At 45.7% G+C, this 55,165-nt stretch overlaps 1 protein-coding gene across 1 annotated transcript; it reads left to right on the top strand.

Annotated features, from left to right (window-relative positions):
* Window positions 1-11,526: 11,526 nt before the first annotated feature.
* LOC309555113 (zona pellucida sperm-binding protein 3-like) lies at window positions 11,527-45,457 on the top strand (the record flags this gene model as incomplete). Its single annotated transcript, XM_082256946.1, has 9 exons — window positions 11,527-11,731; window positions 33,666-33,931; window positions 38,978-39,090; window positions 41,734-41,837; window positions 41,925-42,102; window positions 42,195-42,315; window positions 42,392-42,483; window positions 43,975-44,117; window positions 45,228-45,457. 9 exons carry the CDS (start codon window positions 11,527-11,529, stop codon window positions 45,455-45,457), a joined length of 1,452 nt encoding a protein of 483 aa, XP_082113072.1.
* Window positions 45,458-55,165: the final 9,708 nt, after the last annotated feature.

Below are 55,165 nucleotides of genomic sequence, written 5' to 3' on the forward strand. Positions count from 1 at the left end.
CGGCTGCCCGTAACAGGCATTTAAGGGCTTGCCGAAACAATGTAAATGACCTGGAACAGGCTCCTGTTTGCCAGGACTGTCCCTGCAAAAATGGGACAGTTGGCAAGTATGCACTGTCTGCCTCGGTCTGAGTGACTGACTGTCTGACTCTCCAGGACTGGTGAATGGTGGTGAGGAAGGTAGCTGTTAAAGTAACTCTGTGCTGGCCTGGGTTAAAGAAAAGTGACTGTTCACCGCGGGCCCTCTCTGGCTAAGTCTCCAGTCCTCTCCTCTGTCCTAGGGTCTCCTCTCTCCTCCACTCTGCTGTCACAGTCCACTCCACACCACACACCTGATGACATGACAGTCTCTCTCTCTCCTGTCTCCTCCAGTCTCCCCCCTCTCCGGCTCCCAGTCCACTGTCCTCCTGCACTAACACTAGTCCACCCACGTCTGACCTCCACCACCATGACAGTCTCTAGAGTCCAGTCAGTCAGTGACAGTCCCTCTCTCTGTCACTCAGACTCAGTCCAACTCCATCCAGCCACAGCCACCGACTGACCTGATGGTGATGGACCTGGCCCCCTGAGACCCCTCCTGCCGTTCAGTCACCTTGCGCCAGCTGAGCTGACTCCTCCAGGCAGCGTCTCCTCTTCTCGCGGTCCGTCCCACCTACTCGGCTCCTGGCTATTTATAGGCTGGGGCCGGGGGGCAGTGTGGCGGCACTGGCAGGAAAATTCAAGGTGGTCGCAGGTGGGATTTGTTGTCCGAGACTGTCCAACAGACTCCGAGGCTCGCCCCGCATACGCAGTTCTGATCATGCTGCCGCAGCCATTTTTTTACTGGCACTTTTCTCCTGCTACGGGCATTTAGAGGCAGGAGAAAAGTGCCCTGTTTTTTTACGTATAAATCTACGGGCAGTTGGCAACACTGTATACAACATGGTTTGAGAAAATCCCCTTCACTTCCTGTCCTGTAGCCACCACAGGAAGTGAGAAGATATCATTGCAAAGGGACTTCACCTTTCGGGTATCATCAGAAGATTGAGAAATGTCCCCTCTGTTCCTGTTTTGGTGACAACTTAAATTGTGGGGATTTTCTCATCACTTTCCGTGTTCACCAGGACACATAGAGGGAATGAATTTCCCCAGAGGGGACACGGGCAGCAGTTACATCCTTAAAGAGGGTCCAACCCTTCCCTGTTCCACCAAAAACTACAAAAAATAAAAGCTTTCCCCTCACAAATTCTTTGGGACCATGTCGGAGATCATGGAACATTTATTTTGGGTGACCGGAACTCTTCTGTCTCTTTCAGGACCGTCTGATTGAAGAGCGCAGGCGCCAACAACAATCCAGATCTTAAAGCCAACACTGATTGGAGGATGTCCCAGCCAATTTGCAAAACCGTCTCTTATAAAGGATCACACATCTTCTGCACGTCATAGCGGCCTAGGATGGATGCTTGGAAAATAAATGAGGAGATTTTTGGAGATAAAAAGTGGGAAAAAGAAATAGTGAAAGAGTTGGAATTCTATTTTCAAATAAACGATACAAAAGATGCACCAAAAGACATAGTATGGGAAGCTCATAAGGCTTATATGAGGGGCATATTTATCTCAAAGGGGACCCAAAGGAAAAAAGAAAGAATAAAAGATAAGATTAGGCTAATGACAGAAGTACATCAATTAGAGCAAAAACATAAAAATACACAAGATATATTAATAAATAATTTACTTGAGGTGAAGAGAGAAGAATTGAAAGATCTACTAGAACAGGAAATAAAGCAGGAAATGAAAAGATGCATAAAGGAAAAATACATTGAAAGTAATAAGGTTGGGAAAAACCTAGCAAAAATCCTGAAAAAGAAGAAAGGAAAAAATTTTGTAGATAAAATTAAAAATAAAAATGGGGAAATAATTCAAACAACGACAGGAATAGCCAAAGAATTCCAAAACTACTACGCAAATCTTTATGCAGTAAAGAAAGGTGAGATACAGGGGAATGAAACAGAAAGGAGGGAGAAAATCAAAAAATACCTTGTAGACGCAGGATTGACAAAGATAGATGAGGAAAAGTTAACATTCCTAGAAAGACCAATCTCAGAACAAGAAATAGAGAGAGCTATTAAAGAAACGAGTCTAGGTAAAAGCCCAGGACCGGATGGGTTTACCATAGGTTATTATAAAAAATTTAAGGACATTTTAATCCCAAGATTTAAAGAATATATAAACGGAATAGGGACTCAGTACGAGATGAGTAGAGAGGCCCTGTCAGCATCAATCACAGTTATACGGAAAGAGGGAAAAGACCCGGTACTATGTTCTAGTTTTAGACCCATCTCCCTACTTAATGTTGATACTAAATTATTCACAAAAATTTTGGCCACTAGAATGAAGAACCTAATGGGGGAGTGGATACACAATGATCAAGTAGGATTCATCCCGGGGAGACAGGGACGGGACAATGGGATAAAAACTATACTGTTGATAGACCATATGGTAAAAAGCAGAGCTCCCAGTCTACTTCTGTCAATAGATGCGGAAAAAGCATTTGACAGGGTAGACTGGGAGTTCATGATAAACACCCTAGTGGAGTTGGGAATAAAACCTAGAATGTTAGCCTGGATCAAAACTTTGTATAATCAACCAACTGCAAAGGTAAAGGTCAATGGAACTTTGTCAGACTCGTTTAAAATGCTCAATGGAACAAGACAAGGATGTCCCTTGTCTCCGATGTTATTTGTCTTATCTTTGGAATCACTACTGGCAACTATTAGAAATAGTGTGGACATCGGGGGCATAAAGGTGGGACAAGTGGAGCATAAGGTATCTGCCTTTGCAGATGATATCCTGCTTTACATAAGTAATCCGAGGATTACTTTGCCCAACATAATTAAAATAATGAAACAATATGGAGAACTATCCAATTTAAAAATTAATCAAAAAAAATCAGAAATATTAAATATTAATATCCCTAAACAAGAAGAGGAGATGTTAAAAAAAGAATTTCAGTTCAACTGGAGAAAAGATGAGATTAAATACTTAGGGATAAAATTAACCCCAACTCCAGAAAAACTCTACAAAACAAATTTTCTAGAACTTCTGAATGAAGTAAGATCAGAATTAAATAGATTATCTCCGAGAATCTTTTCCTGGATAGGGAGAATAAATACGATAAAAATGATAATCCTGCCAAAAATTATATATAAATTCCAGATGATTCCGATTTCATTACCTCAAGTATTTTTTAAAACACTGAAAAGATTAATATCCCGCTTTATTTGGAAATACAAAAAGCCAAGGGTAAAGTACACTACACTATGTAAAGGTAAGGGACAAGGGGGACTAGCCCTACCCGACTTTAAAAATTATTATTTTGCAGCAATACTCACAAGGGTGATAGAATGGACAAAAAAAAATAATGATAGAAATTGGGTGGTAATAGAAAGCACGATGAGTGGTACACACCTAGCAAAAGTTATATGGATACCTGAGAGGTTTAGAAATCTGGACACTAACACGCATATAATCACAAGACATGCTATTAAGGTTTGGGATAATATACATAAAAAAGAAAATTGGAAACACAATTCACCATTGATCCCGTTACAGGGCACAAAATTTTTTGCACCAGGGGAAGAGAAGGAATTAGGTAAATGGATAGAAGAAGGAGAAGCACAATTAGGGGATATAGTAGAGAAGGGGAAAATTATAACCTTGGCGGAGCTGAAACAAAGGAAAGAAAACTGGAAGATAAATGAGTGGAGGTATATCCAACTAAAGCACTTCACATTGTCACTACCGCAGCCATTGAGAGATAAAAACGACCTCCGCCCTCTTGAGCAATTATGTCTTAAAGATAAGATAATAAACAATATTTCGAATGTGTATAAAATACTGTTAACAATAACAAAAGAGAGAGGAATATCATTAAAAGAAAAATGGGAAAGAGACCTCGGCAGTGTAGTAACAACAAACAGTGGGATAAGAGCCTTCAATTAGTACATAAATCCGCGATAGACACCAACACGGAGGAGATGAACTATAAATTGATCACAAGGTGGTACAACACTCCTGATAAGATGGGAAGAATTCAGGTAGAGAGTTCAAGACTTTGCTGGAGGGGATGTCAGATGGTAGGGACTATAGCCCATATATGGTGGGAGTGCCCAAAAATTAAAGTATTCTGGAGTGAAGTTATAGAATTAATAAGTAAAATTACTAAAATAGATATTCCCTTGGATCCTTGGAAATGCATGTTTCATGGAACCCATATGTCAGTGAAACAATATAAAAAAACATTACTCCCTCACTTATTAAACTCAGCTAAGAGCTTGATTCCCTTTAATTGGCAAAAAGAAGAGGCCCCCTCCAGGAAAGAATGGCTGTTAAAAGTAGAGAAAATAAGAAAGTTGGAGCAGCTGAGGACCTGGGAGGAGGAAGAACAGGGGAATGAAGAGGAGATTTGGGATGAGTGGCAAGAGTTTAAGGACACAAGGGAATACAGAGAAATAATAGGAGTCGAATGATAAGAAGAGACGGGGGGGGGGGGGGAGGGATAAGGAAGGGAGGGGGGGAAAAAAAAGGGATAAAAGGTAATATGTGTAAAATGTATATGAAAAAATTCTCCAGCGATTGGAGTGTTGTAAATAATTTTTTACCTGGAAAATTTAATAAAGAAATATAAAAAAAAAAAAAACAATCCAGATCTTAAAGCCAACACTGATTGGAGGATGTCCCAGCCAATTTGCAAAACCGTCTCTTACAAAGGATCACACATCTTCTGCACGTCATACATAGAATGAATGGAATGTATAAAAGAAAAGAGGGTAAAAGGGGGTGGGGTCAGTGTTATATATGTCTCACATGACAAAGGATCCCCAGAGCTCTGTGTCTTAGCTAAATAGACCTCACAGTACAACTGCTTGCTTTGAGACTCGGTCTGTCTGATTGAAACTTCACACTTTCCCCATTTGATAAGGGCAGAGTCAGTGCTGTGATGAAAAATTAGAGTTGTGTAAATAACAGGAACTTTCTTCAGCAGAGCTTAGAAGGATGGAAGGCTTACAGGTGAAAAGGAGACTAGATCGCCACCTGCTGGCTGAAGATAAAACCTACATTGTCACCTATTCGTATTGATCTGATTGATGAAGGAGATATATATAGAGTATATATAGATACAAATGTAGATTATTTATAGTTCTGATCAGAATAAATAAACAAAATCTGTAGAATTGCAGCTCCACATAATAGAAAGAAAAGCTTGTTGTCCTTTGTCCTGCCATGTGTGTGCATACCAGTCTCCTCCCCTGCAGTGCACCTATCTTTCCCAGTCTCCTCCCCTGCAGTGCACCTATCTTTCCCAGTCTCCTCCCGTGCAGTGCACCTATCTTTCCCAGTCTCCTCCCCTGCAGTGCACCTATCTTTCCCAGTCTCCTCCCCTGCAGTGCACCTATCTTTCCCAGTCTCCTCCCCTGCAGTGCACCTATCTTTCCCAGTCTCCTCCCCTGCAGGGCACCTATCTTTCCCAGTCTCCTCCCGTGCAGTAAACCTATCCTTCTCAGTCTCCTCCCCTGCCATGCACCTATCTTTCTCAGTCTCCTCCCCTACAGTGCACATATCCTTCTCAGTCTCTTCCCCTGCAGTGCCTCAGAACCCTTACCTGCTGCGCCCATATCCTTCTTAGGCCCCTTCAGTGTACCCATCCTTCTTAAACCCCTGCCTTTCACTGAATCATTTTTCCTAGGCCCTCCTCTTTAGCATACCTATCCTTCTAATTCTACTGTGTGGTACACCTATTCATCTCAGTCTCCACCCCTGCAGTGCACCTATCCTTCTCAGAACCCTCCCCTACAGTGCACCTATCCTTCTCAGAACCCTCCCCTGCAGTGCACCTATCCTTCTCAGAACCCTCCCCTACAGTGCACCTATCCTTCCCAGAACCACCCCCTGCAGTAAGTGTATTTTTTTCAGAACCCTCCTCTGCAGTGCACCTATCCTTCCCAGTCCCTTCCTCTGCGATGCTCCTATCCTTCTCAGTTTCCTCCTGTACAGTGCCTCAATCATTCTTCTTCAGTCTTGTACACATGCTTCTGAGGGCCCTCCTCTGCACCTATACTTCTCAGAACCTCCCCTGAAGTACACCTATCATTGTCAGTCTCCTCCATTGCAGCTATCCTTCTTAGGCCCCTTTAGTGTATCCATCCTTCTCAAACCCCTGTCTTTCACTGCACCATACTTCCTAGGCCCTCCTCTTTAGCATACCTATCCTTCTAGTTCTCCTCCTCTGTGGTGCACCTATTCTTCTCAGTACCCTCCCGTGCAGTGCACCTATTTTTCTTAGTCTCCTATCCTGCAGTGCACCTATCCTTCTCAGAACCCTCCTCCCCTGCAGTACACATATCTATCTCAGAACCCTCCCCTGCAGTGTACCAATCCTTCCGAGAACCCACCTCTGCAGTGCACCTATCCCCAGTCTCCTCCCCTGCAGTACACTCATCCGTTTTAGAACCCTCCTCTGCAGTACACCAATACATTTTCTCAGTCTCCTCCACTGCAGTACACCTATTCTTCTCAGTCTCCTCCTCTGCAGTACACCTATCCTTCTCAGGCTCCTCTCCTTTAGGGCACTCATCCTACTCAAGCCCTTCAGTGCACTTTTCCTTCTTAGGCTCCTCCCCTTAAGTTTACCTATCTATCTCAAGCCCCTCCTCTTTAGTGCATCAATCCTTCTCAACCCATTTCCACTTCAGTGAACTCAACCTTCTCAGTCCCCTCCTCTCAGTAACATTGTTCTCAGCTACGAGGACTACAGAACATCTCCATTATGTTATAGAGATGAATAAAGGAGGAGGTGCTCTGTACTCCTGTCCCCAGGTGACAACGCTGCTCCTGTATACATATAATACAGTCAGTGAGTGTTGTCACCGTAGGACAGGATGTGTGTCACTGGCAGGATCACCAGGTGGGAATAAAGGAAAAACACCTGAAAAAGAAAATGAATGCAGCCGTCCATCTAATGTCAGGTAAGATGTAATATATGAGATGTTTGTTCATGAAATGCCTGTGCCTTATGGCTTTTGGGTGCCATTCTAAAAAATTGACATTGTGTTGAACATAATCTGCATTGACATGCAATGTACTGACAGGCTTGTTACCACAAGACACCTACTGTGCCCATTATGAGGGGTTCCCACCATCCCTGTGCTGAGTTCTCAGGTCTTTACACCTGCCGTGCCCATTATGAGGGGTTCCCACCATCCCTGTGTTAAGTCTCTAGGTCTCTACACCTGCTGTGTCTATTATGAGGGGTTCCCACCACCCCTATGTTAAGTTGCTGGGTCTCTGCACCTGCTGTGCCCATTATGAGGGGTTCCCACCATCCCTGTGCTGAGTTCCTGGGTCTGTACACCTGCTGTGCCCATTATGAGGGGTTTCCACCATCCCTGTGCTGAGTTCCTGGGTCTGTACACCTGCTGTGCTCATTATGAGGGATTCCCACCATCCCTGTGCTGAGTTCCCGGGTCTGTACACCTGCTGTGCTCATTATGAGGGGTTCTCACCATCCCTGTGCTGAGTTCCTGGGTCTGTACACCTGCTGTGCCCATTATGAGGGGTTCCCACCATCCCTGTGCTGAGGTCCCAGGTCTGTACACCTGCTGTGCCCATTATGAGGGGTTCCCACCATCCCTGTGCTGAGTTCCCAGGTCTGTACACCTGCTGTGCCCATAATCAGGGGTTCCCACCATCCCTGTGTTAAGTCTCTAGGTCTCTGCACCTGCTGTGGCCATTATGAGGGGTTTCCGCCACCTTTGTGCTGAGTTCCCGGGTCTTTACACCTGCTGTGCCCATTATGAGTGGTTCCCACCATCCCTGTGCTGAGTTCCCGGGTCTGTACACCTGCGGTGCCCATTATGAGGGGTTCCCACCATCCCTGTGCTGAGTTCCCGGGTCTGTACACCTGCCGTGCCCATTATGAGGGGTTCCCACCATCCCTGTGCTGGATTTCCGGGTCTGTACACCTGCTGTGCCCATTATGAGGGGTTCCCACCATCCCTGTGCTGGATTTCCGGGTCTGTACACCTGCTGTGCCCATTTTGAGGGGTTCCCACAATTCCTGTACTCCTGAGCCAATGAATCTCTCCTACTGCTGTAGGTGACATTAGAATAAGCCCACATTCTCATTGGTGTAATTTGACATGTCAAATCAGAGCCCATTGCTGGCAATGGCACTGTCTGAATCACTGCGACACCAACTCTTCAGCACCGCACTGATTCCCAAAAGTAATTTCTGCAGTGGTGGCCCGTGCATAGGGGGCGCCAGGGCGCCGCCCCCCTACCCCTAAAAAAAAGAAAAAAAAAAATGACAATGCGAACAAATAAAGTTTTACAAAAAAAAAATTGGGTTCGCCGGCCTCTGTAATGGAAGTGGTGGCTAGGGGGGGGGGGGGTGGGGTTACGTCCCAGAAGAGGCGCCGATCGGCAGCCTTCTGGGGGCGTAACCCAATCGCAAGTCCTTGCGATTGGACACCCCCACTTTCGGATATCCTGGCTGTGATTGGTCCAGTCTCCAGCCTGGACCAATCATCATCCAGGACATCCGATCCCTGACGTCACAATGGGGGCGGTGCCGGTGCATGAGTCAGTCACTCACCGTCACCGCCGCTCGGAGGACGAGGGAGAAGCCACTCTCCTTCCCGCCGCCGCCTCAGAGAGGACGGACTGGATCAAAGAGGGAAGAACCCGCCGCCGCCGCCGCCGCCAGGTAAGTGCATTAAATTGAAGGGAGCACGCACGCTGCACTCTGCATTGATTGGGGGACAATGCTGTGGGCACTCTGCATTTATTGGGGTACAATGCTGTGGGCACTCTGCATTTATTGGGGTACAATGCTGTGGCGCTCTGCATTTATTGGGGGACAATGCTGTGGGCACTCCGCATTTATTGGGGGACAATGCTGTGGGCACTCTGCATTTATTGGGGGACAATGCTGTGGGCACTCTGCATTTATTGGGGTACAATGCTGTGGCACTCTGCATTTATTGGGGTACAATGCTATGGGCACTCTGCATTTATTGGGGGACAATGCTGTGGGCACTCTGCATTTATTGGGGTACAATGCTGTGGCACTCTGCATTTATTGGGGTACAATGCTATGGGCACTCTGCATGTATTTGGGTACAATGCTGTGGGCACTCTGCATTTATTGGGGGACAATGCTGTGGCACTCTGCATTTATTGGGGTACAATGCTGTGGCACTCTGCATTTATTGGGGTACAATGCTATGGGCACTCTGCATGTATTGGGGGACAATGCTGTGGCACTCTGCATTTATTGGGGTACAATGCTATGGGCACTCTGCATGTATTGGGGTACAATGCTATGGGCACTCTGCATTTATTGGGGGACAATGCTGTGGCACTCTGCATTTATTGGGGTACAATGCTATGGGCACTCTGCATGTATTGGGGTACAATGCTGTGGGCACTCTGCATTTATTGGGGTACAATGCTGTGGGCACTCTGCATTTATTGGGGTACAATGCTATGGGCACTCTGCATGTATTGGGGGACAATGCTGTGGCACTCTGCATTTATTGGGGTACAATGCTATGGGCACTCTGCATGTATTGGGGTACAATGCTGTGGGCACTCTGCATTTATTGGGGTACAATGCTGTGGCGCTCTGCATTTATTGGGATACAATGCTGTGGCACTCTGCAATCATTGGGGGACAATGCTGTGGGCACTCTGCATTTATTGGGGGACAATGCTGTGGGCACTCTGCAATCATTGGGGTACAATGCTGTGGCGCTCTGCATTTATTGGGGTACAATGCTATGGCACTCTGCAATCATTGGGGGACAATGCTGTGGCACTCTGCAATCATTGGGGGACAATGCTGTGGGCACTCTGCATTTATTGGGGTACAATGCTGTGGCACTCTGCAATCATTGGGGTACAATGCTGTGGGCACTCTGCATTTATTGGGGTACAATGCTGTGGGCACTCTGCAATCATTGGGGTACAATGCTGTGGCACTCTGCAATCATTGGGGTACAATGCTGTGGGCACTCTGCATTTATTGGGGTACAATGCTGTGGGCACTCTGCAATCATTGGGGTACAATGCTGTGGCACTCTGCAATCATCGGGGTACAATTCTCTGGCACTCTGCAATCATTGGGGTACAATGCTGTGGGCACTCTGCATTTATTGGGGTACAATGCTGTGGGCACTCTGAAATCATTGGGGTACAATGCTGTGGCACTCTGCAATCATTGGGGTACAATGCTGTGGCACTCTGCAATCATCGGGGTACAATTCTGTGGCACTCTGCAATCATTGGGGTACAATTATGTGGCACTCTGCAATCATTGGGGTACAATTCTGTGGCACTCTGCAATCATTGGGGTACAATGCTGTGGGCACTCTGCAATCATTGGGGTACAATTCTGTGGCACTCTGCAATCATTGGGGGACAATGCTGTGGGCACTCTGCAATCATTGGGGTACAATGCTGTGGGCACTCTGCAATCATTGGGGTACAATTCTGTGGCACTCTGCAATCATTGGGGTACAATGCTGTGGGCACTCTGCAATCATTGGGGGACAATGCTGTGGGCACTCTGCAATCATTGGGGTACAATTCTGTGGCACTCTGCAATCATTGGGGTACAATGCTGTGGGCACTCTTCAATCATTGGGGGACAATGCTGTGGGCACTCTTCAATCATTGGGGTACAATGCTGTGGCACTCTGCAATCATTGGGGACAATGCTGTGGTGCTCTGCAGTGATTGGGGACAATGCTGTGGCGCTCTGCATTGAAAGGGGCATGCACGCTGAACTCTGCATTGTGGGGGCACAGCACAGTGTTCATTGCATTGAAGGGGGCACAGCACAGTGTTTATTGCATTGAAGGGGGCACAGCACAGTGTTCATTGCATTGAAGGGGGCACAGCTTCAAAGTCACGCAATTTTTTTACTGCGTTTTTTGGCGCGAAGCAATACCTATTACATTTTTCTTTTTGCGCCCCCCCAAAAGTTTTGAGCACCAGCCGCCACTGAATTTCTGTATTACTTTTGGCGACTTTGTGGGGCAATTTCAATAGACATCTGTGCAGAAACCCGCACAGATGTCTGTGATATCTCCCCTGATGTCGGACTGAAAATGCTGGTTTGAAATCGTGGGAGTTCAGCTGAGCTCACACAGTTTTAAACCGGCCCCAGTGTGAACCTACACTTATGGTGTAATCTCACTTACACATGATCCAATCATTGTACATTCTTGTGCGATTCCTCCATGCAGCTTGTGTTACATGTGGACCTCCCTCTCCCATCTGATTTCAATATGAGGATGACTCTAGTCATCTTCTCCTGTAGCTCTCTAGGGGGATGAGGTGACCTCCATTAGTGTTTCCATCTCCCATCCATCATGTATAGTCCCAGCCATTGGGTGTGGTGATGATTGGCCCCAGCTGGGGGTATTAGTAGTTGGTGGGAGGGGTATAAAGGACAGCTCTTTCTCAGCACTTCATTGTGTCTCTTATGGGCAGGATGGGTTTTCTGGTGAAGGGCAGTTGGGTGCTTCTGGCTGTGGTCTATTGGTCTGGCTGTGATGGAGACTTGGTGAGACATGGACGCCAGTCTGATCGGTGGAGGAACCACCAGCGGGCTCTACCTGGCCAGGGCTCTTCTAGATGGGGCTCCAGAGACTGGAATGCTAATCGTCCTGTTGTTGGGGCTCCTAGAGGTGGGGCCCCCACTAGAGGTTCACTTGCTGGACGTATTGGTGGGGTTCCCCGAGATCTGCTGCAGCCTGGGAGCTCCCCTATCAGTGTCCAGTGTGGAGAGGACAACATGGTGGTCAATGTCCAGAGGGATTTCTATGGGATTGGGAAGCTGATCAAACCTTCTGACCTGAGCCTGGGGCCCCAAGGCTGCAAACCCAACCCCCAAAGTACTGACACCACCGTTACCTTCCAAATCAATCTCCAGGACTGCGACAACACTGTGCAGGTAATATTAAAAATGCTCCCCTGCTGCCCCCCCCCCCCCCTTATCTGCTGCTTTACTTGTCTGGAATTGCCTAGTTCCCAAAAACCCTGTTGCTGACGTTCTGTTGAGATGGAATAACCCCCCCCCCCCATGGGTTACACTGTTTTGGGGGGGGGGGGCTTGTTTCTCTTCCCCCCCCCCCCCCCCCCTGTTCCAATACTGCATCCACTCTTAAATTCTCCCCCCTCACATCCCCACCATCCAGAGTAGAATTACAATTACAATCCCTCTTAAGCTTGTTTGACATGGCCTTTCCTTTGGTGGGGGGGTTACTGCAACTTTAAAAACCCCACCAACTCCTCTTTGGGAGGGTGAAGGTAGAACTTAATTCAATATTTTTGAATAGGATACGTGAGGGTTTTTTGTCCCACTGTGGGACCAGTGTAACCAGAACAGGTATCCTCCATAGGATACTGACAAAAAAAAAACCTGAATGGGTTGTAATCCATGCCACTTTATCCAAAGTTTTCCTAAACTTTAAACACGGCTCCTATGGGGTCCCTTCTTTGCAGCAATTGGGGGGGGGGGGGAGATGATGGCACTTTCCAATCTGCCCACATGAAGGACTGTAGCAGAGATCCTGCTGGTGAGGTCAGTGTGCTTATCGGATGGCTGCTTGGAGTCACAGGGCACCATATTGTGGCACTGTATGTCGGTACCCCCTGTAGTTTGCTTTACTGCCCAGATCTGTGATGGTGGCCAGGCCCCTGCTTAACCATGCTGTTTGATGATCGGATTAGGAAAAACTTTCTGGAATGTGGCGTATAGATGGAAAACTACCAGGAGTGTCCCATGGATGGGGCCTCTCCAGACTATTTGTAGGGATAATGGTATGTGTGGTCAGATAAGTAGTGGGAACACTGTGCTTTACATCTACTGTGAGGTTACTTTAAGTAGGGGCCAGCAGACTGTCAAAGACTTGTCTTTGTAGATTGACCCTTTAATGGCTATTGGAAGACCTCTCACCAGACTATTCAGGTAAAAAAAAATCTGCATTAGTCATTTTTATTTGGGTTGTCACTCCTCCCTCTGAGAGCTACATGGGGTTTATGTAGGAAAAGTTAAGGAGCTGGGCCAGCACCAACTGGACACTCCAGAAGAGGAGTTGGCTTTGCTAGGAGGTTGATTTTTGGAATGTCAATTAACCTAGTCATTAAAATCCCCCACATGGAAAGAGAAAACCCTGCATGCAAACATTTGATAAACTTTTACCTGCATGCTCTGGTGGTGGACCTCCTAATTAGCATGAACGGTCAAGTCTGCAAAAGCATGCGTAAGCTGCAGAGTAGGGATGATCGAACTTTTGAAAAGTTCGTTTCGACCAGAACACCCGAACTTCCCGAAAGTACAGCCCGGATTTCAGAACCCCATTGAAATCAATGGGACCCGAACTTCAGTAATCAAACACCATTTTGAAGCCCTAAAACCCAATAAATGCCCCTAAAAAGTGCCTAGGGTTCTGGGTCATACCCCAGGGACTATTAATCACACAAAAAAAAGTTCTTAAAAATTGTCATCTTTGATAGAGCGCCAATTATTGGAAAAAAAAAAAAAGATTTATGGATTTGGTGTCTGGGGGGTCTAAAACGTGTACATGTGACGTTTCAGCTCTGTAGCATGTCCAGAACCAGAAAAAAAGATTGTTTGTATTAGGTCACTTATAGAACAGGGATATGGCTCCGCTATTTTCACACCTTGCCGGTTTAGTATCAAGTGTTTTTTTGGGGGTTATTGGAGGCAGGCATAATATCATAACTTCTGTGTAGGGGTATATATACACACATACTTATATGTATACATACACATACCCATATATAGGTGTGAAAGTAGCAGAACACTATACTTGCGCTAATGAAATAATTAACACCAATATGTCTCCGCTCCTATCACGTGTGTGTGTGTGTGTACAGAAGTTTTGCATGCCTCCAAAGACCCCCCAAAAAAAACGCCCAGGTGTGTTATTGCAGGGTTTTTTTGGGGTCTTTGGAGGCATGCAAAACATCTGTATAGGGATACATACATACATACATACATACATACATACATACATACATACATACATACATACATACATACATACATACATACATACATACATACATACATACATACATACATATACACACACATATATATATATATATATATATATATATATATATATATATATATATACACACACACACACCTATACAGAAGTTCAGATGTTTTGCATGCCTCCAAAGACCCCAAAAAAACCCTGCAATAACACACCTGGGCGTTTTTTGGGGGTCTTTGGAGGTATGCAAAACTTCTGTATACACACGTGATAGGAGCGGAGACATATTGGTGTTAATTATTTCATTAGCGCAAGTATAGTGTTCTGCTACTTTCACACCTATATTGTGTGTATGTGTATGTGTATGTGTATGTGTATGTGTATGTATATATAATATGCTCAGATGTCATGCCTGACTCCAAACATGTCCTCAAAAAATCCCTATAAACGCCTGCAGCCAAAAAGAAGGCTGACCGGTGAGAAGCCATATCAGTGCTCTGAAAGTGACATAAGAGAAACAATCTTTTCTCTATAGCGGTCAGTTAACCCTACACTACGGTCCCCTTACACTTAATACTTTCCCTACAGAAACGGAATAATTAAATCTAACTATAGTGGAAAATAGTACCCTAACTACACTAGATATCCCTTTCCTCACACTAAAAATGACACTTTGAAGCAGAAGTAACAGAACTGCTTCCACTCTCTTCCATGTCCCTGTATAACAATGCTAGGAATTTGGCGGGGCTATCTTATATACTGGGGGGCGTATTCACTAATGATTGGGACTATGGATCCCCCTAGTCACTCCAATCACATTCCTAGCATTCTCCTGCCCCTCAATTGGCTTTTACTGATGGTTCTGCTCCAATCACAGGCTTTTAAAGCCCATTCCCTGAACCATTGCATCTTGGTCGGTTCTGGTTGCCGAATTCCAAACTTTTTCAGCAAAATGTTCTAAATTTGGCCAAACCTCGAACAGCCAATGTTCGTGTTGACCCGAACCGTTCGATCATCCCTACTGCAGAGCCACTTTACAGCACTCCTAGTATCTGCAGTCCTAACTCTTTAAATGTTTGAGAGCCTCCACAGTGGAAGCACATGCATAATGGAGAGAGCCCACCCCTTAAAGGCACAGGGGCATGCTGGGAGACCCAGCATATTGCACCATGGCAGCAGCACATAATGTGCAAACTAAATCCCTGTTAGATGGGTTAATTTGGTTGTTTACAGGCTGAGTGGTGAGCTGGGAGTTTTCTTTGGTTTTGTTTGCCAGGTAAATGGGGGGGGCTCTTGGGCCTAGCCTTCCAAGACTGGGGCCAGGCAATGGTGGACTTGACTTGGTCTCAGAAAATGGGCCAGCTTTGTAAGCCTGCATCTTCCTCTTCTCTGCAGATGACTCAAGACTGGCTAATCTACACCACCAACCTGACCTACAGCCCAACCTCCTCCATTCCAATCATCAGAACCAATGCAGCCGTGGTCCTCATAATGTGTTTCTACTACCGGTGAGTTAACACTACTGAATCCGCCTACACTAGGGCACAATGCAGGTCCCATCTGGTGTTCAGCATCTGGTCAATGTTTGGCCAGAGTGTGGGGGGAGGTTAAACCCCAAGTTGGGTTTTTATGCCCTGCCAAGAGATTTTCATGTATTTCTTTTCTGGTTGGGGTGGGGGGGGGGAGGTGTTGGCAGCCCATTTTTTGTGTTATGGGTTCAAGTGTTGATTTTTAGGTATATTAGCTACTTGAACTACTGACACATGTAGACTTGGAGTCTGGTCATTACTGCAGTAGAAGGGTTGGTTGTGGGAACAATTTCCTCTTCAGTGTGATCATGGGTGGATCTGCATTAACAATGATGGGAGTACTTTACATTTCTTAACTTTAGGGAACCTCTCAGTAAAGATGGTGGGGCTCCCTTTATTGTCCCTGAAATCTTTACAATGTCCCTTTTTATGGCAGTGTTGGGATGATCATGGATCTATATTGGTCTAAAGAGAATTTGGGGACAAATGTAGTTGCTTCAGTGATAATGTACTAATTATGGCTTTACTATCTGGCTGATTCTATTCCTGTTGAAGGACAGTGACCAGATGAAGCCAGACAGCCATCCTTTAGTAACTTGCTGGATAGTATAACTGTAACCAGGATTTCACCCTTTACTCCACAAGTCAGTGATGGACAGGAAATGAGTAATATGAATTTGACATGAAATGCCTTCCATTGACTCCTAACTGACCTTCATCCCATTCTGTGTAGGCACGGTAATGTGAGCAGCCAGGCTATTAGACCAACGTGGGTTCCATTCAGCACCACTGTGTCTTTAGAAGAGAGGTTGTCCTTCTCTTTGGTCCTGATGACTGGTGAGGAAGATGGGGGATCAAGTGGGAGGGGGGGTGTTGGGCCTTTACTAATTTCTTTTTTTGTTCCCTTTTTGTATAGAGGACTGGAGTGGTCCCAGAAGCTCTCCCATCTATCAGTTGGGGGATATTCTCTACATACAGGCCTCTGTGGATACTCACAACCAAATTGATATGATCCTGTATGTGGACCGCTGTGTGGCCACCATATCTCCTGATGCCGCCTCTTCTCCAAGTTATGACCTCATTGCAGACAATGGGTATGTTCTGTGGTTTTGGGGGGGTGGGGGGAGGGTGTTGGTTTGCCATGACCCACATTTTTAAGTGACCATCTTCTGCAGGTGTTTGGTGGATGGAACACAAGCTGACTCCTCCTCAGCCTTCATTGCTCCAAGGGTCCAGACAAACACTCTACAGTTCTCGGTGGATGCCTTCCGCTTCCTAGAAAATGATGCATCTGTGGTGAGGATATTTGAAATGGTTGCACAGATCGGTGCCTTGTAGGAATGTTTAACCTATTAAAACTTTCTATTCCAGATCTATATAACCTGTTACCTGAGAGCTGCTGCTGCCACCCAGGTCCCGGATCCCATGAACAAGGCCTGTTCCTATAGTAAAGCCACAAACAGGTGAGACTATTCAATGGCTTTTGGGTTACTTTGCTCTTCATAACATTTGTGTATCTGTAATCACTTCTGCATGGATCTAGTGACCTGTAACTGGGACAGACTTTATGGACAGAACATTGTTGATTTCTAAAACCACGGTGTAAATGGTATACAGGCGTCACCAATGGGGCATTTCCCATACCATGCACATTGGGAACATGGCCGGCCCCAGATAAGCATAGGGCTGAAAGTTGGTCTAAAATTTCTGGTGCCAGCATTATGGGAATCTGCTTCTTGGGACACCTTGTGGTCAGCTGTAAATTTCCTCCAAGGGGATCAACTTGGCACTTTAAGTTAAAGGGAGGGTTATAACCCCTGTCAGACTTTGTTAAAAAAAAAAAAAAAAAAAATCTGTCCCATTTCAGAGAATTTTCTTCACTTCCTGTCCCATAGCCAAACGGGAAGTGAGCAGAAATCCTTGCAAAATGAAGGGAGTTCCTTGGGCCCCCAGGTCACCAGAACTAGTGTCCCCATGGGAATATTTCCATGTTATTTTCTGGGAACAATCCAAAAATGTGGATATTTCAATGGTGAACAGAGGGTGAATCTCCCTAACAGACACCGTCATAAACTGTTCTAATCATCTCCACTGCATCTGGAGAGATAAACCCAAAGTCCGGTTTCAGGGTAAGAAGGTAAATGTTGAACTAGCCATACAGTATTGGTTTTTCACCGTGTTTTCAGTGCATCTTCTGAACGGTTATCATACTGACATTGGCTTGTCTTCTCCAGCTGGTCTGCAATTGAGGGCCCCAGCAGTATCTGCCAGTGTTGTGGGACACCAGGCACCTGCAGCAACCCTACTGGTCTGAGGGCAGGAGGAAGGAGCCGATTTGGAAGACCGCGAGCCTTTGGGAAGAGGGAAGCCTTGGATGGTGAGTCCTAATTTGCAGCTGCCATATACAATAATAGTGCTACCATAGCTGCTCTTCTCAATTAGTTGGGCGAACACCTGAATTTGTAGGGTGTCTGGCGGGTATTTGCCCTGCACAGCATTCAAAGCCCTGATTGAGCATTTTTTTTTTTTTTTTTTTTTATTTTTTTTTTCCCCAATTAGGGTGCAGTGAATGTTGGTTAAAGAGTAGGGCTGGAAAATCTGGCCAGTGCCCATAACCAATGAGTCATTAACTGTCAATGGGCTTCCCCACTGACAGCTGAGAAAGTGGGGGGGTCCCCCTATATCCATATCAGACCCTTATCTGAGCATGCAGCCCAGGAAAGGTGGTGGGGGGACAAGCTAGTACCCCACCCCTCCTGAACCATACCAGGTCACCTGCCCTCAACACAATATTGCTGGGGACAAGTGCTTTATCCCCACAACCCTACCTCCATCTATTCACCAAAAACGCCCCCCTCCCCTATTCTGTCCAATTGGTCGACATGATTTGGTTCAAGGGTCTACAGTGGACATCACCTCTGCATATTTGAGTAGGAGCTGGATTATCACCTGAAAGCCCTTAGTTTCAGTGTCTAGAGAGGTTTGCCTCCTGACTCTCCAATGTTTCTCCTGCAGGACCTAATATGGAAGAGGAACAGTCAGTGACCACCTTGGGACCCCTGCTTGTGATTGGGCCAAAACAAAGTGACCGTGCCGCTGCAGTGACTAAGGAAGAGGCCGCCCCCACAGAGCTCTGGTTGTTGGTGACTTGTGGGTGTCTCAGTCTTCTTGTAGCTGTGTGTACAGTGTTCATTGTGAGGTCTCTGAAAAAGCCGCAAAATGTGCTGTCTGTGGAAAAATAAAATTCTTATTTAATTTGGTTGCTTTTTTTTTTTTTATGGTGCTTTTTTGCAAAAAAATCCAAACATTTCTCAACATTGTGAACAATAACATCTGTAAGAAGAATTAATCACGACAAGAAAAAATAGTGGGCATAGGATGACGTTTGTCATAGCCAACGGTAAGACAACAATATACTCAAACTAGTGTTAAGGCCTCAAAGTTCCTATGCGCGTTAAATGATTGTAACTGCAGCCTATTGATCGCTAGAGCTTTTTAAAATTGGGAGTTTGATTTAAGTAGCTGAACTACATCCACAAGGTTCGGAGCTTCTATTTTCCACCTGTAGGGAATAACCGATCGGGCAGCGAGGAACACATGTGTAACCCAGGGCCTATATTGGACTGGCAGGTCATTTATTCCCAGATGTAATAAGGCTAATGCCGGGGATGGCTTCAGTATACAACCCGTATGCGAGGACACATAGGCAAATACTCGGTTCCAATAGCTCGTCAGGGAGGGACAGGACCACAAAACGTGTCCCTACCTGAGAGCAGTTCCTCCAGCAGGGTTGGGAGTAGGATTGGGAGAAGCCTGCCAGACGATGGGCTGTATAATACCACCTGTTTACTTTTTTTTTTGGGTCATCTCCCAGTGGTTCGCGCAGTGCACCTATTTATATATCGTAGTAAGGGCAGATCGCCACTGTTGAATGGAAAAGGTAGTACCCAGGTCTTTATCCCATTTAAACATGTGGGTGGTTCTATAGAATGTAGAGTTATCCAACAGGATATCGTATCGCCATAATTTTGGGGGTTTAGGTGACGTGGCTGTGAGAAGATCCCACACTTTACCATCGATTGAGAGTTCGTAAAGGGGATTCCCTTAGAAGAAAATGAGTTATACGAAGAAGGTGGTAGTACATATGTCATGGGAGGTTATGTTTGCGAATCCGGTCATGGATGGGGACGAGGGAGCCGTCTGTGTATAGGGAGGTGATATTCCATTGAGCTAATAGATGTGTGGGGAGTAGGGATGACCGAACTTTTTGAAAAGTTTGGTTCGACCAGAACACCTGAATTTCCCGAAGTTCGGATTCCAGAACCCCATTGAAATCAATGGGACCCGAACTTCTGGAATCAAAAAAACACCATTTTGAATCCCTAAAACCCAATTAATTAATGGTTATGACTCAAGTATAGTATCCAAAGTAGAACAGATGTCATACGTGGCTAGATTAGTGGGAAAGTCCAAAAATGTTGAGAAACCAGAGAAGAAAAAAACGAAGAAGAAAGAAAAAACTAGAGCAGAACATAAAAAAAAAAAGGACCGTCTCAGCAGCCCAGGAGCGAGAAAACTCGCAAAAAAGCCGAAGAGGGCCAAAAGAGCATCTTTCAAAGGCCATGGGCACTTCTTGTGTAAGTTCAACAGCGGTTAGGGCTAGACTGGGTTGAGGAGGGCCTAGATGGACTTTTGCGGGATACCACTTGCCAGTCGCTGTCCAGTGGGCGTAGAGGTGAGGAATCAAAGACAAAGAGCTGGTCGGCAGGGAGAATATTCCATCTCCTGAGCATGGTAATACCTTCCTCCATCGATTTAGACACCGTGGATCCACCGTAAGTTACCAAAAGCATTGCAGGGTACCGCCATTTATGCTGGATTTGATGATTACGCAGAGCCTTAGTGATGGTGGAGAGATTGCGTCTAGCTTGCAGTGTGTGCTTGGAGAGGTCAGGAAGCAATTGCACATTGCAGTAGGGTTCCGGTAATGGGCTATTTTGCCTGGATGCCAGCATGATTTTGTCCTTCGCATGCAAAAAAAATGGACTCTCAGCAAAACATACCTGGGTATGTTTCCCTCCAAGAAGGCCGGTTTGGGTAGCCTGTGAATACTGTCAAAAAGGAGTTCTGATTCAGGCAAGGAAGGGACCAGTAGAGAGGAGATCAGGAGAGATCGCTTCAGGTATACCCCGCAACTTAATGTTGTTACGTCTGGAGCGGTCCTCCAGATCTGCCAATTTATTTTTCAAAGGGGGGTAATATTACCAAAACTGCGCAAATGGTGTATATGTGTAAATAAATAGTGAGTAATAAAGTGGAATTTCTCCCACACTGTCAGCTGCTACATAAACGTGAAAACGTGATATTGGTGAAAAGAAAGGAAATAGTAGTGCTCAACAGAATATAATAATCAATTACATCAAAATAAATCAATATTGTGCAAATAAAGTCTCTGGTGTCCAAAGCAATTGGGTAAATCAATGGGACCAATTTAGAAGACACAGACTTGATGGGGTGGTTCTTTAGCAAAGCCTTCACCTCCACATGATCACCCAGTGAGATATAAGTATATACCGCTTACCAGATGCACTGGACCCCTTAATTACAGGGGGTCAAACACGCTGTGTATTCCAAATAGAAATCTAGTGCATCTCGTTTCCATAGATGTACATCACCACAGCCAAAAACTATGCCACAATCAGGAAGCCAAGCCATAAATAGGGATAAAAGAATGCTCTCATGGTGCAGTATTTCTTAACAATCAATCATTTATTAAGATAAAATGCACTTACTACACATTAGTAGGTAAAAAGCCTTCAGTTTAGAGATCGTTTGCTGGGGATGGGAGACGCCGCTCCACGCAGCGCTCCTCAGACCTGGAAGTGTATGGTCTCACGTTCCCGACGTACGTTTCGTCAGTCACGGCTGACATCATCAGGGGATCATGATGACGTCAAAAAATTTCATCTGTTTGATTGTTCAGTCTATCGATCACAGAATTAATGGACTCAGTGTGGGTATGCACAGATTGTTCAACAAGATCAATTCTGGTCCCTAAAGCCGAGATCTCTGCAGTAATTTGCTGTGTCTGCTGTCTCATGTCTGCCTGCATGGAAGCCCACAGAGAAAACAACATGTCCTTCATGGATGCCTCTGAGATAGGGTTCCCCCCTGTGGGGTGCATAGTAAACGAATCAGTAGCGGGGGGCAGCTGCAGTGCTGGAGCAGTGTGAGGAAGAGTAACCTCAATACCTGGTCCATCTGGAAAGCCTGGTGGGGAGTCCCTTCTCTGCCTGTTCTTGGCTGGACTTCTGACTGAGTGTGATGGCGGTGACGGCGACCCCGAGGATTGACCACTGTCTGGGTTACCGATCACTCGGCGCTGCTGAGGTACAGGTGGCAGTGGAGTAAGCTTGGCGAGCGGTTCAGTCCCCTGCTTGGCGCTCTGCGTGTGTCCCGGTCCTCTACCGCCATTTTGGTGGAGCCCAGGGGTTTGAGAGATGAAGAAACCAGACAGTTTGTTAAGCTGTCCGGTTTCCTTTTTCTTGCGGGTCATGACAGCGGTGTCAGCGGGCGATCACGAAGCGGTGCGGTGGGTCACTGGAGTGATGAGAGCCCTGGTTGCGGCGTGTGTCCTGGGTGGCCATGCCGAGCTGGCTTAAAGAGCGGCCATCTTCCGCACTGGTAGCCACGCCCCCTAAATGGTGCTTTCCAGGGCCTCTAAATGTCTATATCAGGGGTCTTCAAACTATGGTCCTCCAGTTGTTCAGGAACTACAATTCCCATGTCTGAATGTCAGTTTCTCCTCTCACCTTCCAGGACGGCAAGGTGAGAGATGAGAGGCTCCTCCCTACAGGAAACACAATCAGTTCACAGCTGTTAAAAGGCCCCACCTTTCCACTAGTCCCCCAGTACTGATTGTGTTTCTCCTACAGGGAAACATATTTTTTTTTTCTGTCCTGAAGACTGTTGGATGGTCCCCCTGTGAGGCAGGTTCAGCAATGCCAGTGAAGGCCACTCTACCTGCATGCCTTCTAGGCTTCTCACAGGTTGCCCCAGGATACAGGCAGTCAGTCACAGGATGTAAGAACCACCCGGCCAAGAGCAATTATACTCTTAAATAGTTTTTCAATAGATACAGCCATGTTTAGGGGGGTGAGGATGGGGGGGCTCCACAGGATTAGCTCGCACAGGGCGCCTGAACACCTAAGGCCGGCCCTGGCCTGAATGCTCTGGGCCAGATATGGCAGTTCGAGTTAGCCTATGCCTTTCCCCCTCTAACTTATTCCTCGAGTTTTACAGAAGCTCAGTCGTTCCCCGGGCCTTCGCCTTCTCCTGATTGCTCCTTGGTGGCTAAGGAGGGCGTGGTTTGCCCTGAAAGCGTTATCGGTAGCACCTCCTTGGAAACTTCCGAACCTCCCAGACCTGCTATTGCAGGGACCAGTTTGGCACCCCAGGCCGGAATTCTTCGAGTTGATGGCCTGGCTAGTGAGCATCAGATCCTTAGATTAAAGGGCTGCTCAGACAGAGTGATGGACACACTCCTCCTGAGCAGGAAACCAGTAATGAGGAAAATATACTTAAAAGTTTGGAAAACATTTTGTACTTGGCATAGGCAGAACCAAATTTCCACCTCTGTCCCCATAATCTTGGATTTCATACAAGATGGGGTAGAGAAGGGTGTGGCGGTTAACACCCTTCAGGTACAAATAGTATCTCTCTCTGTTTTTCTGGATGCGAGACTTGCAAAAGAACCTTTTAGTTTAAAGATTTTTGATGGGCAGGGATAGAGCTACCCCTGTCACTAGAGACAGGTTCCCTCCTTGGGACCTGACTAGGGTTCTAGAGGTGTTTATCTAGAAGCTCTTTTGAACCTATAGACGAGGTTCCCTTTAAGTTTTGTCTCTAAAACTAGTCTTCCTTTTATCTGTCACGACAGCCAGAAGGGTAGGGGACTTACAAGGTCTTTTAATTAAAGAACCATTTATGTTGATCATTCCAGATAGGATTATCCTCCGGCCAGATCCCTTATATCGCAAGGTAGCATCTTCCTTTCACAGGAAGCAGGAAATAATGTACCATCCTTTTGTGATAATCCTAGAAATGAAAAAAATATGAAATTCCATTGTTTATGTAGCAGTATTTCCAGGCATTGGGCCTGATGTGGGTATGCCATGGTTACCGTTAACACCAACAGCGTCTTTAAGCTGGTTGCCCAAGTGTGAGATCTGAGACAATGAACAGTCCGCCATCTTTGGTTTTTAGTTTTGTTTTATATGGGGATGGGAGAAGGGAATGAGTGGGATACTCCTCTGGCTCAACTAGGTACAAGAATGGGACACTTTCCCAGCGCTGTCTTGGCGCCGGCTGAATGCCGACCAATGCTTACTGATGCTTGTGAATCTGACCTGCTGTCTGTGAATTGAAACCTGACTTCTGATACTTCTTCACAGCTCAAAAGTCCTTTACACTGTAGTCTTTACTGACTGAGGTAGCTACTTGCAATGCTGCTGCAACACTTCACACTTCAGGGCCCAACCGCTGGCACCCCCTTTACTCTTCAGGGTTATCACTGGCACCCCCTTTACTATAATCCTGCACTGGCTAGCTAGCTCCTGGATCCCTCTGACCTTTTCCCAGAGTGGTCCCCTCTGCTAGGCAGACCCCCAGGGGCAGTTTGCAGTACTCACGACTCAGAATGCTTTCCTGAAACTCGACCCCAATGCTCCACTGGTCCTCAGTACACCTGGATCCTCACTGCAGCTCAGCTCAGCCCTGTGTCCACTCAGGCCAGCAGCCTGGGAAACCTGATTCTTCCTTACAGGAGGAGAGACAACCGTCACCTCCCTCCTGGGACTCTGCTTCCCACCAAAGATGCTGCGTCATGTGCTCCCCTCAGACTTATACCCTCTCCCAGAATGCTGTATGGCATAATCTGCCCTTCTGGGATAGATACAAGCCCGGGTGTGCCATTGGCCGGGTTTCCTCCACTGCCCAATGAGAGCCCTCATTGGGTTACAGTGGGGAGACTCCCCAGTCTCAACAGTCACACCTGGGAACTATGACAACCTCACTGAAAAATCTGGCCCTGCTGTTAAGCAGGCAAGGCTTCCCTTATAATTTACCTAGCACCTACCTTTTAGGGTGCTACATGTAGATGTGAGGAGATGCCTCCTCACTTATATACTTATTTTACTCTTGGTACCAGAGATATGCACCAGTCTAGGGACTGGACCTCTCTGGACCATGCTGACAGAATGTTGTTCTGCAAGAGTCTGGCATGGAATTCAGCATAGGGAATTGCTTCCCTAAAAACCTTATGCAAAGACGTACAGAAGGATCCTTCAAGTCTGTGACCTTTCTTAAAGGCAAGAATACCTTTGCCTGTATTGTGTCCACAAGGAAACCTAGATATTCCAGACGCTGGACCGGCTGTAATGCTGACTTTGCCAAGTTCAGAATCCAACCCTGACGTTCTAAGAACTGAATTGTCTGGGAAACATTTTGGCTTAGAGCCAAAGCCAATTGATCTATTAGTAATAGATCATCTAGATATCCTATTACTGATATCCCTTGAGACCTTACTGCAGCCAATACATAAGCTGGGGATCTTTGTGAACACTCTTGGAGCCATGGCCAACCCGAAGGGCAGGGCCACAAACTGAAAATGATGGTTTTCTACAGTCTACTACCTTTGATGGGCCTGGAAAATAGGCACATGAAGGTATGCATCCTTAATGTCTATGGATGCTAGAAACTCCTCTCCCTGCAGGGAGGCCATGACTGAAGGAATTGACTCCATATGGAAAGTATGAATGTTCAGAAACTGGTTCAGAGCTTTGAGATCCAGAAAATGGTCTCACGTCTCCATTTGGCTTGGAGACTATGAAAAGGTTTGAGTTAAATCCCCTGAATCTTTCATTCCCCGGCACTTTTGTAATCACTCTTTGGCAGTGCTTTAAGTGGCCCAAAAGAGGTGCCGGTACTCTATTATAGCCTATACATTTTTTGCCCCCCACCCCACATCAGGGTCCCCACAGAGCACCCCCCTGGCCTGAGTTGGGACCCTGGAGCAGGGGGACTCACTTGTGGTGACTGGTCTGGCTCTGGAGTGGGAAATATTCTTGGGGGGGGGCAATTGAGGGCGCAGATGTCCAAAATGAGCGTACTGGTACGCTAAGGCGCACGGAGAGGTGGTGGTATGCTCAAGAGCCATATTTGGAAGTGGCAGTACTTCAGTACATACCGGCCCACTTAAAGCACTGCTCTTTGGGACCCTAAATGGTCCAGAGCCAGAAAGAGAGAGCTTCCTTTTAAAGGATCTGCAGGTATGTTTGATTTTACAAACCGAGGATGCGGGAAAACCCAAAATTCCAGTTTTTATCCCTGCAAGATGGTGGAAAAAACCCAGTTGTCCTGAATTATTTCTACCCAGGCCTTCCAGAACCATAGCAGCTTTCCCCCCCCACCCAATTGAGTGGGGGCGCCCCTTCACAAGGAAGGCTAGAGGTAGACTTGGTAGATCTCTGAGCCCAGGGTTTCTTCTGCCCTTGCCCTGAAGGCTTGGTTATAGATCCAGATGGCTGGGGCGGTCGCAACTGCCTGGGATTAGAATCACTGGGAGTCTAAAAAGAAGGAAGTTTGCTTTTCCTCTTAATGGGTAGCAATGCACTCTTCCCCCCCTGACATTTTTTGGATATATTTACCCAGATCATTATCAAATAGGCATTGTCCATGAACGGGAAAGGCAGCCACCAGCTTTTTACACGATAATTCCGTAGAACAGCTTTTTAGCCAAAGGTTTCTGCACATATGCACCGTCAAAAGAGCAAACCGTGACATTTGCTGTATGGAGTCTTTAACCACTTGCCGACCTCCTCCTGTATATTTACTGCAGCAGTACTACGTCGCTCGCCCACGAGCCTGTAGGGACGAGCGTGCGCCGACGGCAGCGCACTCCCGCCCCCACTCTTTCCCTGCTCTTTCCCTGCTGAGCCAGCGCGTGTGACCGGCGGCTCCAATGGCCGCCGGCCACTCGCGATCTCCCACAGGAGATGGAGAAAGACAGACGGCTGATGTAAACACAACTGTCTGTCATTCTCACTGAAGTAGGCACAGAGGCTATGCGATCCTGCTATATAGGATCGTATGTCTCTGTGATTACTTCACTAGCCACGCCCCCTAACAGTTATAATCACGCCCCTAGGGACACATTTAAACCCTTGATCACCAATAAAGTTAACCCCTTTCCTGCCAGTGTCATTTTTTACAGTAACAGTGCATATGTATAGCACTGATTACTGTAGTCATGTCACTGGTACCCCCAAAAGTGTCAGTCTGTTGTCCAATCAGTCCGCTCAATCCCGCAAAAAAAAAAAATTGCAGATCGCCACCATTATTAGTTAAAAAAAAAACAATAAAAATGACATAAATCTTTCCTGTAGTTAGTAAACACAATAACTTTTGCGCAAACCAATCAAAATACGCTTATTGCGATTTTTTTTTTTTTACCAAAAATATGAAACAAAAAAACAAATTGGCCTAAAATGTTAAAAAATTTAGATTTTTACATTTTTTTTTATTTATTTTTTTGAGAATTTAAATTTTTTTTTAAATTGTCGCGCTTTTTTGTTTATAGCGCAAAAAATAAAAATTTTCACAGGTGATCAAATACCACCAAAATAAAGCTCTGTTTGTGGGGAAAAAAAGACGTCAATTTCATTTGGGTACAGCGTCGCACGATCACGCAATTGCCCGTTAAAATCACGCAGTACCGAATTGCAAAATAGGGCCTGGTCTTTGAGCAGCCAAATCCTCCAGGGCTAAAGTGGTTAAGAGCATTCACTGCAAAAACTAAGTGCGAGGTAGATCTGTCAAATCTTCCACATTCCATTCCAGTGAGAGACTGAATTAAAAATCTCTGGGATTAAGAGGCTGAGTATAACTCCTCAGATCCTGACTCCCCATAAGTGGAAACCTCAGCTTGACATTCTATAGGGTCATTTACAGCTACTTCTGCCACATCCTTTGCCCAATCCTGAACTAAATCAGAGGGGTGGCTCCCTCCTTGCGATGATGCTATCATGCCAGCAATCTTACCCTCAAGGCCGGCTAACGCCAATGCCCAATCGTCCTTAGTGAGGTAGGTTGCAACAGAAGCACTATAAGAAGCTACTATGCCTGACAACCGTAATGGCTCAGATTGCCTAGTCGCCTCTGGCCCATCAGGGGGAGTAGACGCAGAGGAAGCACAACTAAGACCTTCAAGATCTGACGGTGGCACCATAGTGCCTCTTCCAGCTTTGCCCCCCCACACTCCTCTTTCGGGAGGACATTGTTCTTAGGCAACAGGTTTGTGGTTGTACTGCACATGTGTGAAGTGCTACATGGCGTCTATGTGCACACCAATCACGTCATGACACGTTCCTCCTGCTCCAAGCGTACGCCTGTTTTTAAAAGGTGAATATTCACGCGCACGATCCTTTCCCATAGACACGCCACTGAAGGTGCTGCTTGATCCGGAAGTTCCAAGAAAACAGATGTACAGTTAAAAACTACAGGCCAAACAAAATGGGGTGAGAGCAGCATAGGCAACCAAACACGGCTTCTACGCAGCTTCTGCAAAACTTGTATGTAGAGCGCAACCTGATCTGTACCAAAAAGATCTTTTATATCTGTCCCGTTAAAACTATTTTATGGCCCATGGTTCTTTTAATACAAAAAAATGATCAGAGCTAAGGTGTTAGAATGTGCCAAAATTAAGGTACAATTCACTTACCTTAGATAATCCTGTGTCCCACTCCCTGACACCAGCTTGTTGGGGATATTCAGAACTGGACGGCTGGGGAATTCCCTACGAGGCCTCAGGAACACACAGAGACTTCTGACAATGAAGTAGAGTCAAAGCATGTTAGTTTATTTCACGAAATGTCCCGAGCATATATACAATTTGAACAACAGAGAGATTGATTTCACAATAAGGGGTTTGGTTTCAGTATGACTCCCGGTCACATGGTACGTTTTGGCATACTACACAAGTTAGAATATTCCCATAACAAACTTACCAATCAAGATGTTCTCATGTGAAATTATTTCTTCAGAGTCAGACATATCTGAACAAACAAGATGTTATGTCTATGAATCAAGCATAGTCGATGAAAAATAGGGAAGACTATACAGCATGAAAACACTGTTACCTTTCAATCACCCAGACAGGAGAGCCCTCTAATGGCATCTCTGTGTATACAACATGGTTTGAGAAAATCCCCCTCACTTCCTGTCCTGTAGCCACCACAGGAAGTGAGAAGATATCATTGCAAAGGGACTTCACCTTTCAGGTATCATCAGTAGATTGAGAAATGTCCCCTCTGTTCCTGTTTTGGTGACAACTTAAATTGTGTGATTTTCTCGTCACTTTCCGTGTTCACCAGGACACATAGAGGGAATGAATTTCCCCAGAGGGGACACGGTCAGCAGTTACATCCTTAAAGAGGGTCCAACCCTTCCCTGTTCCACCAAAAACTACAAAAAATAAAAGCTTTTCCCTCACACATCAAGAATCATGGAACATTTATTTTGGGTGACTGGAATTCTTCTGTCTCTTTCAGGACCTTCTGATTGAAGAGCGCAGGCACCAACAACGATCCAGATCTTAAAACCAACACTGATTGGAGGATGTCCCAGCCAATCCGCAAACCCGTCTCTTATAAAGGATCACACATCTTCTGCACATGTCATACATAGATTGAATGGGATGTATGAAGAGTGTCTAAAAGAAAAGAGGGTAAAAGGGGGTGGGGTCAGTGTGATATATGTCTCACATGAAAAAGGACCCCCAGAGCTCTGTGTCTTATCTAAAGAGACCGCACAGTACAACTGCTTGCTTTGAGACTCGGTCTGTCTGATTGAAACTTCACACTTTCCCCATTTGATAAGGGCAGAGTCAGTGCTGTGATGAAAAATTAGAGTTGTGTAAATAACAGGAACTTTCTTCAGCAGAGCTTAGAGGGATGGAAGGCTTACAGGTGAAAAGGAGACTAGATCGCCACCTGCTGGCTGAAGATAAAACCTACATTTTCACCTACAATGTCTGATTGATGAAGGAGATATATGTATATGTAGAGTATATATAGATACAAATGTAGATTATTTATAGTTCTGATCAGAATAAATAAATACAATCTGTAGAAATACAGCTCCACATAATAGAAAGAAAAGCTTGTTGTCCTTTGTCCTGCCATGTGTGTGCATACCAGTCTCCTCCCCTACAGTGCACCTATCTTTCCCAGTCTCCTCCCATGCAGTAAACCTATCCTCAGTCTCCTCCCCTGCCGTGCACCTATCCTTCTCAGTCTCCTCCCCTGCAGTGCCTAAGAATCCTTACCTGAAGCGCCCATATGTTTCTTAGGCCCCTTCAGTGTACCCATACTTAATAAACCCCTGCCTTTCACTGCACCATGCTTCCTAGGCCGTCCTCTTTAGCATACCTATCATTTTAATTCTCCTACTGTGTGGTACACTTTTTCATCTCAGTCTCCACCCCTACAGTGCACCTATCCTTCTCAGTCTCCTCCTCTGTAGTGCACCTATCCTTCTCAGAAACCTCCCCTACAGTACATCTATCCTTCTCAGAACACTTTCCTGCAGTGTACCTATCCTTCTCAGTCTCCTCCCCTGCAGTGTACCTATCCTTCCCAGAACCATCCCCTGTGCAGTAAGCGTATTTTCTTCAGAACCCTCCTCTGCAGTGCACCTATCCTTCCCAGTCCCTTCCTCTGCAGTGCACCTATCCTTCCCAGTCCCTTTCTCTGCGGTGCTCCTATCCTTCTCAGTTTCCTCCTCTACAGTGCCTAAATCATTCTTCTTCAGTCGTGTGCAAATGCTTCTGAGGGCCCTCCTCTGCACCTATACTTCTCAGAACCTCCCCTGAAGTACACCTATCATTGTCAGTCTCCTCCTTTGCAGTGCACCTATCCTTCACAGTCTCCTCTCCTGCAGTTCCTCAGAACCCTTCCCTGCAGTGCCCCTATCCTTCTTAGGCCCCTTTAGTGTATCCATCCTTCTCAAACCCCTGTCTTTCACTGCACCATACTTCCTAGGCCCTCCTCTTTAGCATACCTATCCTTCTTATTCCCCTCCTCTGTGATGCACCTATTCTTCTCAGTCTCCTCTTCTGTAGTGCAGCTATCCTTCTGAGAACCCTTCCCTGCAGTGCACCTATTTGTCTTAGTCTCCTCTCCTGCAGTGCATCTATTCTTCTTAGAACCCTCCTCTGCAGTACACATATCCTCAGAACCCTGCTCTGCAGTGCATCTATCCTTCACAGCCTCCTCCCCTGCAGTGCACATATCCAGCTCAAAACCCTCCCCTGCAGTGTACTGATCCTTCTAAGAACCCACCTCTGCAGTGCACCTATCCCCAGTCTCCTCCCCTGCAGTACACTTATCCATCTTAGAACCCTCCTCTGCAGTGCACCTATTCTTCTCAGTCTCCTCCTCTGCAGTGCACCTATTCTTCTCAGTCTTCTCCTCTGCATTGCACCTATTCTTCTCAGTCTTCTCCTCTGCATTGCACCTATCCTTCTCAGGCTCCTCTCCTTTAGGGCACTCATCCTACTCAAGCCCTTCAGTGCACCTTTCCTTCTTAGGCTCCTCCCCTTAAGTTTACCTATCTATCTCAAGCCCCTCCTCTTTAGTGCATCAATCCTTCTCAATCCATTTCCACTTCAGTGAACTCAACCTTCTCAGTCCCCTCCTCTCAGTAACATTGTTCTCAGCTACAAGGACTACAGAACATCTCCGTCATGTTATAGAGATGAATAAAGGAGGAGGTGCTCTGTACTCCTGTCCCCAGGTGACAACACTGCTCCTGTATACATATAATACAGTCAGTGAGTGTTGTCACCGTAGGACAGGATGTGTGTCACCGGCAGGATCACCATGTGGGAATAAAGGAAAAACACCTGAAAAAGAAAATGAATGCAGCCGCCCATCTAATGTCAGGTAAGATGTAATATATGACATGTTTGTTCATTTAAGAAATACCTGTGCCTTATGGCTTTTGGGTGCCATTCTAAATAATTGACATTGTGTTGAACATAATCTGCATTGACATGCAATGTGCTGACAGGCTTGTTACCACAAGACACCTACTGTGCCCATTATGAGGGGTTCCCACCATCCCTGTGAGTTCCCAGGGCTGTACACCTGCTGTGTCTATTATGAGGGGTTCTCATCATCCCTGTGCTGGGTTCTCAGGTCTGTACATCTGCTGTGCCCATTATAAGGGTTTACCACCACCCCTATGTTAAGTTTCTGGGTCTCTGCACCTGCTGTGCCCATTATGAGGGGTTTACATCATCCTTGTGCTGAGTTTCCGGGTCTGTACACCCGCTTTGCCCATTGTGAGGGGTTCCCACCATCCCTGTGCTGAGTTCCTGGGTCTGTGCACCCACTGTGCCCATTATGAGGGGTTCCCACCATCCCTGTGCTGAGTTCCTGGGTCTGTGCACCCACTGTGCCCATTATGAGGGGTTCCCACCATCCCTGTGCTGAGTTTCCAAGTCTGTACACCTGATGTGTCCATTATGAGGGGTTCCCACCATCCCTGTGCCGAGTTTCCAGGTCTGTACACCTGCTGTGCCCATTATGAGGGGTTCCCACCATCCCTGTGCTGAGTTTCCAGGTCTGTACACCTGATGTGTCCATTATGAGGAGTTCCCACCATCCCTGGGCTGAGTTCCTGGGTCTGTACACCTGTTGTGTCCATTATAAGGGGTTCCCCCCATCCCTGTGCTGAGTTCCTGGGTCTGTACACCTGTTGTGTCCATTATGAGGGGTTACCACCATCCCTGGGCTGAGTTCCCGGGTCTGTACACCTGTTGTGTCCATTATGAGGGGTTACCACCATCCCTGGGCTGAGTTCCTGGGTCTGTACACCTGATGTGCCCATTATGAGGGGTTCTCACCATCCCTGTGCTGAATTCCTGGGTCTGTACACCTGTTGTGTCCATTATGAGGGATTCTCACCATCCCTGCACTCCTAAGCCCTACAATCTTACTGCTGCTGTAGGTGACATTAGTATTAGCCCATGTTCACAGTGGTTCATTTTGACATGTCAAATCGCATGTCAAATTGGAGCCAACTGCTGGTACTGGCACTGTCCGAATCAGGGCAACGCCAACTTTGCGCCGTTTCTGTATTACTTTTGGCAACTTTGGGGGGCGATTTCAATAGATATCTGTGCAGGAACCCACCCAGATGTCCGTGAAATAGCCCAAAAAGTTGGACGGAAAATGCAGGTTTGAAATCTTGGGAGTTCACCTGAACTTTTAAACTGGTCCCAGTGTGAACCTACACTATTAGGCCATACACACTATAAGATTTTCTGAAGACTTTTTCCTTTAGACTTACCAAAACCATATAATATGAGGTCAAACCTAAACACTTTCAATTTGTATGCAATCTGGCCGGCCCTTGCACTACATAGAAAAGGTAAGTCTGCAGGAAATCTAACCACAAAAGTTGGATAGTGTGTATCCAGCTTTATGGTGTAATCTCACTTAGACACGATACAATCATTGTACATCCTTGTGCGATTCCTCCATGCAGCTTGTGTTACATGTGGCTCTGCCTCTCCCATCTGATTTCAATATGAGGATGACTCTAGTCATCTTCTCCTGTAGCTCTCTAGGGGGATGAGGTGACCTCCATTAGTGTTTCCATCTCCCATCCATCATGTATAGTCCCAGCCATTGGGTGTGGTGATGATTGGCCCCAGCTGGGGGTATTAGTAGTTGGTGGGAGGGGTATAAAGGACAGCTCTTTCTCAGCATTTCATTGTGTTGTGTCTCTTATGGGGAGGATGGGTTTTCTGGTGAAGGGCAGTTGGGGGTTGCTTCTGGCTGTGGTCTATTGGTCTGGCTGTGATGGAGACTTGGTGAGACATGGACGCCAGTCCGATTGGTGGAGGAACCCCCAGCGAAATCTACCTGGCCAGGGCTCTTCTAGATGGGGCTCCAGAGGCTGGAATGCTAATCGTCCTACTGTTGGGGGTCCTATAGTTAGGCCCCACCTTAGGGGTTCATTTGTTGGACGTGTTGGTGGGGTTCCCCGAGATCTGCTGCAGCCTGGGAGCTCCCCTATCAGTGTCCAGTGTGGAGAGGACAACATGGTGGTCAATGTCCAGAGGGATTTCTATGGGATTGGGAAGCTGATCCAACCTTCTGACCTGAGCCTGGGGCCCCAAGGCTGCAAACCCAACCCCCAAAGTACTGACACCACCGTTACCTTCCAAATCAATCTCCAGGACTGCGGTAACACTGTGCAGGTAATATTCAAATGTTCCCCTGTGTCTTATCTATTTCAGTCAATGGTTCCCCCCCATAGTCCTCCCCTTCCAGTAGTCTGTCCTGTATAGAAGCTTATCTGCTGCTTTGCTCAGCTGAGACTACTTAGTTCCTAATGACCCTGTAGCTGATGTTCTTCTTTAGCGATGGACTAACCCCCCCCCCCCCATGGGTTCCATTTTTTTATTTGGGGGGGGGGGGGGCTAGTTTCCTCCTGTTCTAATAATGCATTGCTGCAGCCTATCCACTCTAACTTCCCCACCAGCCAGAGTAGAACTCGAATCTCTGCTTGCCAGAGTGGGACATGTACAATCCCTCTAAAGCACATGTGTCAAACACAAGGCCCGAGGGCCAAATCTGGCCCTCCCAGTCCATTTCATGTGGCCCTCACACCTCTCCTGGAGCTGCAGTAGAGCTCCAGCCCTCCTTTGGGCCTCCTGCAGACCCTGCACTTTCTGCTTCCCAGCTCTGCCATCAGCTTCTTCCCAGCAGCAACACAAGGTAAGGGGGTGCACTTTGATGTAAGGGAGGGTGGGGGTGGACTCTTAACATCTGATGTAAGGGGTTTGGAATACTCTGGATATCTAGTATTACAGATGCAACCGGCCCTTAGAGGGCAATCATAATGCTGATACGGCCCTCGGTGACATTGAGTTTGACACCCCTGCTCTAAAGCTTGAATGACATGGCCTTTCCTTGGGGGGGGGGGGGGGGGGGGGGTTACTGCAACTTTAAAGCACCACCAGCTCCTCTGTGGGAAGGTGAAGGTAGAACTAAAGACAAAATCCTTTTGAATAGGAAATGTGAGGGTTAGAACCTCTATTGGGTATTTTGCTATCTTTGTCCCATTGGGGGATTTCTTGTAGCCAAAACAGGAAATCGCTGGTTGTAACCAGAACAATAGGATACCAAACAAACACCTGATGGGGTGCTAATCCATGCCCCTTTATTCAAAGTTTTGTTAAACACTGCTCCTATGGGGTTTTTTCTTTTCAGCAATGGGGGGCAGCATGGCACGCATGCATTTTGCACAAACCAATCAAAATATGCTTACTGTGATATTTTACCAAAAATGTGTAGCAGCAAACAAATTGGCCTAAAATATTTTTTATTTTTAATATGAATTTTTTTTTTTTTTTTTTCCCAGAATTGTTTTTGTTTTTTTTTTTAACAAAGGCCATTCTGGGGAAAAAACATTATTCACATTCTGCTATACAACATTCCCAAAAAAAAAAAAAAAAAATTAAAAATAAACCTTTTAGGCCAACTTGTTTTCTGCTACATATTTTTGGTAAAAATCGCAGTAAGAGTATTTTGATTGGTTTGTGCAAAAGTTATCACATCTACAAACTATTTGCAAGTTATCACATCTACTAACTATGGGAAAGATTTGTCATTTTTATTTTTTTTTGTTTACTAGTAATGGCGGCTATTATTTATTTTTTTTGCGACATTGCGGCGGACAGATCGGACCCCTAATTGACATTTTTGACACTTTTGGGGGGGACCAGTGACATTACTACAGTAATCAGTGATAAAAATATGCACTTACTGTAGAAATGACACTGGCAGGGAAAAGATTAACACTGTGGGTGATCAAGGGGGTAAATGTGAGCCTAGGGGAGTGATTCTAACTGTATGGGGGTGGGGCTTGTGAAATTGATCAGAGACCTGTGATCCTAAATAGAAGGATCACATGGGCTCTGTGATCATTCCAGAGAGAACGGTCAGCTGTGTTTAAAACAGCTGACTGTTCTCTCTCAGCGGGGGAACGATCGCAGGTGTCGGGCGGCAATCGGAGCCGCCTGCCCCATGCATTGGAGTCCCTGCTGCTGTGGGGGCGGGAGCGTGCTGCTGGCTCACGCTCGCCCCCTAGCTGCAGGCGTGCAGCCGACGTAGACCTACGGCGGTTCGCGCAGGAGGGCCAGAATGCCGCAGTATATATGTGGTGGGCGGTCCGGAACCGGTTTAAAAATATCCCCACATGGAACGCATTAATGTTTGCTTAATTTTTACCTGCATGCTCTGGTGGTGAACCTCCTTTAATAGCATGAAGCCAAAGCAAAACTGTCACATAATGAAGGGTCTGCTATGGCTAGTCTTCTAAAAATAGAACGCTGTGTTTTGTGAATCCTAAATGACAGTTTGGTGCCTGGTCTTCTCAGAAGGGTCAAGCAATGAAGGCTTTGGTCCTGCTCTTCCCAGATAGGGGCCAGGCAATGAGGCAAACAAATGACCACTGGCCTTCGCAGCAAAGGGCACATGGAAGGGTGATGCGTGTAGAGAATTCCCAGCTCAACTCGCCCGCCTGCAACCAACCCGAGTTGCCCAAACTTGCATTAAAAACCAGGGTCTAGTTTGGTCACATTTGCAAATAACGTGCGTAAGCTGCAGAGCCACTTCACAGCACTCCAGTATTATCTGCAGTCCTAACTCTTTAAATGTTTGAGTCTCCACAGTGGAAGCACATGTATTTTTTTTTTTGATTATAAACGTTTATTAGAGAAATATTCAGTTACAAAATCATGAATATATATGACAGTAACATAAAAGTGCATTTTCAAAACTATTTTTCACGTAGTAGAACATGAAAAAGAACATAGAAGTGGAAAAGAAAATAAAAAGATGAAAAATAAAAAGACAGAGAATAAAATTTAGTGAACATTAAATATCTGTCTTTGTATGAGACATAACATTACCAGATAATTCAGATATGATTGAGTTGAGTGAAAGAGATTATAGAAACCTTAACATAAAGATGATAATCCGGGCATCTCTCCAGCGAGAGTAGGAAGTGTGCCAACTTAGTTTCTGGATACTTTACCAATAATGCATAATAGTGTAGATTTTCTTTTAAATATTTTAGTTAATCTATTATCAAATGATATTTCAATCATGTGACCAAGGAACATTTGTATAGATACCAAGGGGTCCATTTCTGGTCAAAGATTAGCTTTGTATTTGTAATGGTATGATGACATTGTTCCATCAATCTGATATCCTCAATTCTATTTAAGACTTGGTTGAAAGGGATGTAAGCTTCTTTCCAATGTTTAGAAATGACCCATAGCATCGCAATGTTGATGGTATGTGTTAGACGTGTTAGGTGTGTAGAGATTTCAGGAATTTTTTGGAATAGGAGGCATTGCAAGTGTGAGAGCGGGAATTTTTTTCCGGTAACCTTTTCTATCAGGTTGAATACTTCCAGCCAAATATCTTTAACTTTGGGGCATTCCCAGAAAATGTGTAACATAGAGCCTACAGTATCACAGCCCCTAAAGCAATTAGGGGAGATCTCTGGATAGAATTTATTTAGTTTTTGGGGGGTATAATACCATCTTGTAAATATTTTAATGGCTGTTTCCCTTACGGCAAGTGATTTGGTGGCTTTTCGCATATTCAGCCACATATCTAGCCAGTCTCCCCATGATAGAGAAGTTTGTAGTTCCAACTCCCATTTAACCATATAACTCAATTTTGTGTCTGAGGTATCAGTGTTGAGCGAGGTATATATGATAGAAATATGCCTCTTGCCTGTGAGGTCCTTCAAGCATATATGCTCATATGTAGTAAGTGAAGATCCTGAAGGTTTAGGGCAGTGTGATTCAAGGAAGTTTTTAATGAGAATATAATTGGGTTTCTCAGACTGAGGGATATTTTTAATGCGTATCAATGTGTCAAAAGAATGGAAAACCCCCCCATCATAGAGGTCATATAGCGAGGTCAATTCATTGTCTGACCACCAAGTAAACCTTTCGGGAGTGTGAAAAGCTTCCTGGAATCTGGGGTCGCCCAGAAAAGAGGTGCCGAGAGGTGGGTTAGATGAGAGGCCATTTCTTGTTGATAGATCTCCAAATTTTGAGTGTGTCTGAAATGATTGAATTGCGGGAGGAAATTTTGCGTATGGGGATTGTAAGATCCCATAATAGTCCAGCTAAATGATAGGGGGTAGCCGCATTTCTCTCAAAGATGATCCAAGGCAGACTAGAGGTACGATCATGCCACTGTGCCATCTGAGCGAGTCTACTACTAATATAGTAGGACCAAAGATTGGGGAGGCCTAGTCCACCAGCACGTGGGTGATGGTACAAAATGTTGGTGTGGAAGCACATGTATAATGGATAGAGCAGGGGTGTCCCAAACTTTTCAAACAAAGGGCCAGTTTACTGTCCTTCAGACTTTTGGGGGGCTGGATTATGGCCAGTGGGGGTAGAAAATATCCAGCATCAGTGAGAATAATCATGGTTGCAGGGTTGGTGGTCAGCAAGAGTAGCACCATATCATTGTTGGAGATACAACAGCTTTCAGCTTAGCAGATTAACTGCAGTTCACAAATGGGACACTAGAAGTCGCTAATGCTCAGTGATATGCTATGCATTTCTATGATGTGTTGTAATATCCTGTACACTGTACTGAACTTGTTGGTTATCTCTTCCTGTTTGTTCTTATTACAATGAGGTGACATCTTTGATTTCTGTGTTAATGTTCCTGTTTTACTCCACAATGTCTGATCTGAATGGACTCCGCTGCACCCAGTGATCGCACTCTGGAACAATCATTGGTTTTATTGGGAGGAATAGTACACCATCATTGGTATCAGTGGAAGAAATGATGCCCCACAGTAGATGTGGGAGGAATAATGCCCCGAGGGCCAGATAAAGGCAAGCAAAGGGCTGCACCTTGGGCCACAGTTTGGAGACCCTTGGATAGAGGGTAGGTGAGCCTGGAGGGAGCCCACCCCTTAAAGGCACAGGGGCATGCTAGACACCCAGCATATTGCACCATGGCATCACCATATAACAAACGTTTGCAAACGAAACCCCTGTTTTTAACACTAACTGTTAAGATGGGTTCAATTGGTTGTTTGCAGGCTGATTGGTGAGTTGAGCTGGAAACTTTCTTTGGTTTTGTTTGCCAGGTAAATGAGGGCTTTTGGGCCTGGCCTTCCAAGACAGGGGCCAGGCAATGGTGGGACCTGGTCTCAGAAAATGGACCAGCTTTGTAAGCCTTTATCCTTTTCTCTGCAGATGATTCAAGACTGGCTAATCTACACCACCAACCTGACCTACAGCCCAACCTCCTCCATTCCAATCATCAGAACCAATGCAGCTGTGGTCCCCATAATGTGTTTCTACTACCGGTGAGTCAACACTACTGGATCAGCCTACACTAGGGTACCATGCAGGTCACAGCCGGTGTTCAGCATCTGGTTAATATTTTTGGCTGGAGTGGGGAAGGTTAAACCCCCCTAGTTGGGTTTTTCTGCAATCTGTCCCTGCCAAGAGATTATAATGCCTTGCAAAAGTATTCACCCCCTTGGCATTATTCGTGTTTTGTTGCCTCACAAATTGTTTGAGGATTTGCATCATTTAATTTACAGAACATGCCCACAACTTTGAAGAAATGTATTATTATTATTATTATTATTATTATTATTATTTTTATTTATTGAACAAACTAATAGGACAAAATAACAGTCAATGTGCCTAACTATTCACCCTCCTAAGTCAATACTTTGTGGAGCCACCTGTTACTGCAATCACAGCTCCAAGTCGCTTTGGATAAGTCTCTGAGCTTGCCACATCTTACCACTGGGATCTTTGCCCATTCCTCCTCGATAAACTGCTCCAGATCCTTCAAGTTGGATGGTTTGAGCTTGTGAACAGCAATTCTGACCACAGATTTTCTATTGGATTGAGGTCTGGGCTTTGACTAGGCCATTCCAACTCATTTACATGTTTCCCCTTAAACCACTCAAGTGTTGCTTTAGCAGTGTGTTTGGGGTCATTGTCCTGCTGGAAGGTGAACCTCCACCCTAGCCTCAAATCACGCAGTGTGGTACAGGTTTGCTCAAGAATATCCCTGTATTTAGCACCATCCATCTCTCCCTCAACTCTGACCAGTTTCCCAGTCCCGGCTGCTGAAAAACATCCCCACAACATGAAGCCACCACCATGTTTCACTGTGGAGATGGTGTTCTTTGGGTGATGTGCAGTGTTGGGTTTGCACCAGACATAGCGTTTTTTCTTTGATGGCCGAAAAGTTAAATTTTAATCTCATCAGACCAGAGCACCGTCGTCCATACGTTTTGGGAGTCTCCCTCATGCCTTTTTGCAAACTCAAAACATGCCATTTTGTTTTTTGCTGAAAGTAATGGCTTTCTTCTGGCCACTCTGCCATAAAACCCAACACTATGGAGAGTATGGCTTATTGTTCTATGTACAGATACTCCAGTTTTTGCTGTGGAACTCTGCAGCTCCTCCAGGGTTAACTCGGGTCTCTGTTCTACCTCTCTAATGCCCTACTTGCCCGCTCCGTGAGTTTTTGGTGGGTGGCTGTCTCTTGGCAGGTTTGCTGTTGTGCCATATTCTTTCCATTTGGTTATGATAGATTTGATGGTGCTCCTGGGGATCATCAGAGATTTGGCTTTTATTTTTTATATAACCTAACCCTGATTTGTACTTCTTCTCAACAACATTGTCATTTGTTTGGAGAGTTCCTTGGTCTTCATGGCAGGGTTTGGTTAGTGGTGCCTCTTGCTTAGGTGTTGTAGTCTCTGGTGCCTTTCAAAAAAGGTGGGACAGGGGGACATCTCACTAATTATGTGACTTCTGAAGGTAATTGGTTGCACCAGAACTTTTTATGGGCTTCATAACAAAGAGGGGTGAATACATACGCCGCACATGCCAAATTTCTATTTCTAAAAAATGTATACATAAAACTATTCTCATTTCCCTTCAACTTAGACTATTGTGTTCTGATCCATCACATAGGTTCAGTGTTTTGTTAATCTGAATTTTAAGGCTGTAATGTAACAAAATGGATAAGTCAAGGGGGTTAATACTTTTGCAAGGCACTGTATCTCCTCCTCGCCTGGTTGGGGGGGGGGGGGGGGTGTTGGCAGCCTATTTTGACATTATGGGTTCAAGTGTTGGTTTTAGGTACTTTTTAGTTACTTGAACTACTCTTGACACTTTTGACATATGTAGACTTGGTGTCTGTTCCTACAACCCAACCCTTCTACTGCAGTAATGACCAATTTCCTCTTACGAAGTCTGATCATGGGTGGATCTGCATGGACACTGATGGGGATTACTTTGTTTTTATTAACTTAAAGCGGAGTTCCAGCCTTTTCACTCACCTGTCCCACGGTCCAGCTATGTGGCAACCCGAAGCCTCAATCCTCTTCCCTCTGGTCTCGGCGTCACTGGTGTGGGTACCCGGCTGTGACAGTTTGCGGCTTCACAGCCGGGTACGCACTGCGTGTCTTGATTGGCCGGCAATCTTCTGGGACCTCTGACATGTCCCAGAAGATTGGAGGGAGGGGGAGAGGAGAATTTCCGTTCAGGGTGCCGCGGTGCTCCGAGCAAAAGTGGGAGCGGGTACCTGTCAAAACTAGGTACCCGCCCCCCCAAAAAAAATGACATGCCAAATGTGGCATGTCAGGGGGTTATTACTACCTAAAACGAAAGTTCCACTTTTGGGTGGAACTCCGCTTTTAAGAGAACCTCTTGGTAAAGATGGTCGGGATCTGGGGACAAATATGGTTGCTTCTGGGATAATGTCTATGGATTTCCTATCTGGCTTCATCTGGTCACTGTCCTTAAGCAGGAGTGGAATCAGCCAGACAGCCCTCCTTTAGTAACTTGCTGGATAGTGTAACTGTAACCAGGATTTCACCCTGTACTCCCAAGTCAGTGATGGACAGGAAATGAGTAATATGAATTTGTGACATAAATGCCTTCTATTGACTCATAACTGACCTTCATCCGGTTCTGTGTAGGCACGGTAATGTCAGCAGCCAGGCTATTAGGCCAACGTGGGTTCCATTCAGCACCACTGTGTCTTTAGAAGAAAGGTTGTCCTTCTCTTTGGTCCTGATGACTGGTGAGGAAGATGGGGGATCAAGTGGGAGGGGGGGGGGGGGTGTTGGGCCTTTACTAATTCCCTTTTTTTTTTTTCCTCTTTGTATAGAGGACTGGAGTGGTCCCAGAAGTTCTCCCATCTATCAGTTGGGGGATATTCTCTACATACAGGCCTCTGTGGATACTCACAACCAAATTGATATGATCCTGTATGTGGACCGCTGTGTGGCCACCATATCTCCTGATGCCACCGCCTCTCCAAGTTATGACATCATTGCAGACAATGGGTATGTTCTGTGTGTGTTTTTTTTTTTTTGGGGGGGGGGGGGGCCGTGTTGGTTTGCCATGACCCAAATTTTTAAGTGACCATCTTCTGCAGGTGTTTGGTGGATGGAACACAAGCTGACTCCTCCTCAGCCTTCATTGCTCCAAGGGTCCAGACAAACACTCTACAGTTCTCGGTGGATGCCTTCCGGTTCCTAGAAAATGATGCATCTCTGGTGAGGATATTTGAAATGGTTGCACAGATCGGTGCCTTGTAGGAATGTTTAACCTATTAAAAACTTTCTATTCCAGATCTACATAACCTGTTACCTGAGAGCTGCTGCTGCCACCCAGGTCCCGGATCCCATGAACAAGGCCTGTTCCTATAGTAAAGCCACAAACAGGTGAGACTATTCAATGGCTTTTGGGTGTCCATGAATTACTGCGCTCTTCCATAACATTTGTGTATCTGTGTAATCCCTTCTGCATGGATCTAGTAACCTGTAACTGGGACCAACTTTATTGACATAACATGGGTTGATTCCTAAAACAATTGTGTAAATATGTAATGGTATACAGGCTGAAACGGAACCTCAACCCACACTGTACTTGTGGACTTCCGTCAGTATATGGCTTCCTCCCAGTCGTGAACCTGGATATCAAGATTTTCCCAGGCGCCCCCATACAAGGCTAGCTGACAACTTGGCTTGTACTGGAATCTTCTCCTTTATCGAACAGTTTCACACTTAATTTATATATACACATGAGCACATCCCCCCCCCCCCCTCCTGATCAGATTACCACAGTCAGGGGTTGCCTGATTACATTATCACATGCAGATGGAATTGTATACAGAAATTGAATTAACCTGAACTAATTATCTAGCGATCTTGACAAACTGAGTTCATAAACATTTAACAATGGAACATATAGGCTTAACCGAATATACCGCTTACCTCAATAGACAGACGATGGGAAGACTGCCAGTGACGTCTGTCTGTCTCCTACATGGAATACACATCTAAGCATTGCTTTGATTATTTAGGTGTCACAGACTTCATGGCAACAGGCTATAGGTCTCAGTGTAAAGTGGGATCAATTCTTCATATATTTTGAGAGATATTGTTAAATATTACTCTCCCATTTGAAGTTATCCAAACCATTTTCTCAGTATCTGTCTTTCACTCTCAATGAAGGTAAGTACCGTCACACAGGCATCCTCAGCAGGGCCCTTCCAATACCATGCACACTGGGTATTGTGACTGACCAGGTAAGTAGCCTCATTGGGCTGAGTTGGTCTAAAATTTCTGGTGCCAGCATTATGGGAATCTGCTTCTTGGGACACCTTGTGGTCAGCTGTAAACTTCCTCTAAGGGGTTCAACTTGGTACTCTAAGTTAAGCAGAGCTATAGGTGAAACCTTTCATTTTGGCTAGAGCAAAGGAGGGTTATAACCCCTGTCAGACTGTTTTTTTCACAATTTGTCCCATTGCCGAGCTTTCCCTTCATGTCCTGTCCCATAGCCAAACAAAGTGAGCAGAAATGCCTGCAAATGAAGGAAATTCCTTGGGCCCCTAGGTCACCAGAACTAGTGTCTCCATGGGAAGACCCCCCCCCCCTTGTTTTCTGGGGACAACCCAAAAATTTTGATCTTTCAATGATGGTGACCAGGACAAATGGGAGGGTGAATCTCCCCTAACAGACACCATCCTAAACTGTTCTAATCCATCTCCTGTGCATCTGAAGAGATGATTCTCCCCCCCCCCCCCCCCCCCAAGACCTCTTTCAAGGTAATAAGGTAAATGTCAAACTAGCCATACAGTGTTGGATTTTCACAAAGCTTCAGTGCATCTTTTAAAATGGGTTATCATACTGACATTGGCTTGTCTTCTCCAGCTGGTCTGCAATTGAGGGCCCCAGCACTATCTGCCAGTGTTGTGGGACACCAGGCACCTGCAGCAACCCTACTGGTCTGACGGCAGGAGCAAGGAGCCGATTTGGAAGACCGAGGGCCTTTGGGAAGAGGGAAGCCTTGGATGGTGAGTCTTAATTTGCAGGTGCCATATACTATAATGTGGCCATATCTGCTCCTCTTAATTTGTTGGGGGGAACACCTGAATTTGCAGGGCATCTGGTAGGCGTTCACCCCACCGGATGCCTTGGACTGCACAGGGCATTCTAAGCCCTGATTGAGCAAAGTGTTTTTTTTTTCTGTCCACTTAGGGCAACAGTGAATAGTTGAAGCAGCGGAGTCGGGATACTCGCTGCCGTGTCCATAACCATGAGTCATTTACTGTTAATGGGCTTCCCCCACTGACAGCTGACAAAAGTACCTGACCACACCAGATCCTTATGTGAGCATGCAGCCTTGCAGGCCAGGAAGGGGGGACAAGCAAGCCCTCCCACCCTTTCTGAACCAGGTCACATGCCCTCAACCCAAGTAACTTGTCCCCATATTGCTGGGGACAAGTGCCTTATCGCCACAACCCTGGCTGGTGGTTGGGGACATATGAGACAATCCCTACCTATTCACCAAAAAAGTGTAAAAAGGAAGTGTCCCCTCCCCCGAGTGATCTATCATCAATCACTACGCAGCCACCATCTTCCCCAAAAGGAAAAATGCTCTGCTGTCAAATAAGGCAAACTGCCGAATGCTTGGCTTGCCATTTGACAGTTCTTATATAGGAAAGGGGGGTTGTAACATCACCAACCAGTGCATGCTGGGTTGGTATTGCATTGCCGGCAATTTAAATGTGATTGACTTGGCTTTTTATCCTTTAGAATGGTCAGTTTTGCGGCAGCAGGTGCTATACACTGTACAGATGTGCCACTTTACAGGCAGTCTAGAGGACCCCCATGCCCTATATTTAAAGGTATTTATTTTTATTCCTGTCCTCCATGACCAGGGTTCTGAGGGACACAGGTGGCAAATAAGGGGAGGGGGGGAGACGAGATTATATAACCTGGATGGCCTTCATATTGCTGCCTCTAGACACATGGAAGGTTTTTTTTTTTCCCCCTCCACGAGAACAGCAAGGTATATGTCCTCCTTACCTCTGCACCTTTAGTAGGAGCTGGGTTATCGCCTTAAAGCCCTTAGTTTCAGTGTCTAGAGATGTTTTCCTCCTGACTCAATGTTTCTCCTGCAGAATCTAACCTGAAAGAGGAACAGTCGGTGACCACCTTGGGACTCCTGCTTGTGATTGGGCCAAAACAAAGTGACCTTGCCGCTGCAGTGACTAAGGAAGAGGCCAACCCCACAGAGCTCTGGTTTTTGGTGGCTGGCGGGTGTTTCAGTCTTCTTGTAGTCGCTGTGTGTACAGTGTTCATTGTGATGTCTCTGAAAAAGCCGCAATATGTGCTGTCTGTGGAAAAATAAAAAAATATATTTTTTAAATCTGGTTGTTTCTTTTGCTTTTCATAGTTTGGTGCTTTCCAGGGGCTCTAACCATCTATATCATGCAGTGCTGGGACAAGGTCACCTAGCACCCAGGGTGAAGATTACAAACTTTGGCCCCCAAGCACTAATCGGAACCCCAAATATCCCTATGGCGGTGGGAATTCCCTCTGTGGCATGCCATCCCTCAAATGAGTTCACTATGCCAGGAGCAGGTGTCCCAGGTCAGAGGTTCCTCCTAAACTTCTCAATGGGGACAGAAGTTGCAGCCAGGTGTATATAGTGTTACAATGGCTGCAGACATACTACAGGTGACCACAAGCTATCATGGCTACTAGTGCATCATTACTTCCTACATCCCTCTTAAAATGATTTGTTCCACATTTGATAGGTTTTGTCAAAGATCTGATTTGCTGTGAAAGGAGGAAAATCAGACAGACAATTGTTTTCTTGAGTGTCTAGCACCCTCCTAGGTAGGGAAAGTATATCTTTGAGCTCTGACTGCTTACCAGAAAAGCTGCAGGCAAATCTATATAGTCCTCTGCCTACCAGAGAGCAGGATCTACTAGTGAGGTCGGTTTGTGCGCAATATGAAATTCATTCAGTCGAGTTTCACGCTGGTCCAATAGGGAGGTATGTTGGACAGTGGGAGGAAACCTGATGAATGGGTGCATAGGCTTTTGATAGTTATGATTGGCAGAGGGAAAGTTGCATGTTGGGATACTGGATAAAAGCCAGGAGCACATGTGCTCAAGGTCTTTCGTTGGGGAGCGGAGTCCTGGAGGGAGGGGGCGGCTGCCGCCTCCTCTGTAGAGGTACCATAGGGGGTTGTCCTGAGGGCCAGAAGAGAAGCTGAACCCAGAGGTCCAGGGAAGCTGGCTATGAGGGGAGACCCTAGAGGTCCTGTTTCTGCAGTATTGAGAACAGGAGCTTGTGTCAAGGGGCCTAACCTGAGGGGGGCCACCCCTGCTCCTAGGATAGTCGGTGGATGGGTGGCAGCTTAAAGGGGATGCTAGTGAGCGTCCTGAAGCTAAAGATATCCTCAATCACCAAGTAGTTTTGGCGAGAGTAGGGGATGAGCATCAAGTTTGACTCAAACATTGGCTTTTCATTTATCGAATGTGCTTCGCAGGAAATTTGAGCGCCTGCATCCATAATGCACTGCGCGTGCAGTGAATTGATTGTCCAAAGCATGCACCCTGACCTCCATGCTTTGGCCTATCCAATCATCTCTGCCCTGATTGGACAAAGGCAGGCTGCCTTTAGCCAATCATGGCTCAGGGGCTAAATACACGCCCCACACTAATAAAGGCTGCTCGCACAGCAGCCATGGGTAGTGTGACTGTGCGGGCGAGATAGGAAGTGGTTGAGGCAGGGAGAGAATGATTAGCAGTTTATCAGACACGTGTAATGTGGTCTAATTGGAGGCATTGCTAGCAGTGAGTTAGGCAGGGAGAGCAAAGTGATTTGCAGTTACTCAATGGGCTAATATATAATTAAATGTCAGTTCAGTATAGAGCATGCATTGATCTCTCTCATATACTGTGTGTGTATGTATGTGTGTGTGTATATAATTAGCACCCTCCTAGGTGGGTGCTAGGGAAAATAGTTTTTGGGTATGCCTGCTTGACCCCAAAAAAAAGCCCAAAAACGCCAAGGTGTTGTTGCAGGCGTCTTTGGAGGCAGGCAAAACATCTGAACTTGTGTATAGGGGTATATACACACACTTCTATGCATTTATACACATATATAGGTGTGATAGGAGCGGAGACATATGCCTGTTAATTATTTCTTTAGCGCAAGCATAGTGTTCTGCTACTGTCACACCGTATGTATGACGCCTGCAGCAAAAAGCAGGGTGACAGGCGAGAAGCCATATCCCTGCTCTATAAGTGTTCTAAGAGAAACAATCTTTTCTCTATAGCGGTCACCCTGACATGGAAGAGTTTGGTCACCCTGGCATAAGTCAGTTCACCCTACACTACGGTCCCCTTACACTTAACACTTTCCCTACAGAAACTAGATTTGTTAATCTAACTAAAGTGGAAAATAGCACCCTAACTACACTAGATATCCCTTTCCTCACACTAATAATTGCTAAATGCAGAAGTAACAGAACTGCTTCCACTCTCTTCCATGTCCCTGTATTACAATGCTAGGAATTTGGCGGGGGCTATCTTATATACTGGGGGGCATATTCACGAATGATTGGCCTCTGGATCCCTAGTCACTCCAATCCAATTCCTAGCATTCTGCCCCCTCAATTGGCTTTTTCTGATGGTTCTGGTCCAATTACGGGCTGTTAAAGCCCATTTCCTGTCCCATTGCATTTTGGTCAGTTCTGGTTGCCGAATTCCAAACTTTTTCAGCAAAAAGTTCTAAATTCGGCTGAACCTTGAACAGTCAATGTTCGGGTCAACCCGAACCGTTCGATCATCCCTACTGAGGACCAAGTGGAGCTGCTGAGGCAGGAGTTTCCAGGAAAGCAGTGTCGTGAGTACTGTAAACTGCCCAGGGGTCTGCCTAGGAATGGGGACCACTCCAGTAGGTTAGATGGATCCAGGAGCCAGTCAACTGGGAGAGAGGGCTTAGAGAAGGGGGTGCCAGACTCTAAGCCTTGAAGTGAAGTCTGTGAGAGAGGGTACCAGTGTGGGCCCTGAAGTGCAGAGTTGCAGCAGTATTTACAAGTAGCTACCTCAGCCTGGAGGGCTAAAGGCAGCAGTACAAAGGACTTTGTGCCAACGGGGAGTGACAAAGTCAGTTCAGAGTTAACGGACAGCAAGTCAGCATTAACCAGCACCAACCTGCATTGACCAGCATTCAGCCAGCGTCAAGTCAGCGTTCATAGGCATTTTTCTCAGTTGTCCCATCACCTTGTGAATAGTTGAGCCAGAGGAGTATCCCACTCATTCCCTTCTTCCATCCAAGTTCCTAAAATAAATACAAAACCCAAAGATGCTGGACTGTTTCTTGTCTCAGTGCTCACACAGGCTTAAATGTGCTGTTGTTGCTAGCGGTAACCCAGGCAGACCCACATCCAGCACAATGGTAGGGAATCTTGCTACATGACTTGTAAAAGGAGAAGAAATGTGGGACTTTAAATGAGTGCAGCTGGGCATAAATGTTTCCAAATGAGAATATGATGCAAACCCCCCCCCCCCCCCCACACAAAGAGGGGGGACCCATAGAAAGCTGACATAATATCAATTGTACAATTTTATTAAACCATATTTATTAATCACATATACAATTATTGCAAATAAGGATAATACACTTATTACATATACAATAACATCTGTAAAAATAGTAGGTTACATATGACACCAATTTCTCTATAGATACATGGTCTGGAAACATAAAAACACTTGAATATATAACTGAGTAAATATAGGCTCTACGCGTTTCGTGGACCTCCGTCCACTCATCAGGAGCTTAGAGATAAATAGGGTATCTAAAAATAATAAAGGCTCTCGATTATACAAGTATTATTATAGAAAAAAGGAATAAATTGATAATAAATGGAATGGGCACTACCTGAGATAGTATCCATTGTTTTTGGGGGTATTAGAATTGCTGTGCTTTTGCTGGGTTATTTTTTAATAAAGCTATATTTTTGGAAAAAAATACCATTTGTTCTCTGTATAAAACTCCGTTCCCAGGGTGAGAGAGTATTTGAGCTGGGGGGATGGTGTGGGGGAACAAAGATTTGTGCTAGGAGGGGGCATTTTTGCTGAGGCATAATCATACATCTTAAACAAGCAAACAATTGGGGGAGCAAACCCTGAACATGTATATCTAAAGCCGGTGCAGCTATGGACCAAGCAACATGTATATTAAAAAAGAATAGCACATCCATGCAAAAGAAATGACTATTAAATATGGAGACAATCCATAAATAAAAATGGGGGTTTAGTCCCACCATATGGCCATATCGTGCTCAAGCCCACCACTGCGTCAAAGTACCCCATTATCAGTGGGTCCTACACTATCCATAGAAAAGGGGTGAATCCAGCCTCTCTTACCCTTGGAGACAACACTCCTTGCTGGGATGGATGTGCTAATGCACTACAAAGGACTCCTCCTAAATCTACTTGATGGTAGAAAAACCCCCATTTTTATTTATGGATTGTCTCCATATTTAATAGTCATTTCTTTTGCATGGTTGCGCTATTCTTTTTTAATATACATATTGCTTGGTCCATAGCTGCACCGGCTTTAGATATACATGTTCAGGGTTTGCTCCCCCAATTTTTTGCTTGTTTATTATGTATTCAGTCTGACCAGACTTCTGTGGTTGAGCATCCCACCCCCCACATACACCTGTACTCTATCAGAGTCCACCATCAAGTAGATACAGGAGGAGTCCTCTTTGTAGTGCATTAGCACATCCATCCCAGCAAGGAGTGTTGTCTCCAAGGGTTAGAAAGGCTGGATTCACCCCTTTTTTATGGATAGTGTAGGACCCACTGAAAATGGGGTACTTTGACGCAGTGGTGGGCTTGAGCACGATATGGCCATATGGTGGGACTAAACCCCCATTTTTATTTATGGATTGTCTCCATATTTAATAGTCATTTCTTTTGCATGGTTGCGCTATTCTTTTTTAATAATCATACATCTTGGGGGAAGGTGGTGTAATTTGGCATGTTCGCCCTTGTCTCTAGATGACCTTGTCTTGGCACTTCCTACAAGTGGACAATAAAGTATGCAGCTCATCCTATCACTAGGCATATAATCTTAGCTGTATAGGATGTGGAATAAAAATTGTATGTGTGTATGCCATACGTTTAATCCTGCTGCTATACGTGTTTGTTAGTGACTTCATTGTAAAACAAATATATTTTTATCCCCATCTTCTACCTAGTTCAATTAGCAACGGTGACGAAGGGTTTTATCTCCCAATGCTATCATATGCTATTGATGGAACACTTGAAGGGTCATACGAACAGGTCAATTCCCCAATGGGAGGAGGATGTGGGGGAATGACAGGCGACCAGTGGGAATAGGCTCTTTAACCACTTTACCGCTGCTCACTAGAGCTCTACTGCGGCAAAGTGGCTCGATAACGTCTGACGACGTAGACCTATGTCGCCAGACATTCCCCTCTCTCGGCGGCGCGCGCGCGCCGCCGGAGGCTCGCTCCCGCTGTATTTAGTCACAGCGGGAGTCGGGCCAGGGGAGGAGTGGCGGCGATCGCCGCTGCTCTTCCCCGATCGTCGGGGAATCGAGTGTGGAGATCCGCCCGCTTGTGTAAACAAAGCGGGCGGATCTCTTAAGTGACAAACGGTGACAGATTGCAGGGTTCAGCATAGCTGAACCTGCGATCTCTGTCTGTGTCACACAGTCCCCTCCCCCCACACACGTTAGTAAGCACCAGGCATACATTAACCCCTTGATCACCAATAAAAATTAACCCCTTCCCTGCCAGTGTCATTTTTACAGTAAGGCCTCTTAAACACGGTCCGCCTCCGTAGGCGGATCCGTGTTGCTCAGCGGGGATTGATCCGCGATCCCCGCTGAGCCGGTGGATGACAGCTCCGTCTCCGCTTGCAGAGCGGAGAGGGAGGTGTCTCAGCCCCCGCTGCCCTCTATGGGGGATCGGATGAGAGCGGACCGCCTGTCCGCTCTCATCCGATCACTGAACGGATGGAAAAATAGGGTTTCCATCCATCCAGATTTCACGGACAGGATCGGATACGGATGGCAGCGGGTGTCAGCGGAGGTGTCTCCGCTGACATCCGCTGCCCCATAGAGCTGCATGGAGGATCCGATCAGATCCACCTAAAAAACTGACAGGCGGATCTGATCGCCCGTGTGAAAGAGCCCTTACAGTGCATATTTATAGCACTGATTACTGTAGTAATGTCGCTGGTAACCCCAAAAGTGTCAAAAATGTCAGTCAAGGGTCCGATCTGTCCGCCGCAATGTCGCAGTCCGGCAAAAAAAATCGCAGATCGCCGCCATTACTCATTAAAAAAAAAAAAAAAAACACCAAAAACGACATCTTTCCCTTAGTAAACGCAATAACTTTTGCGCAAACCAATCAAAATACGTTTATTGCAATTTTTTTTTTACCAAAAATATGTAGCAGAAAACAAATTGGCCTAAAATGATAAAACATTTTGATTTTTACATTTATTTTTGGGGGGAATTTCATATAAAAAAATGTGAAAAATATTGTTATTTTTTCAAAATTGTCGCTCTTTTTTTGTTTATAGCGCAAAAAGTAAAAATCGCACAGGTGATCAAATACCACCAAAAGAAAGCTTTGTGGGGAAAAAAGGACGTAAATTTTGTTTGGGTACGGCGTCGCACGACCGCGCAATTGTCAGTTAAAGTCGCACAGTGCCGATCGCAAAAAGTGGCCTGGACGTAAGACAGCAAAATCCTCCGGTGGTAAAGTGGTTAATCGGTTAACACGTGGTCCCTTAACGTCTCACAAAAGGTGTCCCAGCTGTATATCTGACTTAGAGTACATTATACCCCTGTAAAGTTATATAAGATGGGTAAACTTCCTGATCCATTGTGCAATAGATGTAGACGATCTTCGGCTGATTTAATTCACCTCCTCTGGCATTGCCCCAAGCTGCACCGTTATTGGAGCGAGGTGGTTTCTACGTTGAACAGTGTTTTCATAGTGAATTTACCCTTAAAATCCTATCCATTGTCTGCTAGGCAGTGCTAGGACAAGGTCATCCATCGCCCAGGGCAAAGATGCCAAACTGCGCCTCCCCTTCCTTTAGGGTTAGGGTCAAGGTGCCCCCATCCCTGCAGTAAACCATTCCACCCCTAGTCCCAGGCCTGCTGCTAGGTATCCTCGAGGAGGTTGTGCCCGAGGAGAGGACTAGGTGAGAGGTAATTCTTCTGGGCTGGAAATCGGCGGCTGCCCCTTCGGTAAGGAAGTGGGTAGCTCACATGGGAAGGATTCTCACATTGGAGCAATATATTTATCAGCACCGGGGCCAACTCGCCAAGTTTGAGGGCCTTTGGTCTCTGTGGTTAGATGTACCTGGTCTGTCCCCGAAAGAACTGGTCCTGATGAGGGTGCTGCGGAGCCTCACGGTTTGGCCGCTTGGTGGGCAACATACTCCAACAGTACTCTTTTAGAAGATCGAAGTGTCTTACTTGATTTGCTTAAGTTTGGCTATTGAACTGGTAAATACTGGGCATGATGCAGGGCATGAGTATGTACATTCCCGCAATGATGCTATGAGATGTGTTCTGTACTTGGCCTTTTCTTTCTGTATTTTCCTGTTACAAAGCAAATTCTTTTTATTTTCTCTGTTTGTACTTTCTTTTGTTTATTAATAAACTTTTTTCTTGGATTAAAAAAAAAAAAATATATATATATATATATATATAATATAATTTTTTTTTTTTCTTTTCAGCAGTCTACTTTCACAGTTTTATTGTGCTTCAACACATCTGCACAGAGCATGAATTCAGGGAATAACTAATTGGGTCAATGTGATTATATGTAATTATTCATTTTATATTGGAATCACTGTGGTATATCAACTTATTGCATAATCAATATTGCTGACTTAATCACCATAATACAGTAACATCATCAAAACATAAGAAAACGTAAATGTATAAGAGGCGCCTGCCTACAAGTGATTAGAGATAGTGGACGTTTTCTAGAGTTCATCAGTCCAGGTCAGGACACTGTAGTGCAGGAGGCGGAGTCATGAGCGGATGCAGGTATCAGGTGTTTTTTAGGGTTCATAAGTCCAGGTCAGGACACTGTAGGGCAGGAGGAGGAGTAATGAGCAGATGGAGATATCAGGTGTTTTCTAGGGTTTATCAATGCAGGAGGCGGAGTCGTGAGCAGACGGAGATATCAGGTGTTTTTTAGGGTTCATGAGTGCAGGTCGGGACACTGTAGTGCAGGAGGCAGAGTCATGAGCGGATGGAGATATCAGGTGTTTTCTAGGGCTCATCAATGTAGGAGGCGGAGTCGTGAGCAGATGCAGATATCAGGTGTTTTTTAGGGTTCATCAGTCCAGGTCAGGACACTGTAGTGCAGGAGGTGGAGTCATGAGCGGATGGAGATATAAGGTGTTTTCTAGGGTTCATCAGTGCATGTCAGGACACGGAAGTGCAGGAAGCAGAGTGATGAGCGGGTGGAGATGTCAGGTGTTTTCTAGGGTTCATCAATGCAGGAGGTGGAGTCATGAGCGGATGGAGATATCGGGTATTTTCTAAGGTTCATCAGTGCAGGGCAGGACACTGTAGTGCAGGAGGCGGAGTGATGAGTGGATGGAGATATCGGGTATTTTCTAAGGTTCATCAGTGCAGGGCAGGACACTGTAGTGCAGGAGGCGGAGTGATAACCGGATGGGGATATCAGGTTTTTTTTTAGGGTTCATCAGTCCAGGTCAGGACACTGTAGTGCAGTAGGCGGAGTGATGAGCGGATGGAGATATTAGGTGTTTTCTAGGGTTCATCAGTGCATGTCAGGACTAGGGATGATCGAACGGTTCGGGTCAACCCTCGGTTCGACCCGAACATTGACTGTTCGAGGTTTGGCCGAATTCCAAACTTTTTGCTGAAAAAGTTCGGAATTCGGCAACCAGAACCGACCAAAAAGCAATGGGACAGGAAATGGGCTTTAAAAGCCAGTGATTGGACCAGAACCATCAGTAAAATCCAATTGAGGGGGCAGGAGAATGCTAGGAATGTGATTGGAGTGACTAGGGGGTCCAGAGGCCAATCAAATAGAAAACTTATAGAACAGCGATATGGCTTCGCCCCTGTCACCCTGCTTTTTGCTGCAGGCGTTTATAGGGCTTTTTTGAGGACATGTTTGGAGTCAGGCATAGGGGTATATACACACACATGTATGTATATATACACATACACATATATAGGTGTGAAAGTAGCAGAACACTATGCTTGCGCTAATGAAATAATTAACACCCATATGGCTTCTCTGCTATCACACCTATATGTGTGTATGTGTATATAGACATACATGTGTGTGTGTGTGTGTGTGTGTGTGTGTGTGTGTGTATATATATACCCATACACAGAAGTTCTGATGTTATGCCTGCCTCCAAAGACGCCCAAAAAAACGCCAGCTACAAAAACGCCCAGGTGTGTTTTTGCAGCAGGCGTTTTTTTTTTGGGGCATTTTTTGGGGGTCTTTGGAGGCAGGCAAAACATCTGAACTTCTGTATAGGGGTATTTATACACATACACACATATAGGTGTTATAGCAGAGAAGCCATATGGGTGTGAATTATTTCATTAGCGCAAGTATAGTGTTCTGCTACTTTCACACCTATATATGTGTATGTGTATATAGACATACATGTGTGTGTATATATACCCCCTACACAGAAGTTCTGATGTTATGCCTGCCTCCAAAGACCCCCCAAAAAAATGTCCAAAAAAACGCTTGCTACAAAACCGGCAAGGTGTGAAAATAGCGGAGCCATATCCCTGTTCTATATTCATTCTAATACAAACAAACTTTTTTTCTGGTTCTGGACATGCTACAGAGCTGAAACTTCCCAGCTACACTTTTTAGACCCCACAGACACTAAATCCAAAGAAATCTCATTTTTTTTCAATAATATTTTCAATAATTGGCTCTCTATCAAAAATGACAATTTTTAAGAACTTATTTTTGTGTGATTAATAGTCCCTGGGGCATGACCCAGAACCCTAGCCACTTTTTAGGGG

This window comes from Pelophylax lessonae, assembly GCF_965119305.1.
Source record: "Pelophylax lessonae genome assembly, chromosome: 4".
NCBI classification, from domain to species: Eukaryota; Metazoa; Chordata; class Amphibia; order Anura; family Ranidae; genus Pelophylax; species Pelophylax lessonae.